The 72089-nt window shown below is 42.2% G+C and overlaps 2 protein-coding genes and 1 long non-coding RNA gene across 3 annotated transcripts; 2 read left to right on the top strand and 1 right to left on the bottom strand.

Moving 5' to 3' along the window:
- Positions 1-14539: 14539 nt before the first annotated feature.
- CCDC71L (coiled-coil domain containing 71 like) lies at positions 14540-17078 on the top strand. The gene has a single exon (XM_026701409.2). It carries the CDS (start codon positions 15026-15028, stop codon positions 15848-15850), a length of 825 nt encoding a protein of 274 aa, XP_026557194.2. The 5' UTR covers positions 14540-15025; the 3' UTR covers positions 15851-17078.
- A 16107-nt stretch (positions 17079-33185) lies between these two features.
- On the bottom strand, positions 33186-43349 carry LOC148125563 (uncharacterized). The gene is made up of 3 exons (XR_015743970.1): positions 43315-43349; positions 42228-42343; positions 33186-35782 (listed from the first exon to the last, which is right to left on the bottom strand). It is a non-coding gene; the product is annotated as an uncharacterized LOC148125563 (long non-coding RNA).
- Positions 43350-46165: 2816 nt separating this feature from the next.
- Positions 46166-71594, top strand: NAMPT (nicotinamide phosphoribosyltransferase). The gene is made up of 11 exons (XM_026701422.2): positions 46166-46403; positions 53413-53569; positions 57935-58038; positions 58492-58620; positions 59832-59990; positions 61067-61203; positions 63563-63788; positions 65392-65511; positions 67201-67341; positions 67435-67569; positions 69529-71594. Exons 1-11 carry the CDS (start codon positions 46344-46346, stop codon positions 69640-69642), a joined length of 1482 nt encoding a protein of 493 aa, XP_026557207.1. The 5' UTR covers positions 46166-46343; the 3' UTR covers positions 69643-71594.
- The last annotated feature ends 495 nt before the right edge of the window (positions 71595-72089 follow it).

Here is a 72089-nt window from a genome sequence, read left to right as displayed (position 1 = left end):
GTTGAATATATAAGATAAATATGCATATTAAACTGTGCTTGTATGGAAATGTGATAGTTTGGAATTATGCTGTCTTTAAACAAGATGTTTTATTTGTTTTTCAGAAAAGATGTCTTATGTTTTTATATCTTACGTTTTGTTTGTCTGTGTATTGTTTTTAAAAATTAATAAAATTTGTTTTTTTTTTTAAAAAAAAGAATCCTCACTCTCCAAGACCTCAGCCATCCACACCTGCTGCTGACAAACCACAATGACTTAGAATCAGAGGTGTGGAAGGGATCCTTGAGGTTGTCTATCCCACTCCCTGTTCAAATGTGCAGAAGCCATTTCTGATAGGCAGTTGATCTGATCGATCTGTATAGATTTTGATACATCAATCCTCCTTGGAGGGCATCCACCGAAGGTTGAAAAGACAGCTTGGTGTAATGGTTAAGGCGCGTGACATTAGAAACCAGGAAACTGAGTTCCAGACCTGCCTTAGATACGAAACCGGCTTGGTGACCATTCACTCTCAACCAGGGGTGGGATCCAAAAATCCCAGCACCCGGTTCTCTTCCTGGTTGCTGGGTGGGCATGGCCATCATGGGCGTGGCCTACCAGAATGCCCGTGAGCGGGGGTAGGATTCTACAGGTTTGCACCTATTTGCTAGAACCGCTTGTTAACATTCTAAGCAGTTCGGAGAACCGACTTTAGAAGAAATTACTGGCCTAATCCTGTAAGGAAGTCAGGAAGGAAACATTCTGGTGTTGCTTACAGAAACTGCCTCTCCATTAACCCTTATTACATTCTTGGCAGGACTAGACTTCCTGTCTCAGGAACGTCCCTGGAGCTTTTTCCCCCTCCTTTGCTGGTACTTTGCTTGTGTGGAGTGATCATTCAAAGTTACAATGGCACTGAAAGAAGTGACTTATGACCTTTTTCACACTTATGACTGTTGCAGCATCCCCACAGTCATGAGAGGCCAGGCGAGGAGATGCGTGCCTCGATGTGAGTGATATTGAGTTGGCCATGCCCAGCCAATAACATGACCACCAAGCCACGTCCACCCAGTCACATGACCACCAAGCCACACCCACCACCTAAGCTACACCCACAGAACTGGTTGTTAAAAATTTTGAATCCCAGCCCTGCCTGTGAGGTCCATTTTTCGCCTTCCCCAGAGTCCGGAGGCTTCCCTTGGGCCTCTGGGAGGGCAAAAATGCCTCCCCCTGGACTCTGGAGGCCATCCGGAAGCCAGAAACAGGCCTTTCTGTTGGTATTAGGATGAAACTGTTTTAATCAAAATTAATCATGCAAAAAAGGCAACCCATTTGTTAATACACTGCTCAAAAAAATAAGGGGAACACAAAAATAAGACATCCTAGATCTGAATGAATGAAATATTCTTATTAAATACTTTGTTCATTACATAGTTGAATGTGCTGACAACAAAATTACACAAAAATTATCAATGGAAGTCAAATTTAGCAACCCATGGAGGTCTGGATTTGGAGTTACACTCAAAATTAAAGTGGAAAAAAACACTACAGGCTGATCCAACTTTGAGTTAATGTCCTCAAAACAAGTCAAAATGAGGCTCAGTAGTGTGTGTGACCTCCACGTGCCTGTATGACCTCCCTACAACGCCTGGGCATGCTCCTGATGAGGTGGCGGATGGTCTCCTGAGGGATCTCCTCCCACACCTGGACTAAAGCATCCCCCAACTCCTGGAAAGTCTGTGGTGCAACATGGCGTTGGTGGATGGAGCGAGACATGATGTCCCAGATGTGCTCAATTGGATTCAGGTCTGGGGAATGGGCGGGCCAGTCCATAGCATCAATGCCTTCCTCTTGCAGGAACTGCTGACACACTCCAGCCACATGAGGTCTAGCATTGTCTTGCATTAGGAGGAACCCAGGGCCAACCGCACCAGCATATGGTCTCACAAGGGGTCTGAGGATCTCATCTCGGTACCTAATGGCAGTCAAGCTACCTCTGGCGAGCACATGGAGGGCTGTGCGGCCCCCTAAAGAAGTGCCACCCCACACCATTACTGACCCACTGCCAAACCGGTCATGCTGGAGGACGTTGCAAGCAGCAGAACATTCTCCACAGTGTCTCCAGACCCTGTCACGTCTGTCACATGTGCTCAGTGTGAACCTGCTTTCACTGGCACAGGGCACCAGTGGCGAATTTGTCAAGCTTGGTGTTCTCTGGCAAATGCCAAATGTCTTGCACAGTGTTGGGTTGTAAGCACAACCCCCAGCTGTGGACATCGGGGCCCTCATACCACCCTCATGGAGTCTGTTTCTGACCGTTTGAGCAGCCACATGCACATTTGTGGCCTGCTGGAGGTCATTTTGCAGGGCTTTGGCAGTGCTCCTCCTGTCCCTCCTTGCACAAAGACGGAGGTAGCAGTCCTGATGCTGGGTTGTTGCCCTCCTACGGCCTCCTCCACGTCTCCTGATGTACTGGCCTGTCTCCTGGTAGCGCCTCCATGCTCTGGACACTACACTGACAGACACAGCAAACCTTCTTGCCACAGCTCGCATTGATGTGCCATCCTGGATGAGCTGCACTACCTGAGCCACTTTTGTGGGTTGTAGACTCCGTCTCATGCTACCACTAGAGTGAAAGCACCACCAGCATTCAAAAGTGACCAAACCACCAGCCAGAAAGCATAGGAACTGAGAAGTGGTTGTGGTCACCAGCTGCAGAACCACTCCTTTATTGGGATGTCTTGTTAACTGCCTATGCTTTCCACCTGTTGCCTATTCCATTTGCACAACAGCATGTGAAATTGATTGTCAATCAGTGTTGCTACCTAAGTGGACAGTTTGATTTCACAGAAGTATGATTGACTGGGAGTTACATTGTGTTGTTTAAGTGTTCCTTTTATTTTCCTTTTATTTTTTTGAGCACAGGAAATATAAGGTTATTTCTTTGCTGGGTATTTTATTTATGAAAATAAATAAATGAGAACAGGGAATCAATGGAAAATGACAGCGTGATTTCCAACAGTGTTGAACAATTACTTTTCAACAGAGTATTTATCTTAGAGTCAGACCTATTTTTTTTAAAGTATAACACTATTTCCAGTCTCTTTGCAGCTTCACTTTTGACATTGTTTGTCATAAGTCGGCTTGCTGCCAATTTTTCTAACAAGGCTTTCTAAAGACATAATCCAAAATGGAGCTATTAAGCTGCTATAGAAACCACCAAATTCCTGCCAGGAAAAAGAAAGTTTTTCAAAACAACAATAAAGATTTGATGATAGATTAGATAGATAGATAGATAGATAGATAGATAGATAGATAGATAGATAGATAGATAGACAGACAGACAGACAGACAGACAGATAGATAGAAAATTATGTGGTCGGGCTTAGTTTTGGGGGAGGAAAATAAGGGTGGGGGAAATTGTGCCTCTGCCTACCAGGATCCATCGGTATTCATCTGGCTAGTATCCTGTCAGTGTGTGAGAGAGTTGAGGGCTTTTTGGAAACTGAAGCAGTAATTGTTGTGTGAGCAAGAAGGAGACAGCAAGGAGCCTGGGCATGGCTTAGCTCAACTGTTCTGTACTAAAGTTGCGTGGTGCTCTGAAACGGAAACGGAAACTCCTCTCCTCTGCTTGTGTTTTGCTTTTGGAAGAGATTTCTTTTCAGGTGGGGAGGGGGAGTAGAACTCTTTAGCATCAGAGCATGTGAATAATAATAATAATAATATACAAAATACTAAAGCTCTGATGGTCATTTGGAAAAATCATTTCTTAGTGAGCGCCTAGAAGCCAAGAGGAACATTTGTGCCAAATTTCAAGTTCGTAGGCTTTACAGTTCTGGAGATTTTGTGATGATACTTGAGTGGTGTTTCACACACACACACACACACACACATCCCTCTCACCCTCTCTTGTGTGAGTGAGGATATTGTGCTCCATACAATGCCAAATACACATCTGAACAATTAATGTGCACAACTGAAATCAAAGGTCAGATTTGCATTATTCAGAGATGATATAGCAATAGCAACAGCACTTAGACTTATATACCGCTTAACAGTGCTTTATACCCCTCTCTAAGCGGTTTACAGAGTCAAGCCTATTGCCCCCAACAATCTGGGTCCTCATTTTACCGACCTCTGAAAGATGGAAGGCTGAGTCAACCTTGAGCCAGTCATGATCAAACACCTGGCAGTGGGCAGAATTAGCTTGCAATACTGTATTCTGCAGTGGGCAGAATTAGCCTGCAATACTGCCTGCAATACTGCACCACCATGGCTATAATTGAACTGCCCATAGAAAAAAGACACTTTAAGTTATTACAGTAATCACAGTAGCTGCAGTTAGTCGGTTGATTATATTTGCAGATGACCAAATACAATAGTTTTGAAACCAGTGACATTTTTTTTTAAAAAAGATGGTAGCTCTATAGACCTGACCACATGCCATCGGAAAAAAAAAACATTTCCTTCTTTAGAAAATACATCTTTAACCACGATCCTGGTCTTGGGGCAATTACCAAACAAGCACCCAAGGATCTACCGATAGATCTGTATCGGCATCGGACATTTCCTGATGGGCTTCATTTAATAAAGGAGAATATTTGTAGCTCAGGGTTGACAGGAGGGGTCCTTGGTGCTCTCTGAGCTTGGTGGTTTTCTTGCAGACGTTTCATGACCCAACAAGGTAACATCATCAGTGCTAGTAAGGAGTGTGGTTTGCTCTCATTTTATATTCTGGTGACTTGCTTGTCTGTGTGGGTGGGGGCAGTCTTAAGAGATTCTTCGGTTGGGCTGTTTACTGATGGCTCTTTGACAGGTTCTTGATTGGGGTGTCACTTACTACTTGATTGCTCAACTGATGTTAACCTTGGAGTTAATCTATGCTTATCTGGGGGCTGATTACTGGATTACTCTTTTGGGCTGGTTGATTGACTCTTTCTGCATATGCAAAAGAGTGTTCATTCATGCATCAATTTTTTCTTTCGTAAGGAAGAAAGCTCTAGAAGGAGCCCTCGTTTAGCGACTGCCTCATTTAGTGGCTCTTTGTAATGAAAGGGTGATGATTTTTGGTCCTTCCCAACTCTGTAGTTTGCATTCTGTGGGCTTAAAGTTATGAGTACAGAGGTAGGCTCTGACCTTTTTTTTAAAAAAAAAATCATCAAACAGTGACCTCTACTGGACAGGTAGAAAACAAATGAGTCCCATTTAGCTATTACATCTGTCAGAATGTTTTTTAAAAATCTGTGTAGATATCCAGCATATTTTATTTATTTATTTGCTTGCTTTAATTGATTCATCATATAAAAATTACAAATTCCAATTAGCAAAATGAAAAAAATTAAAATGTGACAGGGCACGATACGCAGGTTAGTGTGCTTACATTCACCCCCCCCCCCTTAAGGATCTCTCTTACATATAGAGTGAGGTCCTCAGAAGTGAAATTAAAATTAAAACTGTGAAACTTAGCAGCTGAGACAAAGCAATCGGGTAAGGTATTCCAGACTTTAACAAAAATTGGATTTATTTTTTTTTACAATCGAGTTTAAAGCGGTTGTTTGTATGCGTCACATTACGATTAAAACTAGAACAAGTCATTTACAGGTAAAGCATTACTATTACAACTTTGTATATAATAACTAAATCTGACCACAAGTGTCACAGTTCTAAGCTTATCCAAACCAAGAATTTCAAGCCATAACATAAGGTAATCTATGTATTATTGACAGAAAAGTGCAAAACTTTTCTTGTCAAATACTTTTGAACTCATTTGATTGTATGAATGTCTGATATGTGGTAAGGATTCCAAACAGTTGAGCAGTATTCTAAAATTGACCTGACATACGTTTTGGAAGCTCTAGCGAGCAATACAATATTTCCAAAAATATTGTATTTCCCAAACCCACCCCAAAAAACCCCACCCACTTCATATAATTAAATTAATTAATACTGTAACTGAAACTTGGTCTTGGTGTTTGTTGTTTGTTTTAACCCTTTCAAATCCAAATCTTTACTGGTTACTTTATTTTTGTAATGAGTAAACCGATTAAAAGAACCGGTAGTTATTTTTCAAGCAATAGTAGCGGTGCTGGTCAAGGAGAAAAAAAAAAGACTCAAAATCTGTAAATAATAATACATTTCTAAGAATTGCAAGGTTTTTTTTTATTTCATCAAAAGGAAGGGAGAGATTAATATGGAAAGAAGGAAGTTCTTAAGTTATAATTGCATATATTCAAATTCTGTTAGAGAAGTTTGCAATAGTTTGTTGTTCCTTCTTCCTAACAAACTTTGGCACAGTTTCCAATATAATTACTCTTTAAACCTATTAAGAACACAAGTAGTTTGAAAAAGTTTTAAAAAAAATCTAAGCCAAGTCAGACCTGATTAACATTTAAGTAGAAGAAGACTTGCCAAGAAATACCAGGAATGCTTGCGTTTAACAAACATTGTGGAAGAAGAAGGCAACGGTGAATCACTTCTATGCTATTTTCAAGAAAATGTCAGAGATGAAGACACTTTGCGTAGAGTTTGATGTGACGAAATATGGGGGAAGGGGAGTTAATGCAAAAAGATGCAATGTTTGTGTTGAAGTTCTCCATAAATCCTTTGATAGGATTAAATAATTGCTGACGAATGACTCATAGGTTCATTCTGACCCAATGGTTTGCATTTAATTTCAGATAAGATAAGGACAATGAGTTCTTAAACTTATGATTGAGTTTAGGAATTGAGAACATTAAAACATCTGAAGACTATACAGTAGATGTAAATACAGGTATGGAAAGAGAGAGGGAGGGAGAGAGAGGGAGGGAGGGAGAGAGAGAGCGGGGAAGGTATCTCCACATCATCCAATCATTGGATTGTTTTATTTGCATTTGGTCTCCATTTTCCAATTATTTCCAAAGTAATTTCTAAGAAATATCTCTGTCTTTTCAAATGCCTTTTTGGGTAAAAAAATGCTGAATATAGGTTTAATATGTTGTCCATTTGTTAAGATTATATTTCTATATATTGTCAAGTGTTGTGTTGTTTTTGGCTCATTGTTTATCTATGTGGGTGTGTGTATAAACAGTAATTGGCAAAAAGTCCCATACTTGGCCTTATCCTCCACAAATTTATCTAATTCTTTTTGAAAATCGTTCTTCCATGAGTTAATCGCAATTTCCAGAAATTCATCACAATTTCCAAGGAATTAATTGAAGAGCCTAATGAAATGGCAGTTCCTTTATCTTGAGCCAGCTGCCAATTGTTATTATTAGATAACCCTCATGTTCTGTCCTTTTGAGACAATAATTCCATGCCAACCATACTTTTGTTATCTTTATTAATCCCACTTGTCTTCTAGATTAGACAGACCTTAGTAATTATTCATTGTTGAGCTTGGGCCCCAAAGATAATAAGAAGGAATGAACTGTAGGTTACCTATCTAGTTCAACCTTCTGTTCTCTGCAAAAATCGACTAAACCCAATCCTGATAATGACCACCCAACCCCTCTGAAAACCTACAACTTCTGAGAGTGATCCAGACAGAAGATTCCACTGCTTAACATCTCCTGCAAGAAGAAATTCCCAGCCTGAATTTCCATTCGTTTAATTTCAGCAATTTTATTATTATTTTTAAGCGAGAATAAGTTCAACCCGTTGCAGGCCATTACTTGTAGGCCATTATCTCCCCTAGTTTTCTTTGTTCTTTTTACAGGCTGAAGGTTTTTATTGGATCCCTAAGTTTATAAGGATGCAAGGATCTCCCTTGTTACTCCTTATTTAACAAAATACCCAGACAATTTTTATAAGGATGCAGCGAGGATCCACTTTGTAACTCCTCATTTAACAAAGTACCCAGACAATATTATCGGACCAAGGTGACTCATTTTCTATAAAGAGAGCCAAATTATGCTACGTTGCTCATAAAACCAGTCACATTTTGATTGTTTTGATAACTTACCATAAACGATGCCATCTTGTTTCTTTTCTTAAATATGCTATTAACATGTTGAATTCTGGTAGCTGTAATAAAGTTAATATATTTGCAAGTTAAGTATGTCCATCTCCTTTTGTCAGGTAAGCAAGAGACCAGGGCCACATATGACAGTTCAATTAAAGAGATTTATTGCTAAAACCCTATTTCCCCGCAATCTTTTCAAGTACCAATCAGCACTACAAGTTAGAGAAGGATCAATAAAGTTCAAGGGAGTTTGGACTTTCTTTCACTTGTGGCTACATAAGGATTCTAGGCTGGTTCCCCTTTTCATTCTGCCCCTAGATTTCTTCCATTTCTTCTCCCAAACCATTCCTTCCAGACTCTTTATCATCCTAATAGCAAGTCTTCTGGATCTATTCCAGCTTCTCAATGTCCTTTTTAAAATTGTCTTTGTCCAGAATTGAACACAGTGTGTTGTTCTAAACAGTGTAGAAAACAACAAAATTGCTGCCTCCTGTGATCTGAATGCAGTACTTCTACTGAACAAATGCATAAGATTACAATAACTTTTTCAGTTGCTGTGTCGCTCTGCTAGCTCTTGTTCAGTTGGTGGGCCCAATTGGTTTTCCCTAGCTTTTTCTGATGCAGGTGGGCCAGTCCTAATTTGTCCTATAAAATGGCCAGGGTTGAACATCATCTCACTGAATATGGCTCCATGTTCAAGGCTGTGAAGTCATTTTAAATAATGATTTTGTTCCCTAAATTATCAGCCAAATCTGCCAGTCGAAGAGACTAAGAGTCTAAGGGACAAGACTTCCATTTCCTCCTCTAAGTCGTTTATAACAACTGTGGAATACAATGGGATGAAGCCAAATGTGGGGGTCTTTAGTGCTTTCTGAGCTTGTTTGTTTTCTTGAAGACATTTCATGGCCCAACTAGATAACATCATCAGTGTTAGAAGGGAGGAAGTGTGTGAAGAGGAGGGGGTGGACGGGGTGGAAGAGGAGGAGGAGGATGACTGTGGGGTCCTTGGTGCTCTCAGAGTTTGCTTGTTTTCTTGCAGATGTTTCATGACCCAACTAGGTAACATCATCAGTGCTAGTAAGGAGTGTGGTTTGCTCTCAGTTTATATTCTGGTGACTTGTTTGTCTGGGTGGGTGGGAATGATCTTAGGGATTCTTTGGCTGGACTATTTACTGATGGCTCTTTGGCAGTTTCTTAATTGGGGTATTGCTTACTTGATCATGGGTTTCCAGTTGACCTTGGAGTTAATCTATGCTGATCTGAGCGCTGATTACTTGTGGAAAGTTTGGAAAGATGCTAGAATCTTTTTGTTCTCTTTTGGGCAGGTTGATTGTATCTTTTGCATAGTCTATAGATGTCCACTTTATCCATAAAGCCAAAGCTTGGGAAACTCTTCCTTCCAAAGTGGTGCTAAATAACTTACAAAGACACTCCTAGTGGGGGGTGGTTCAATTAGCTGCAAATTCATCTGAAAAATAGAACCATAGGATTGGAAGATACTTGGAAATCTTTAAGTCCAAACCTTACTCAAGGCAGGAGACCCTTTAAGGCTCTTCTTCAAAGCCTCCAGTGATGGAGCAACCCACCACTTCTGAAGGCAAGCTGTTCCACTGGTTAATTGTCATCGCTGTTAGGAAATTTCTCCTCAAATCTCCTCCCAAATTTCCAGGAATTGTGGATCGATTACAAGCTGGGAAAGAGTGTTACTACCTTCCCCTCCAGATCTCCCCAACGCTATGGAACCCAAGAGAGCCACTCCACACCCCTACATTCCTGTTCTCCCAGGTAGGGCTTCTCCAAAGCACCTGACAGCAGCACAAGAAGTAATGGGTGGAAGGAAGATCCAACGTGAAATGGAGGAGAAATTTCCCTGGCAGAACAATCAACCAGTAGAACAGCTTCCCTCCCAGAGTTGTGAGCAGAGGTGGTCTTCAGCAGGTTCTGCCCAGTTCTGGAGAACCAGTAGTGGAAATTTTGAGTAGTTCACAAAACCAGCCAATTCCCCCTCTGACTGGCCCCACCCCCGTCTACTCTCTGCCTTCCATTGAGTCCCAGCTGATTGGCCGGGTCTTCTTTGGTTGCCCTGCCCAGGAGAACAGAGCTGGAAAGCAGGTTAGTGGGGTGGGGAGGGAATGGGGATTTTGTAGTATCTCCTTCCCCTGCCATACCCACCAAGCCTCGCCCACAGAAGCGGTAGTAAAACATTTTAAATCTCACCACTGGTTGTGGGTGCTCCATCACTGGAAGTTTTCAAGAAAAGATTGGCCAACCATTTATCTGGGATGGTATATAGAACAACAGTCTTCAAACTTGGCAAGTTTTAAGACTTGTGGACTTCAATTCCCAGAAATCCTGAGCTAACATGATTGGAGGAAGAATTTTGGGAGTTGAAATCCACAAGTCTTAAAACTGTCAAGTTTGAAGGCCCCTAATCTATCTAGTTCTCTCTCTCTCTGTGTGTGTGTGTATGTGTATGTGTGTGTTTGTGTATGTATATGTATATGTGTGTGTGTGTGTGTGTGTGTGTGTATGTGTTATGTGCCAACGAAGTGAAAAGTCTAAGTTTCCAAAGGAATATACACAAGCAGACAAGACCAGTAATGACAGGGTTAAATTCCTTTGGCCAGGCAAGTCCTTGGCAGTTTCACACAAGCTGTCTGCCAAGTCCGATAATAAAGCAAGAACATAAATCACAGGCTATTGCCACACGCACAGAATCCGGAGCTGCTCTCACAAATTAACACGTTGTCCCGAACAAGAATCCAGAACTAACACACCCACTTTTATTCTCTGTGGGGCGTGTCAGTCCCTCATCTCAGTCTCTAATTCGTCCTTTCCTTTTACGTTGGAACTTACACCTTTGCCTGCGCTGTTGCCTCACATCAAGCCAGCATTCCTCGGCTTGATCCTCAGTCAGAGGCTCTGATACATTCTCCTGATTATCTGCCAACACCTGAGGCACAATCAGTGGGGAGGATCCTGCCGAGGAGGAAAGTCCTGGGGAGGAAGGCAATTCCAAATCCTCTAACAAAGCAGGCTCAAACCTCAGAGCCAAATCCTCCTCTTCCTCATTTACCAAGTCCTCGACCTCTGACAAAACAGGCTCAAACCTCCGAGCCACAATATGTATGTGCATGTGTGTGTATGTATGTATGTATGTGTGAACCTCAGAAAACATATATATATATATATATGTGTGTGTGTATGTATATGTATGTGTATGTGTATATGTGTGTGTGTGTGTGTGTGTGTGTATGTATATATATATATATTCTTAAGTTTTCGCGGGTACTTACGTGTATGGCATTCAGCTTTGTTCAGGTATTTTCCCACGTCATTGTAGTTGTGCTTTTAAAGTTATATATATTATATATATATATGTATGTATGTATGTATGTATATGTATATGTATATGTATATGTATATGTATATATGTATGTATGTATGTGTGTGTGTGTGTGTGTGTGTGTATATATATATGTTTTCTGAGGTTCTCGCGGGTATTTGTATGTGGATCTTTGGTTGTTCGGGTTTTCTCCCACGTAAGATTCGAAGTATCTAGGCAACGTTTCGATGAAGTCTCATTCATCATCTTCAGGCTTCTGTCTCCGGCTCTGTGCTTCTCAGAGTGATGTGAGTTTGCAGCTGCTTCTTCCTTTTAACTGCTAGTGGGGGTGGGACTTGATTGGGTGGGGGCTTGGCTGTGTTCTGATTGGTTGGGGGGTTGGCCGTGTTCTGATTGGTTGGAGGCATGTTCTGTTCAGGTGGGGGCTTGGTTGTGCTCAGGTTAGTCTTAGTTGCTGGGATTTGAGTTGGTGAGCTGTGATCTTGCTGTTTGGCTTCGAGTTCGTGGTCGTGCTGCATCTTCATAGTGGGTGTCGGTTTGCTTCATGTATGGCTCGGAGGGGTTTGAAGTGGGTAGTGATGCAGCTGCAGTGCAGCTTCTGGTCCATGGTTGTGTCTCATCTTCTGAGTGGGTGTGAGTCTGTTTTCTACATGGAAGTGTGGTGGTGGCATCTTGTGTGGCTCTCATGGGTGTGGGTCTGGTGTCCTTCTTCATGTTAGCTAACCCTAACCCTAACCCTAACCCTAACCCTAACCCTAACCCCTCCGAGCCATACATGAAACAAACCGACACTCACTATGAAGATGCAGCACGACCACGAACTCGAAGCCAAACAGCAAGATCACAGCTCACCAACTCAAATCCCCCAGCAACTAAGACTAACCTGAGCACAACCAAGCCCCCACCTGAACAGAACACGCCTCCAACCAATCAGAACACGGCCAACCCCCCAACCAATCAGAACACAGCCAAACCCCCCACCAATGAGAACACGGCCAACCCAATCAGAACACAGCCAAGCCCCCACCCAATCAAGTCCCACCCCCACTAGCAGTTAAAAGGAAGAAGCAGCTGCAATCTCACATCACTCGGAGAAGCACAGAGCCGGAGACAGAAGCCTGAAGATGATGAATGAGACTTCATCGAAACGTTGCCTAGATACTTCGAATCTTACGCGGGAGAAAACCCGAACAACCAGATTGTTTAAATTTGAAACAACTGTAAAAGTCTGACTCACAGATGAACACAACATAGAAGCCTGATGATGGCAGATGAGATTCTGCCGAAACGTTGCTACAACTTTAAAAGCACAACTATAATGACGTGGGAAAATACCCGAACAAAGCTGAATAACTTACATGTAAGTACCCACGAAAACTTAAGAAAACAAATATATATTTATATCCATTTATCCATCCATTCTCTCTCTCTCTCTCTGTCTCTCAAGGGTCTTCAAACTTCGCAAGTTTAAGACTTGTGGACTTCAACTCCCAGAAATCCTGAACCAACATGACTGGAGGAAGAATTCTGGGAGCTGAAGTCCTCCAGTCTTAAAGCTGTCAAGTTTGAAAACCCCTGGTATAAGATCTCCTGTCTTGAGTAGGTTGGGCTAGTCTAGAAGACCTCGGGGGTCCCTAGAATTCTATGTTATAATCTCAATAAGGGCTGTTTGAATTTGTCTTGTAGAGTTGATTTCCTGGTATGGACTATCTAGTGGGGCTAACAAGGTGCACAAGGTTATCTTCCTGGGGAAGGAAGACACATTGGCTGAGATCCTGACCTACAACGGATCCGGTAAAGGGACAGCCAAGGAAAAACCTGGGTTGGTTTTATTTTTTGGCAAGTCCACAAAACAACCACAACCCCCAAAGAGCTTAACGTTTATGAGTTTAAGCATGGGATTGAATACGCATCATAGAAACAATCTTCTAATTTGGAGTTGATGAAATATATCCTCAGATGTCCTCCAAACTGAGATCATGTCGAGTTATCTGGGAAAGGAAATGCTACACTTTAGTAGTGTGGATTGCAATTCCACAGCCCCAATTCCAAATTCTACACAGCCTAGAGACTCTCTGAAAATCCAGGAGTTAATTTATAACCTGCCAAAGAGCCACCGGAATTGATAAGCCTTCGTTGTAACTCTAAGAACAGGCTGTACCTACATCCCACGCCAGAGCCTTTCGAAACAAAAGGTTGTGTTCTCCAAAATAACCCCATTCAACCAGGGTGGATCTTTTTTTGTACATGAATTAGTTGGGCATCCAAAGCACTTAGGAGTTTACTTTGGGTTAGTTGCCTCTCAGTCTTAAGATGGCGCTCTCAGCAGAAAGTGCCATGGAGTAGAGTGGGGTGTTTGTATTTGTGTATGTCTCCAAACATGGCTACTTTAAGATTTGTGGACTTCAACTACCAGAATTCCCTGGGTCAAGTCTGGAGATCTGGCTGGGGAATCCTGGGAGTTGAAGTTCACAAGTCTTAAAGTTGCCAAGTCTGAAGACGTTTATGGAGATTCTCAGTCAACCAGGTTTTCCCCAAGGTGCTTTTTTCAAGAGGCAACTGGACTTCCTGTTTTTTATTTGAAGAGGTTCCACTTCTCCTCTAAGAAGCTTCTTCAGCTCTGACTGGTTTCCCCTGCCATTCAGTCAGAGCTGGAGAAGCTTCTTGGAGGAGAAGTGAAACCTTTTCAAAGAAAAACCAGGAAGTCCAGTTGCCTCTTGAAAAAAACACCTTGGAGACAAGTCCAGAGACCTAGGTGGGGAATTCTGGGAATTGGAAGTCCACAAATCTTAAAATTCCCAAGTCTGGAGACCCGACTGGGGAATTCTGGGAGCTGAAGTCCACAAATCTTAAAATTCCCAAGTCTGGAGACTTGAGAGTAGAGTGAAGTGTAGGCCTCATTGGTTCAGAGCCTAACCTCTCAAAGTTGACTTCAGAGCAAATCTTTCCAACTTCCTAGGAACTGTGGATCGGATTACAAGATGGAAAAAAGTAGAGCATTCTTGGTTTCCTCCAACCAGATCCCCCCAAACACTGTGGATCCCAAGAGAGCCACTCCATAACCCCAACATTCCTGCTTGGCTTCTTTGGGGGAGGAAGAAGATTGAATTCAACCAGGCCACTCTAGATCCTCTTCAAGCCACCTACTCCTCCGAGTTTCCAAGGGGCTCTGCTACTCCAGGGGCGGGGCTTCTCCACCGTGACGCAATTCAAACGGGCCAATCCACTCCAGCCAAGACTTTATATAGGCGTGAGGTTTTAGCAACCTCCCCGCAAGGGGCTTTAAAAAGAGCTCCATTTTGTGCGGGCCCGTCCAGGAGGCGGCGTGTTGGTTTGAAGGAGGAGGAGGAGTGTGTGTGGGGGGGAAAAGGTGTTCGCCGATCGGGCCAGCCGCCCCCACCCCACCCTGTTGCAGCGCAGAAGTTGCGCCCGGCAAGAGAAAGCGAAAGGGGAAAAGAGAGTGACTTTCGCCAGGGAGGAGGAGGAGGAGGAGGAAGAAGAGAAGGAGGAAGAAGAAGAGGAGGAGAAAGGAGAAGAGGAGGAGAAAGAAAAGGAGGAGGAGGAAAAAAGAGAAGGAGGAAGAAAAAGAAGAGGAGGAAGGAGAAAAGGAGGAAGGAGAAAGAGAGGAGGAGGGGAAAAAAAGGAGGAGGAGAGCTGATATTGCTGGAGCTGCTGGGCGGCCGCTGGCGGCGCTGGAGAGGACGGCAGCCAGCAGAAGCAGCAGCCGCCGCCGCCGCCGCCGTGGCGCTAGAGCGAGGATGAAGCCGGCGGGGACTCGAGGCGCCCCCGCGGCCGAAGCAGCAGGAGGGGGAGGAGGAGGGGGGAAGGCGGCCGAGCTGGCGTCGATCTCCTCCGCCACCGTCGCCTCTGCCTCCTGCCCGGCAGGGGAGAAAGTGGTGCACTCCCGCTCGCAGGTGCTCTTCTGCAGCAGCGGCGGCGGCGGCGGCACCCAAGCTCTGGGCGACGCCTTGAAGCTGCTGCTGCCCCGCTCGACGGCCTTCATGAGCTCGGAGGCCGAGCTGTGGGACTTCCTCTGCAGCCTCCGGCACGAGTTTTCGCCGGTCATCCTCCGCAGCAAGGACGTCTACGGCTACGCCTCGTGCCGGGCCGTCGTGCCGGATCTGCCCGGGGCTTGGGCGCAGGAGAAGGAGGACGGGGAGAAAGAGGAGGAGGCGGGCCGGGCCAGCAGCAGCAGCAGAAGCAGCAGCCGGAGAGGAGGAGGAGGAGGAACCGCCGCCAACCAGGGGAAGCGCCCGCCGAGCGACGCCAAGAACCGCCGGGGTGGAGGAGGAAGCAGCGCCAAGCGAGCGGCCAAGAAGCAGCGCAGCAGCCACGACGGGCGCGACCCGATGCTCTGTGCTCCGGCCCGATGGACTCCTTCGCAGGGCAGCAGCCCGGAGCCGCTTCCCGATCCGGTTCCTCCGATCCTGGCCGCCTTCCCTCCTCCGGTCAAGGTGCGCGGCGACATCTGGAAGCGGCGCACCTTGGAAGCCGCCCTGCGCCGCGCGCAACGCCTCTTGCGGGTCGACCTGGCGCCGGTGGTGAGGTTGCGCCGGATCCCGCTGGGACCCACCTGCCGTTGACAGAGAGAGAGAGAGACAGCAGAGGATCTCGTCTCGTCTGCCCAGGGACACCCCCTCCTTCAGAAGACCTTTGGAGACCCATGTCCGGCCGCCTTGTTTACAGTCCCCTGTGTTTTGGGGGGGCGGGGTCGTTTTTTAAATTTTCCATTATTATTATTATTATTTTAAATACACGCCGGGCGCTGCACTTTAAAATGGCCAAGATATGGATTGGCCTCCCCCTCCCTCCCTCATCGTGGTTTTTTTCGAGCCAGGAAAAACAAACAAACTGGGATTCGGCTCGTCTGGAACGCATGGAGGGGGAAGAGAAAAGGAAAGAAGGTCAAGTTGCTGGAAGCCTTTGACTCTTTCTTTTCTTTCCTTTCTTCCTTTCCTTCCTTCCTTCCTTCCCTCCTTTCTTTCTTTCCTTCCCTTCCCTTTCTTTCTTTCCTTCCTTCCCTCCCTTTCTTTCTCTTTCCTTCCTTCCCTTCTTCCTCCCTTTCTTTCTTTCTTTCTTTCTTTCTTTCTTTCTTTCTTTCTTTCTTTCTTTCTTTCTTCTTCCTTCCTTCCTTCCTTCCTTCCTTCCTTCCTTCCTTCCCTCCCTCCCTCCCTCCCTTTCTTTCTTTCTTTCTTTCTGTCTTTCCCACTGGGCTACCTCGCTTTTCCAAGAAGCACCGTTAACTTTCTCTTTCTTCCAAAGAATTTTTGCTTGCCCAGCAGCAATAAAAATGCCAATCCAGGATGGTTGCTTTTTTTTTTTCCTTCTTCTTATCTTCCCCCTTCTTCTTTTCCTGTGACTGGGATGAATCTGACCTTTGTACTATATTGCACTATATACTCAGGGTTATTGGAATAGGCGAAGAAGAGTTTTCCAGTTTTTTGTGTGTGAGGGGATGATAAAGATGACGCATCAGCTTTTGACCAAGGAGAAATGGAAACTTAAAAAAAGACAGATCCCGTAGTGCAAAATATTTCACGCTGTTTCCACCCCACCTTCCACACACACCCATTTTTATTATTTTTGTAATTTGGACTTGATAAGACACCGTTTTGATATGGTAACGTGATTTGTAGCTGATGAAAAGTTTTACATAGTTGGAATGAACTAGGGTTTCCTGTAACTGGCTTCAAGGGACACGTTGATATTAGATACACACTCAATTTTATATTGATTTTTTTTTTTGCTTTAGAAAAGTTCAAATGGACTGAAGTTTAAAAAATAAAAAATAAAATTTAAGATTGGACGGTGCATTTGTAACATGGCTTATGTTGTTTGCGTGAAGCAGTTTCAGATGGATGTTAAGGTGCTATTGACATGCTCGCCTCGTGCCATGTTTTGAAAAAACTTAAAAGTGTGTTTTTTGGGACTGGATGCTAAACAGGGATAAACCCAGTTAATACAGGTAATCCTCGACTTACGACCATAACTGAAAGCGAGAGAGATAAAAGAGAGAGAGAGAAATAATAATAGATAAGATAGAAAGATGATAGATAGATGATAGATAATACATATATAGATGATAGATAGTGATTGATAGATGGAAGATATAGAAGATAAATAGAAAGATAGAAAAATGATAGATGATAGATAATACATATATAGAGAGAGATGATGGTAGATGATGATGATTGATAGATGGAAGATAGATATAGAACATGAGAGATGCATAGATATAAATATATGGAGAGAAAGAAGTTAATGATTGATAGATGGAAGATATAGATGATAGATACATAAAAAATGATAGATGATAGATTTTATATATCTATATATATATCTAGAGAGAGAGAAAGGATAATGATTGATAGATGGAAGATAGAACGGTAGAGAGAGCCCAAAATTTCAGTTGTTAAGTGAATTTTGCCACGTTTTATGACTTTTCTTGCTACAGTTGTTAAGTGGACCGCTTCAGTTAAGTTAGTACAGCCGTGATGGCAAACCTATGGCATACGTGCCACAGGTATTACCCAGGGCCCTTTCTGCGGGCACACTAGCCATCACCTCAGGTCTGCTCCACCATGCTTGTATGCTTGCTTCCCACCGGGCAGCTCATTTTTGGGTCTAGGCTGCGCATGCGGGAGACACATGTCCGTACGGGGGGGGTGTAGGGGAGCATGGGTATGTGTGGCGTGCCCCCCACGCTCTCCGTTTTGGACCTAGTAGGCCTTCCTGCAGCAAAAATTGGCCGCAGGGGAGCTGCGCCACACCCGCTGCCCCGTTTTTGCTTCCAGGTGGCTGCAGGGAGGCCTACTAGGCCCAAAACAGCACAGGGAGGACACGCACGCATGAGGGGGTGGGGAGAGCATGGGGGGGAGATGTGCAGGAGGGTGGGAAGTGCTATTAAAGAGTGGGGTTTGCTTTCAATTGGTGGCTTGCCTTGTCAGTGTTGGTGAGAGAGTCTTTCTTTGGTCAGTTTACTGTTAGCTTGTTTGTCTGAGTTGATACCTTGATTGGGTTATTGTTTCTTTGATTGTTAGTCTGGTGTTAATCTTCAACTTAATCTATGTTCATCAGAGTGCTGAGTGCTGGTGGGGGGGGTGTGTTTTGATCCTTTTATTCCCTTATTGGCTTATTGATTATCTCTTTTGTATAGATTAATTCCAGGATTACCATCTGAACAACTGCATCCAGTTTAGTTCACCACATTATAAAAAAGATGTTGAGACTCTAGAAAAAGTGCAGAAAAGAGCAACCAGGATGATTAGGGGACTGGAGGCTAAAACATACAATTAACGGTTGCGGAGCTGGGCTTGGCTAGTCTAGTAAAGAGAAGGACTAGGGGAGACAGGGGAGCAGTCTTCCAATATTTGAGGGGCTGCCACAGAGAGGAGGAGGAGGTCAAGCTATTTTCCAAAGCATCCAAAGGCCAGACAAAGAATAATGATGGAAACTGAACAAGGAGAGATTCAACCTGGAAGTAAGGAGAAGTTTTCTGACAGTGAGAACAATCAACCAATGGAAAAGAAGTTGCCCTCGGAAGTTGTGGGAGCGCCATCACTTGAGACCTTCAAGAGATTGGACTGTCATTTGTCAGAAATGGTATATGGTCTCCCGCTTGGGCAGGGGTTTGGACTAGATCAAGGGTCGCCAACCTTTTGGACCTCAGGGACCACCAAACTCATAATTTAAGATCCCAGGGACCACTTACTGTTTCTGTGGACGTGGCCTAATTTGTGGGTGTGGCTTGGTTATGTGACTGGCTGGGGATGGCTTGTATGTAAATATTACAAATATTTATATAAATGTTGAATTTTTTATAATACTTTTACCCAAAACCAGGCAAAGCAGGCAGGCAGATTGAGTTGCTCATAGAATCACAGATTCATTCAGAGATCGATCTATCTGCCATTGGCTAGCTCACTCTGTCACATAAAATTTGTTTGCAAGCAAACTCACAAAATTAACTCATAATATACCCTGCATGTAAATATTGATTTTTTTTTTTAAAAAAGGAGCAACTTTTACCCAAAATCAGGCAAAGCAGGCAGATTAAGTTGCTCACAGAATCATTCAGTGATCTATCTAGCTGCCATCGGCTAGTTCAGTCTCAAATTTGCTTGCCCTGAGTCTGCACTGAATTTGCTTGCAAGCAAACCTTCAGTCCTAAGGGAGGTTCGGCTGTGCTGAGCCGAAGATCTAAAGATTAGCTAGAAAGCAAGAAATCCAACCATTTCCTGCTTCCTAGCTAATCTAAATCTCCCAGCACAGCAGAACAGCTGATGGTCGGAAAAAGGAAAAATAGCAATTTAGCAGGCAAGTTTGCCAGGTAAGGAATGAGTAGGCAGGGAGGGTTCCCGCAGGACATGTGGGCGGTACAGCCTGGTGTTTCTGCGCAGCCTGGATTAATTGCTTTGGGGGGGTGCTCTGGGGGTGAGATTTCTCTGCAGCCCATCAAAATTTTCTCACGGCCCACCGGTTGGCGACCACTGGACTAGATGACCTATAAGGTGCCTTCCAACTCTGATTATCTTTTAATCTGTTAAACAACAATCAAGTAAACAATAATACCCCAATCAAGGAACTGCCAAATTGTAAATAGTCCAACCAAAGGACTTCTAAAACCAGTCCAGAGCAAGCCACTTAGAATATAAACTGAGAGCAAACCCCACTCCTCACTAGCACTGATGTTGATACCTAGTTTGGGTAAGGAGACGTTGGCAAGAAAACAACCAAGTTCAAAAGAGCACCAAGGACCCTCCCGTGTCCATTTTTACCCATTGTTGGATTTAACCAACATATCCACCCAAAATATTCATAGAACACAGTTGCGAATCAACGATCCAGCCTATGACATATAATGTACAGGTCTAAAAACTAGTGCGCGGTAGGGACAAGGACATAAATCGGCAAAGGAAACCAAGAATTTTTGCCCTCTGTTTTCAGGGAGCATCTTTTGGTTGAATATGTTTTGCGTCTTTTTTTTTTTTTTTTTGCATCAGTTCCTGGGAGTGGAATTCACAAAATCAAAGCAGATTTTGATCTCATGGATACATTTGGTTGGCTAAGGTTTAACTGGTTAGTTTCAAACATGATGGAGTTTTATGAACTATTGTTTAACATTATTTTCATTGTTCACTTTGTTGTTAACACTTATCTGAATAGTGTTGAATACCAAAATGATGACATCTACAAATATTTGGTGTGGTGTGGTATTCCAGTTGGGACCAAGACTTTTTCATAGTTCGTCTCTCTAACTTATAGGGGGTTGTCCGAATTGGCGTTTATAATTGTAGAGTCACTACAAACTACTTCATCTATCTTGGCTGAGAAATCAATCAGATACTCAAAATTAAAAGATCTCATAGAATAACAGCTGTAGAAATTTAGCACCCACCCGTCTCCTAGAAAAATGAATTATTCTAGGAATTATTAAAAAGGCAGAATATTATATTTCCCTTGGTGAGAAAAGGAGAAACATGTTTTTAAGGACAAAGAGGAGCTCCCAGCCCCCAGAAGAGTTTTGATGCAGATTAAGATTGGGGCAGCCTACCTACAAGACAATTAGAACTTCAGCTCCAGGGTGATGGGATTAAGAAATGACCTTCAGGACATAATGGGATTAGCCCTCTACCCAGGGGTGGGCTGCTGGGGGCTCATAGGGGCTCAGGAGAGCCCCTAGCTAACACTCTGAGGGGCTTGGACAGTCCCCAATAACCTCATAAAGACAAGCAGCAAGGGAGAGCTCTTAATAAGCTTAATTGAACTTCTGTGGCATTCAGCCAAGAACATTTCACATCTGGTAAACGTGTTGCAAGCTAGATAAACAATCTACTCAGTGCAAGGGAGAGCCATTGAGAAAATCAGATAACAGCCACTAGCCTCCAACGCAGAGGTTCTGACCAGTTCTGGAGAACCAGTAGCGGAAATTTGGAGCAGTTCAGAGAACTGGCAAATACCACCTCTGACTGGAGATTTTACAGTATCCTTCCCCTGCTATGCCCACCAAGACATGCCCACAGAACTGGTAGAAAAAAAATTGAATCCCACCACGGCTCTGAGGGGATTAATTCCCAAATAATAAGAATCACGTAACTCACCAGAAACTGCTCTAAGACTCCAAGATTCCTCTCACAATCACTGCTATTAAGCCTGGTTTCACCCAATCTTTTATTTAAGTATTAAATGCATGAAACAATAAGCAACTTTTTGGTATATACCTTTTTTTAAGGTAATTAGGGCAAAGAAGCAACGTTGAGTTGGCCACACCCACCCAGTCACATGACCACCTACCCATGTCCACCCAATCACATGACCACTCAGCCACGCCCGCCCAGCCAGTCATTAAGGCAGAACGTCCCCTGTTAAAAAATTTGAGACCCACCCCTGCCTCTACCCATCTAGCAGCAGGGCTCACTGCATTGCAAAATCATCTGGAGACATTACATCACACAGCAAAGTTCAACCAAGTTTATCTCAGACCTCAACTATGACCCCTACATGGCCCCATGGGAGTCTGATAACAGCCAATAGAATACATGTTCTTGCCACAGGAACAGGAAGCTCAAGGGCAAGGCCCAAGAAAGGGTATAAATACCACTCTCTCTCAACTCCATGTGTTCAGCTGCCCAGGACCTCAAACCCATGTGGTCCTGTCCACCAATAAACCATCTTTCCAATCAGCCTCCATGTTTCCAGTGTCTTTCTCCCCACTTGGAAGTGAACCCAGGTGGATGTTTCTTCCAGCACAGCAGCATAGCTCTGCTATTAATCACACAATATATTAAAGCAAAATCAAGCCACATGATGGTTTAATACAACGTATGGACCTGCTTATACTTTTTTAAAATACATTATTCAGCTACCAAAAAAAAAGACAAAAGACTGAACTTATTTCTATCAACTGTACTTGTCCTGCCCTGATAGAAGTGAGCTCTTCTGCTCTGGGATAAACAGTCAACAAAATAATCAAAGAGTTCACAGACACTTGAATCAAGTTTGGATATGATCAGTGGGAATGACAAGAGAAAGGAAAGCCAGGTCTTTGTTGCATAAGCATCATGAGTTTTGTACAAAAGATTAGAAAAGGATCGTTTTCTAAAGAACTATTTTCAAAGGCTAAGTGGTAGCCTGCACTACTATTGGGTAATAAAGGGCGTTGAAAAATCTATTATTCTCACTTAAAGTTTTCAACAGAATCTCCCAATTCTTTACAAATGTTTACAAGATTCTTCACAGTTCTTACAAGGAGATTCTGAGGAAGCCATGCCTTTAAAAAAAAAAACAGATCTTTTTCCAGTTAAACCAAATGTCCTTGAATTTTGTTTTTATCCACAATGAACATTGAAGTTAAGTATCTCTCAAGGCCACTGAACACATCTGTAGCAGATGGCACATTTTTCTGGCATGTGTCAGCTTACCCAAAGGAAATTCTTGACACAGGCCACGAAGATGGGTTGATAGAAAATATGTATTTCTGCCTTAATGACTTAAAAAAGAATGTGTGAAACCGGACCAAGAAATATTTCAGTAATTGAATGACATTCTGTTGACTCGCTCATCTAAAAGGCTTTCTTTCATTGTTAATATTAGCATGCTTTTAGATGTTCCAATTTAAGGCCATTTTTTAAAGCATTCACCTACGTTAAAAGATGTATTTGCTCATTCTGATTATGCAGAACAGGTTCTCCTCAGATGCATTTCTACTGAACCTTTTATAGAAGTCAGCCCATTTGGGATGATTAGGCTCTTGTTTTTACCCCAAATCTCAAATAATCTGCACTATTCAAGGAGAAAAGATTAGGAGATTATCTGTAGGTTTAGTGAAAGAATATGACTCAAAATCGTCTTCTCTAAAGATAGTCTAATTTCTACAATATGGATAAATATCTACCATTCAGGACATAGTTGTGCCAAAGGTGTTTTGTTTTTTTCCATAAGGCAACTGGATTTTCTCAGTTTTTTTGTTTGAAAAGGTTTTGCTTCTCATCCAAGAAGCTTCTTCAGTTCTGATTGAAGAAGTTTCTTGGGTGGGGAGCAAAATGTTTTTAAATAGAAAAAAACAACACAAACCACACTGAAGCAATTAGGGAGATAAGGCAGGATAAGGGCTTGAAGACATCCACAGATATCAAAATACACACACTATGAAGGATGCCAAAACTCAGATAAGCAATGAAAGACTAGAATTATTTCATGCTTTGCTTCCAGCACTGGGCCATGCACAGTTTGTCCTTTTAAACAGTCCTCACAGCTGCAACCCATGAAGGGGATCAGGGCCCCTTCCTCCCCCAAAGACCACACCATTCATGTTTCTCCTTTATCCTCTCCTCCCTTCATGCCCTAGGACAGGGGTGGGCAAACTACGGCCCGCGGGCCACATCCGGCCCATTGGTCTGTCCAATCTGGCCCGCTCCTGGAAAAAAATCACTGGGCTTGGCGTTTTGCCCTGCGCCGCGTGGCCCCCAAAGCTGTAAAACAGTGCGGAGCGCTCTCGGGGTAGGAAAAGGCAAAGGCCTCGGCTGGGAGTCCGAAATCACCTTCGAGTGCGACCTCTCCGAAGGTGAGTCCCCGCCGATCCCCCTTTTTTTTCCGGGGCTTCCAGGCTTAAACTTTGCAAAGGCAAAGTTTGCAGACGGGAGCGTCTTCCCGCTGAGGAGCGGGAAGGGTTCCGCCCAGCGGGCGGGCAGGCTGCTTGGAGCAGGCTGCTTGGAGCCACCTAAAGCTAGGCCGCTGCTGGTGGAGCCTTGCCCTGCCTTGGTGCCCCGTTTCCCGGCTCGGCGGTCCTGCTCGGGCGGCACTTTAAAAGCCTGCTCCCAGCACCCGAGCAACTTCCCAGCAACTTGCGGCTTTTTCCTCGTGGGCGCTCGATCCTGGCCCCGAGCCGCATGGCGGAGGGGAAGCCCGGAGCGCCGCTGGGTCGCCTCCTCCAAGCAGCCCGCCCGCCTGCCAGGCGGAACCCTTTCCACTCCTCGGGGGGAAGACGCTCCTGCCTGCAAACTTTGCCTTTGCAAAGTTTAAGCCTGGAAGCCCCGGAAACCCGAGCAACTTCCCAGCAACTATCGGCTTCCTTTTAACTCGCAGGTGCTCACGCCTGGCCCCGAGCCGCATGGTGGAGGGGAAGCCCGGCGGGCAGGCTGCTTGGAGGAGGCGACCCAGCACCCGAGAGGAAAAATCAAGCTGCAAGTTGCTGGGAAGTTGCTCAGGTGCTGGGAGCCGCCGTTGTGGTGAGAGGCTCGTCAGGCGCATACGCACAGAGGAGGGCTTTTAAAGTGCCACCCGAGCAGGACCAAGCCAGGAAACGGGGCACCAAGGCAGGGCAAGACTCCACCAGCAGCAGCCTAGCTTTAGCTGGGCTTGGATGCCCCTGAGCACGGTTTGCTGTTTGTTCTCTCCTGGGACTCGCGTTTGGAAAGCGTGGAAAGTAGTAGCAGGAGCAGCCGCAGTGTTACTTTTTCTTAGATATTATATATATATATATATATATATATATATATATATATATATATATATATATATATATATATATATATAAAATATTCTTATATATAATTTGCTGCATTTTATAATGAGCCCCTTATAATGGCCTTTTATAAAATTGGTTCGGCCCTCAAACGCAGATCTGATTTTCCATGTGGCCCCCGACAGAAATTAATTGCCCACCCCTGCCCTAGGATGAAGAGGGGATGGGCCTGGGTCCTCCTCTGACTGCCCAGCCAGCCTGTGACCTTCCCCAGCTTCCTCTACAACCTCCGGAGCCACACTCCCACTCCCTGTCAGCTGATCCTCTTCTCCCTCAGAGTCAGACTCCAACAGAGGCAGGACAGGTTAATGGAGGTGGTGATCCAAAAATGGAGATGGTGTTCTGGAGATCTCCAACTGTGGTAGGTTCTATGGGTTCACCTTCCTATTACAAGGGTGGAATTGTGGGACATAGGATAAAAGAGGATCTGGAATCCATTCGACGAAAACTAAGGCAACACCGAGAGAAGAACACTTCCTGACATGAATAAATGTCAGGAAGATGAGTAATCCAAGAGTTGATGCTGCTTGCCATTATACAGGGATCCTTGCCGAGATTCCTCCCTTTCCTACTTCTCAATGCCCGGGAATGGATTGCTCATAAGCTTTGAGCTCATTTACTTCGTTAGTAACTCTCGAGATGATTAATTTCAGTGGTGGAACTAATAAATGTGCTCCGTACAGAGAATAAGCAGCTCACAGTTCTCTCTCAGAAGGTACATGGGAAGTAAAGTAATACACATGATGCTGTGGCTATATTTATATTTATTAGTCAGCTTGGCTTCTTGACCCAACAGCAAACATTTTTAATGTTGAGTATATTTCAACAGCTTGCCCTGATTGCAGCTACTAAACCAGAGCATCTGTCAGGAATTGTCCACCCCTCCCACGTGAGATTGGTCCCCCTCCCAATCCTCCTATCTTTTCGTAGGGGCTTAAAGGTGTAATAAATAAATAAATGGTGTTCCCACTATTGTCATGAATACCTTGGAGTTAACTGGGTTAAGCATAGTGAGATGAAAGCCAATCTTTCTTCTGTACCTATGAAGAAATATAATTGAAAGATGGTTTTATGTTTTTATGTTTTGTTCATATGTTTCTGTAAAAAAATAAAAACTTTGTTTTAAAAATAAAAGAAATGTTGCAGGACTTGGGCATGTCTAGTTTAATGAGATGAAGGATTAGGGGTGACATGACAGAATAAAGTAGAATTAAATTATTGGCCAAGTGTGATTGGACCCACAAAGAATTTGTCTTGGTGCAAATGCTCTCAGTGTACATAAAATAAAAGATACATTCGTCAAGAATCATCAGGTACAACACTTAATGTTAGTCATAGGGTACAATAAACAATCAAATCATACTAGGAAACAGTCAATATAAATTGTAAGGATACAAGCGACAAAGTTACAGTCATACAGTCAGACGTAGGAGGGGATGGGTGATAAGGAGTGATGAGAAGATTAATAGTAATAGTAGTGCAGACTTTGTAAATAGTTGGACAGTGTTGAGGGAATTATTTGTTTAGCAGAGTGATGGAATTGGGAGAAAACTGATCTTGTCTCTAATTGTTCTGGTGTTCAGGGCTCTATAGCATCGTTGTTTGTTCTTTTTTAACAAATTTTATTCAGTTTTTCACATTAAAAAGAAAAATCTCTTTTTAGTGGACAACATATTTCCGGGTCATCACCTTTACATACAAATATGACAGCAATTATACATTCATATATGCATACTTAATTCTATTATTACTTTTTCCATTCCAAATTTTCAGTAAGGAGAGAAACAAACACATTAATTCTAGCCTCTTTCATTAATCTCAATTGATACATCTTTTTGTTTCATTTCAATTATTTCAAATATAATCCTTTAATATTTATTTTAAAAATAAAGATAAACAATATGTGTTTGCCTAATAATAATAATACTAATGATAATAATAAAAAAGTTACCAATGTCTCTCCTTCCTTTTAATAGTCTATATTAACTTATTAATTTAGTTGGTTCTTTAGTCTGTCATATTCCCTTTCCATTACACATTCTTTTTATAAATTCTAGATTAATACAAATGTTAACACTAAAAAAACCCACAAGTATAGGTTTCCCCCCTTTTACTGTTTTGAGTGTGACACCTCAATGATTAAAATATACCTTTATTCCCTCATCTTAATTCCCAATAAACCATTATTTTTAAGAAGTTATTCATTGCAAGTTAATCATTACATCATTTCACTTGGATTCCGCAGCATATTTCCCCCCCTTGATTTTTAATAGTTATCAATATCTATATTACCCTATTTTCTAAATATTTTTAATTGCAGAAATAATCTTATTACCCCTTGTCACCCTGCAGAATCCCCTTTTTAATTCATCAACCATTATCTCTGAAAAAGCCATTTCTTTTCAACATTTTACTATTTCCATGTTTCTTTATTTCATGCACCTGTTTCTTACTGCTTCTCCTCCCCCTCTTTTCCCCGTATCTTTTCTCATTCTAGTTTATATCCTTCTCTTTCTTAATATCTTCCTTTCCTCTTTTCTGCTGGGTATTTCTACCTTTCCTGACTTCACAGGTATTCCCCCTTTTGATTGCCTTCTTAAATCTCAACTTTTTAACCTTCCTTCTTTCCCCACTTCTTTGTAGTGTTCTTTGTGTTAACTGTCTATTTAAAATGTCTTCTCCTTGATTAGACTCCTCCTCCTCTGAAGCTCTTTCTTCTTGTTCTTCAATCGCCATTTCCATTTTTTCTAACACAGAACAAAGTGATTCACCTCTTTCCTGTAGTAATTCTCTCATATTTTTAAGTTCCATTTTTAATTCCCGAAGAGATATCACCATTACACACTCTTATATTTTATGGTCATTAAATTCCACGAAAAAAACACTTTTACTTTCCTTCTTTCTTCTTTCAATTTTCTAAAGTTCTCAGTTATTCCAGCCCAGGGTCTATACCAAAAACATCAATCAATCCCACAGTCAGTCTTTCCTTGCTTTTTTCTTTATTCTGGTTCTGCTTTCACTTTCTAAGATTCTTATTTTGTTTCAATATTTCTTTAATGTTATATCCACACAAGTTCATTCAGAAACAGGATGCTTTCCCTTTTATTTGAGATCAAGTTTTTGTCAAAAGGTGGCACTCTCCACTATACAAAGTCTTCACCTTTTTCCCCTATTTTTTTATTTAGGGTTTTTCGAACCTCAATATTCCAGCACAGTCCAGTCTCCAATTTGTAAACTTTATTATTATTATTTTTTGACAATCTTAAGTCCAGCTTTATTTTATGCCTGTTTATTCCCAAAATATTTTAGTCCAATTTAGTTAAATCTTTAGTTCCAGCTTCTTCCTTTCCCGGTTCAAAGCTCCACTTAGCTGTCAAAAATATTTTCTTTTTTTCCACCTGTCCCTTTGTAATTTCACCACTCACTTTTCTTTTCTTAAAAATTCCATGTTACCTTAATCCCGGGGGATTTTTATTTAGTTGTATTGCCCAGTTGTCCCGGTTCAGATGTTATCCACCTCTTTCTTCCCTCCTGCACAAACCTTAATCCAGCTGAGTCCTCCTCTTCGGGGTGACCATTTTAAACTACCGCTGCAGTCTTCTTCGGGGGGAAAAAAGCCCAAGCCCAGGGGGGGAGATGCGGCTCCCCTCAACCTGGCTTGAGGCTTCACCTTATTCCACCACCCCTCCAAGGCAGCTTCAGACCCTAATCGTAATGAATCGGGGCTCTCCAACGAAAGAGCACGGACCATAGCCGCAGAAAGTCACAATCTTTCCCGGACAGCAGAGGCAAGGTACCTTAGAATTTTTGCTATGCAGAAAGAGGGTGAAGGCAAATCCCCTCCTTAGCAATTCATAGGATAGCAATTCATAGTGGTGGGATTCAAATTTTTTTACTACCGGTTCTGTGGGTGTGGCTTGGTGAGTATGGTGTGGCTTGGTGAGCATGGTTTAGTGGGCGTGGCAGGGGAAGGATACTGTTGCTTTCACTTCATTAGCCTATCACAGTAGTCCTCAATGTACAACAGTTCATTTAGTGACTGTTCCAAGTTACAACAGCACTGAAAAAAGTGACTTATGACCATTGTTCACACTTATGACCGCTGAAGCATCCCCATGGTCCCAGGTTCATATTTATGACGTTTGCAGTGTCCTGGAGGTCATGTGATCCCTTTTTTGCGACCTTCCAACAAGCCAAGTCAATGGGGAAACCAAATTCATTTAATAACGGTATGACTAAATTAAGAACTGCTATGATTCACTTAACAAAGGTGGGAAGAAAAGTTGTAAAATGGGTCAGAACTCATGTTGTGGTCCACCGTCAGCCTGCAGAACTGGCAGCAGAGTCAGACAGTGGGGAGGAGCATGGGCCAGTCCCAGAGACTGGAGAGGACTCGGATGAGGGTCCTGTGTCCGATACAGAGATGGGGCCAGGACCATCTGGGAGTGGGGTGCTGACTCCAGAGCCTCCAGAATCTGACAGAAGTGAGGAAGTGGAACAGGGGGAGCCTTTCCCAGTGCGTGCATACGCAGAGCTGCCAGAAGACAAGAACAGCTAAGACAAAAGGGGCGACTCAGGAGTAACGCTCCCATAAGACATAAAGTAGGAGCAAAGCTTTTGCAGGAAGCAACTTAGTTCGCTCTGTTCAGATTAAACCTTTAATGTGTGGACTTTGTACTCCATTTGGCACTTTAGCTGTTGGCAGCAATTCAAAGGAGAGAAAGGTGGGTGTTTATCTCGAGAGACTATTTGAGACTCATTATGGGCTGGGAATGAACATAATTCCAGCCTTTGAAATAAGTGGGGTTGTTTGGAGTAAGCGTGTGCTTAATTACAGTCTCGGGGAGCTTTGGTCAGAACAACTCACTTGACAATTTTCTCACTTAGCAACATAAATTCTGGTCTCAATTGTGGTCGTAAGTTGAGAACTACTTGTAATGTAAAATAAATGGGATAGAAATAGAGCTCGTAGCAAGTTCTGTTGCATGAGAACCCTGCTGCTCATCAATTTGCCAACAGAGGGCAATGTTGAAGTAACTTTCCTGCAATTTCGTCACCCAAAAGAAAACTACACACTTCTCAAGGGAAGACTGATCGGCCACACGGTTATTAACTAACTCCTTTTTGCTTCAATAAGCAAAATTATGTCCTCTTAATTAATTGCTCCTACAGGGAACTGAAGTCCAAGAGAAAGGCTAACGCAGAAATGAAAGTATGAGGAAGAGAAAAATTCAAAAGCCCCCTCTGCAAAAGCTATAGTACCCTCTTACAACTGTTTTACTACATAGTACAGAGGGAATTTGTGCCTGAAACCTCACGCTGCCTTCTCACATTGAGAAGACGTGACGAAAATTACTTAAACCAGGGGTCCCCAAACTTGGCAACTTTAAGACTTGTGGACTTCAACTCCCAGAATGTCCACAAGTCTTAAAGCCCACAAGTCTTAACATTAAATTCTTAAAATTTAAATAAAATTAAAATTAAATGTCCACAAGTCTTAAAGGTGCCAAGTTTGGAGACCTCTGACTTCAACTCATTTCTTACGGACAAACTCAGCCATAATTTCCTCTGGGAAACTGCAGATTCAACCACACGGCACCGCAACTACACAAATGATGCCCACTCCCTTCTTTTTCCAAAGGTTGTAATAAAAAGGAGGCTTTGATGGTGGCTCTGATTTTATTTTATTTTTTTGCCCCTTTCCATGGGATGTTTCTGCCTGGAGGATAACCCAAAGCAGGCCATGGGCTGTCCAGTCTTATATGGCGGGGAAGAAGGGAGCTGAGAAATGTGGCCGAGAAAAAGAGAGACAAAATGTTCCCAATTGTATGAATTGTACCATTCATACCTGAAAGTAAAGTTTAAATTCCAAAGTAATGGGGACAGCAGAAGCTTCTACTATTGAAAAGGTCACTACGATGATACGCAAAGGTGATACAACACAACATTGCTCAACTTTGCTGGATTCACTGTCATATGTTGCAAAAGACCTTCTTTTAAAGGAATGGATGACCATATCAATGGCTTTTATGAAAGCTGTTTCCTGTGTTTGCAACAACAATGGGAAAATGAAGAGATCCCTACAGAGGAAAATGTAATTAAAAAATATTCAAATGTGCAGGAATGGATAGATTAACACTTAAAATCAAGGAAAAGGAAGAAACTGAGTATTTTTTTTTAACATGGGATTCATTTTATTAATGGCTAGCCAATAAAAACAGAAGTTAGGAATATGGAAATATAAGAGAAGGATTAACTGTATAAGGAAGGTTTATTCAAATGGATAAGCAAATATTAGTATTATTATGGGACCAATACCAATGTGATGAATACTATTGTAAATATTATAAGACATAAGACATAAGAATTTATTTGTCATTACACTCGCAAGCGGGTGCAACGAAATGAGGTGCTCTTCCACAAGTAAAACTGGACAACACTATTGAAAGAAAAATAAAATTAAACACAACAGACCATACAATAATCTCTATACAATTTAAAAATGTAAATACCCCATTACTCTCAGCCATTAAATTCCACAAAATCTTATGACCCTGCATTCAAACTCAAAGCTGCACTTGGATAAAAACTGTTCTTAAATCTAGTCGTCCTTGTTCTTAATACCCTGAATCTCCTTCTCGATGGTAATAGTTCAAAGAGCTGATGTCCCGGATGAGAGGAGTCATTCAATATATTAAATATCTTCCTCTTACATCTATTCCTATACCGTTCTTCCAAAGAGGGGAGTGAGCAGCCAATGATGTTTTGGGCCATCTTAATCACCCTCTGAATTGCCTTTTTCTCTGCCACTGTGCAGCTCGAGAACCATACACAGAGACAGTAGGATAATATACTCTCAATTGAACTCCGATAGAAGGTAGTCAGTAGACTCTCAGCCAGTTGTTGTTTCCTAAGAATCCTTAGTAAATACAACCGTTGTTGTGCCTTCTTAATTAAAGCAGCGGTGTTTGCGCTCCAGGTCAGGTCATTTGTAATGATGGTCCCGAGATACTTACATTCAACCACCTGTTCCACATGAACTCCCTCTATATACAGTGGCTGAATGTCTGCTCTTTTTTTCCTATAGTCCACTATAACCTCCTTGGTCTTCTTAATGTTAAATAGAAGATTATTATTTTTGCACCAGTGGGATAGCTGTAATACCTCATCCTGATATGCAGACTCATCATCCCCAGAAATAAGTCCTACAAGCGTAGTATCGTCTGCAAATTTTATTATCTTATTGTTGGGATGTTTATTTGTGCAATCTGATGAATAAATGGAGAACAGTAGTGGACTAAGGACACAACCTTGCGGAGTGCCAATGCTAAGTGTCTTGACAGTAGAAATATAATCATTCAGTTTAACTCTTTGTGGACGATTTGTTAAAAAATCCAATATCCATAAACAAATAGAATCTGGAAAATCTAGATCTTTGAGCTTGGCTATTAATCTGTGCGGTATGATGGTATTGAAAGCAGAACTAAAATCTGCGAACAACATTCTTACATAATTCCCGGTGTTTCCAAATGGGATAAGGCCATGTGAAGCACAGTAATAATTGCATCCTCGGTTGATCTATTTTCTTTGTAAGCAAACTGAAGCCCATCAAAGGAATCAGGAAGGCAGGAGATAATATAATTTCGAACTAGCTTCTCAAAGCACTTCATTAAGATAGAAGTTAGTGCCACTGGCCTATAGTCGCTAGGACCATTTGTGGGCAACTTTTTAGGCAGTGGAACGATGGTGGAAGCCTTGAGACACACAGGAACCACACTTTGTGTCAAGGATCGATTAAAAATTTCAGTCCACACCCCAGCTAGCTGATCAGCACAATCTTTTACCACACGACCAGGAATTGAGTCGGGCCCAGCTGACTTTCTGGAATTAACCGCCTTCATTGTCTGCCTCACATCCTGCTCATTCACAATGAAGGGGAGGCTCTGCTGAGTAAATGATGGCAAAGGGACAGTTTCATTATGATTATTATCTCTCAAATTATTTGTACATAGACAACACACTGCTTATATAAAAATAGAATTTTTTTATATGTAATAAAACTTTTTAAAACTGAAAAAAAACAAAAGGAAAGAAGACTGTTTCCAGCTATTATAGGTAGTCCTCAACCTATGACCACAATTGAGTCCAGAATGGAATGGTCACTAAACAAACTGTTATAAGTCAAGGACTATCTGTATAAGGATGGCAAGCCGGTAGCCTCACTTAACTGTCTTTGGCAACGCAAAGGAAAACCTGATTAGTATTTTAATGACAATCCACCAGGAAATTCCAGGGCTATAAATTAGCCTAGAAAGTAAAAAAAAAAAAAGAAAGACAAAATGAAATGAAATGAAATGTAATAAAAATAACTTCCTGGAAAGTGTCAGTACCGAATCAACCTGCTTATGAAGTCACGGGAAGTGGAGAATTTATTTTAAAGAGCATTCCTGGGAAAAATTGTGTTGGAAGAAATATCCATCTGGATTCAGTTCCAAGTGGGGAGAAAGACACTGGAAACATGGAGGCTGTTTGGAAAGATGGTTTTTTGATGGACAGGACTATATGGGTTTGAGGTCTTGGGCAGCTGAACACAGGGATTTGAGTGAGAGAGGTATTTATAACATCTCTTGGGCCTTGCCCTTGAGCTTCCTGTTCCTGTGGCAAGGACATGTATTCTATTGGTTGCTGTCGGACTCCCAGGGGGTTACGCAGGGGTCATAGCTAACTTTTTAGGTTGTGAGTTAAGTTTGATTGAAGCTTGGACTCTCTGAGATGATGTAATGAGGAGGCTTGCGTCCCGAAAGGGTGGTGGGCCATTCCTATTGTGTCTTCCTGGTTGTGGCTTTCCTGGTTTAGATCTTGAGTGAGGGCTGATCCTACCTAATTCTGTTCAAAATATCCTGTCTTGACTGGATTACCAAATCTGCATTTCTAAAAACTGGCCTCAGCTTAGTATCTGCTTGGAGGCAGGGAACTGTGGCCCTGAGTTTCTGTTTCCTTTAAGATTTCTTTTTTAGGGGAAATATAATGTTCTGCCTTTTAAAATATTTCTCAAAGTATTTCATTCTTCTAAGAGAGGGGCAGGTGCTAACTTTCTACAACTGGATAGCGGTCCAACAAGGTTTAGCTCTTGCTTTGGCACACTCCATTTACTGTTGCTCCAAGCATGTCATAATAATAATAGTTCCTAAGAAAAAACACTTCCAAAACCAGACCAAGGCATTTTGAAGGTTGCCATGCCAGTCCTGGGGGGTTTTCTCCAGTTGAGCTCAGCTGGTGAAACCTGAGCTATTTGCATGGGGGAGGGCAAGCAGCTTGCAAAACACATGCCCAGAAACACCGCATGGAATTACAGAAACCCATTCACCCATCTTGGGCACGATGCAATTGTGAAAATTAAACAAGGGCAAGTGAAAACACGGGGAATTTTATACCATTCTTCAGAGGCCCTTCACGTAGAAAAATTAACCAGAATCAGGATTCTGGTTAGCATCTTAAACATATGAATTGGCTTCATACCTTTGCTGTTTCCCACAGTCACGTGATCTCCTTTTGCAACCTTCTGACAAATAAAGTCAACGGGGAAGCCAGATTCACTTAACAACCGGGTTACTAACTTCTCAACTGCAGTGATTCGCTTATCTACTGTGGCAAGGAAGGCTGCAAAATGGGGCAAAACTCACGTAACAAATGTCTCATTTAACGACTGAAATTTTGAGCTCAATTGTGGTGGTAAGTCGAGGTCTACCTGTACTTGTAACTCAGGGTTGTACTGTGGAGTCCTTGATGCTCTCTGAGCTTGGTTGTTTTCTGCGCAGACGTTTCGTTACCAAACTAAGTAACATCGCCAGCGCCCTGATCAACGCCATCACCAACATTGATGACGTTACCTAGTTTGGTAATGAAACGTCTGTAAGAAAGCAACCGATCTGAGAAAGGGCTCCACAGATTAGATTGAGATGAAGCGATTGATTCAAAGTCACCCTGAGATTTTCTCTGGTTCTGTGTAAACTAGGATCTGGGTTTCCATAGTGTCAGCCCAATAACTTAACCATTACCACCGCTCTGACTCTGTTTTTCCGGTCCTGCTTTAAAACATTACCATGAGATGAACTAGGAGGAATGTGAGCCTACAGAACAAATCTTGCCAAACTGGACGAACCAGATACCAGCTGATAAATTACTCCATTGCCATGCTTAAGAGGGTTTGTATAAAAGATACTGCATTGTTTCAATCAAATGCTCCACAGTTCTTTTTGAAAGCAAATCATTCTGAGAACAGATCATGTTACTGCAATAAGCAAAGTAAAAAAATAAAAAAGGGCACCTCCCTAATTTGGCACATTAAAAACAAACAGAATTAAGTTACGTAGCCAAAAATGTTCTAATATCCCAACCTAACTGCAATGCATTAGACTTCTTGGCCATCTCTGAAGAACCAGCTTTGTCCCTCAAGGCTAGTAATAAAAACAGTTCAAAAGAAGCCTTCATTAAATAATACGAAACACGGTTCGATAAGAAAACAGTGATAATGAAATATTCACTCCAATAAACAAATGTAAACGAAAAAGGCCTAAATTGAAAATTCTGTAGAATACCATTTTGAAGCATCTGCCTCCAGCATATTTTATTAAAATTAAAAAGGCAGAAGAATCGATAGGTTTCACAAACCAAATTAACTTTGACTTACAGCCATTCATTTAGTGACCATGGACTCAATTGTGGTCATAAGTCAAGGACCAGCTGTCATTTATTTTCAGGGTACAACTGTAGGGCAGAGGAGCCAGGGCTAGAATGGCGCCAATCTCTAATGTTTTGTCAACTTACTGTATTTCATGTTGAGTCAATCAACGTCATCCGAGCCAATCTTAAAATATAAGTAGGTTCATAAAAGCATAGTTCTTTAAGCTGGATCCAGTCAGCTTAGGAGTTTGAAGAAGACAGTATCTCGAGAAGGGTATGTCTAGAATGGTTGGTACTCCAAATAAAAGTCCTGTTAAAGAGATAACAGCATTTTATTGCTTCAGAATTTGCCTTCAAGCTCAATTCTCATGTCTTGTCTAAGAAAGCATTTTCTTATGTGCTTCTTTCTCATTTGCTAAAATCTTACCTGACTTTGGTAAATCAACAGGGCTATAAATCCAAGGAACATTCAAATGGCTTGCCCAATCAGAATCATGGGAGCCAAGTTGGTTTCTGGAACGTCGCCTAGCCCAAATTCAGTGCCACATCATGTACTTCAATCCAACTTTGTAGGCTGATCTGCTAATATTTAGTAAGGTAAAGGTAAAGGTTCCCTTCGCACATACGTGCTCGTCGTTTCCAGCTCTACGGGGTGGTGCTCATCTCCATGACAAAGCCGAAGAGCCAGCGCTGTCCGAAGACATCTCCGTGGTCATGTGTCTGGCATGACTAAACACTGGAGATGCACAGAACGCTGTTACCTTCCCACCAAAGGTGGTCCCTATTTTTCTACTTGCATTTTTTACATGCTTTTGAACTGTTAGGTTGGCAGAAGCTGGGACAAGTAACGGGAGCTCATTCTGTTATGTGGCACTAGGGATTCAAACTGCCAAACTGCTGACCTTTCTGATCGATAAGCTCAGCATCTCAGCGACTGGTATTTGAGGAAACTCTCTAGTTTGATAATCAGGGTGTCATGGCAGTCACACAATTAGTAAGACTGTTTAGGGTTGGAGTCATATTGATAAGCAGGTGTATTTCAGGGAAACCCATTTGCCGGTTCTGATAATTGAGATATTGTTTCCCAAAAGACCAGGGTTCTCTAGAAGCTTTGTATGCTAATGATTGTAAAATTATGGATGCCTGTGATCTCAGAATTATGTAACATTATACTTATCTCGGAATTATGCAAGCTATTATAAACAAAAGCTGCAGAGTAGATAAACAATAGAAACATAACTGATGTTTCTTTTTTATTGATTGTTGGTTTAAAAGTAAAGTATACACTGCTAAAATTAAGAGGCATGTATTTATTTGATTTTTATTTCACCTTTTTTTACTTTATAAGTAATTGAAGGCAGTGAACATGCATAATACTCCTTCCTCCTCCTGTTTTCCCCAAAACTACAGCCCTGTGAAATGGGTTGGATTGAGAAAGATTGACTGGCCCAAACTCACCCAGTTGCTTTCATGCTTAAGGCAGGTCTAGAACTCACAGCCTCCTCGTTTCTAGACCAGCATCTTAATCATTACACCAAACTGGCTTGTTATATTTTGGTATCAGAAATATAATGTCCACCAAAGTGGTACCTGTTTGTCTACTTGCAGTCCCACTTTTGAACCTCTGGGTCAGCAGGAGCTGGAGTGTGTAATGGGAGCTCACTCCATCCTCCAGCAGCAACGGGTCTCAAACACGAGGCTGCCAATCATCAGCCCAGTTTTCTAACCTAGTGAACACCTAAAACTGGCTCATTAATGTATATGTTTGCTTGCCAAGCTGGGATGATTTGGTTTGGTCTTAAGAAAATTTAAGCAACAAGGTGATCTGGGTATGATCAAACAAATGACAGTGGCCAAGGAATAGCATTGGCCATTTATCTTTTCATTTAGAACTAACTGTGACTTAGAGAACAGAAGAAGGAAAGTTTTAGACTCATTTTTCATATTAGACTAGTCACTAGGTGGTAATATGACTTGTTCGGTTTTGGCTGAGCCAAAATTATAGTTTGTTAAGCACAGTCTTTGGTGCCTTGCAATGTGTATACCGGTCCATTTGGGCACATCAATAAACTACATGAAGCTATGCCATATATTCTGTCATAGCTTCATTTAGTTTATAGAATAATCTAAAAAAAAAAAAAGCCAAAACGTTAACACCCGCAGAAATACACCAGATACTTGTAGATCAAATATCTAGAGCAACATAAATGAAATAATACTACTTTTTGTCTGTTTACTTAGGCAGGATGTGAAAAATAATAAGAGGAAAGACGATACCCTTTCCTTGTCACAATACGTAAGGATGACATATTTCATATGACCACAAGAGGACAATTAAGGGACATAGAATGTTTACCCTTTGCTGCCATCAAGTGTTCATGTGGAACTTTGCCGCTCACACTAAAGCAGTCCTTCATACACAGTAATATTGAAGAAACATGAGAAGAGACCCCTCATCAGATCTTCAAAGTTGATTAGTTAAGACACGGAAACACTACAACTTCAAATATTAGCCTAAATATAAAATCTTAAAGTAGACATAGAAGCAAATAAGCAGTGAGTGGAGTTGCACCAGATTAGGTGAGATGAAACACTATCTGGCTGCAGCCATTAGCTCTCTAACTGGTGAATCTCCCAGAAGCTGAAACTTCTGACATCTTATATTACAGTAATATAATGAAGGGGCTGCCAGAGCAGGGATCATGTAACAGCACACTGAACCTTTACAGCCTCATAAATATGTTTATAGCAGCAGCGCTGTATGTTAAAAGTAAATCTATTTTTTAAATAATAATTTTGATTAAGGATCATCCATGTGGATTACAAATTAATATAAAGTGGACCTTTAAATAAGGACCAGAGAAAATTATTAATTTTTAGTCAAGCAAATTGGGCCTTAAAACAAATTTCCATGTGGCTGTTTGTTGTCCCTCTTCTGCTATTTTTTATTTATTTGTTTGTTTGTTTATTTGTTTGTTTGTTTGATTCACCAGGCTTGAAATTTTGGGCTTGGACAACCTTGAACTACACCGTCTACAGTTGGACTTAAGCATAGTACACAAAGTTATCTGCTACAATGTCCTACCCATCAATGACTACTTCAGCTTCAACCACAACAATACAAGAGCACACAACAGATACAAAGTCAATGTAAACCGCTCCAAACTTGATTGCAGAAAGTACGACTTCAGCAACAGAGTGGCCAATGCCTGGAATGCACTCCCTGACTCCGTTGTTACATCCTCTAACCCCCACTCCTTTAACCTTATTAAACTATCCACTATTGACCTCACCCCGTTCCTAAGGGGTCTGTAAGGGACGTGCATAAGTGCACATCGTGCCTACCGTCCCTGTCCTATTGTCCCTATTTATTCGTACCTATTTCCTGTATTCTTACTCATGTTTATCCTTATACCTGTTCTCTTATAAGCGATTGACAAATCAAGCATCGTCATGCAGGTTCCCAGGAACTTCAGTGGAGGAGAAAGAGGGAGAGGGAAGGGAGGGAGGGAGGGAGGAAGGAAGGGGGAGGGAGAGAGGGAGGGAAAGGAAGGAAGGAAGGAAAAGAGAGGGAGGGAGGGTCAATCAAGATGGCCATCAGGAAGAAGAAAGGAGGGAGGGCGGCGGGAAGGAAGGGGAGAGAGGGGAGGGAGGAAAGAAAGGAAAGAAGGGGGAGGAAGGGAAGGAAGGAAGGAAAAGAGAGGGAGGGAGGGTCAGTCAACAAGATGGCCATCAGGAAGTAGAAAGGAGGGAGGGAAGGAGGGAAGGAAGAAAGGAAAAGCGAGGGAGGAAAGGTCAGTCAACAAGATGGCCATCAGGAAGCAGAGAAATTGGGGTTCCAGCCAGCACCTGAACCTCTAAACTTCCTTTTCCTTGCTATATTTTATCAGCAAGGATTAAAAAAAAAGCTGACCACATAGTACAAATGTCAAAGCTGCCCTTCCAAGGCTCTTAAACCCTGGAAGGAGACAAGTGCAGATATCATGTTGCCTTGACTTTTGGTTAAGAGGGAATTCCCAAGAACAGGAAGGAAAACAAGAGAGAAGTTTCTCCCAGTGGAGAAAAAGCCTTCGCAGCATTTCCTATAAAGCAGAAACTGCAAATTGCATTAATCTTGTTAAGTGGCTTACCGGAAATCGTCCGAATCCTTCATGGCATCAAGAGACACAGTGATGGCATCCAACTTAGACCTATCTTATGCTAAGTTTGGCTTTCCTAGAAAACCCCCCACAGAAGCTGAAGCGTGTGAATAAAGGCTACAACACTATTGAAAGATGCGAGTAGAGATAGTCCTCGACTTATAACCACAACAGAGCCTCTAAGTTGCTAAGTGAGACGTTTGTTAAGTGAGCTTTGCCTCGTTTTACAACCTTTCCTGCTACAATTTTTAAACGTGAAACACTGCCATTGTTAACTTAGCAACACCGCTGTTAAGCGAATCCATCTTCCCCCATTGTCAGAAGGTTGCAAAAGGGGAGCACATGACCCTGGGACACTACCGCCGTCATAAATATGAATCAGTTGCCAAGCGGTTACATCATGTCACCCTGGGGATGCTGCAACAGTCGTAAGTGTGAAAAACGGCCAGACGTCACTTTTGTCAGGATTCCAGCAATCGCCCAAATTAAATGATGATTCTCGAGCCAAACTTCTAAAAACTTCAAAGGATTCATTAGAGGTGACATACTGGCACTGCCCTGTATGAAGCCAACTCTGGCATACAGCATTCACAATCCCCTGTGACTAGTGTTGGGATTCAAATATTTTTGCCACCAGTTCGGTGGGTGTGGTTTGGTGGGCGCACTTTGTGCGTGTGCACATGATTTGCGTGCACGCACGCACCAAATGCACACTTTGTGCAGGCGCAGAGGTGTTTGCGCAGGAGCGAAGGTGTTCTAACTTGCTTCCTGCAAGCCTGTAGATCCTGGTTGCTTCAGCAGCTGCTGTGCAGCACTCTTCTGTGCCGTGCAAAGCAGCTGCGCTTCAAATTCAGTGGATAAAAGTGAGTATGGGAGCAGAGGCGGGTGGGTGGGCCCAACAGCAGAGCGGTGGAGAGAACCGGTTTGGTCTCCGCTGTTTATCGCTGCTACTGGCTTGGCAGAACCGAGCCAAACTGATAGAATACCACCACTGCCTGTCACCCTGTTTCCCCCCTCCCCCCTGTTTGTCTCATAAATCAGATTTTCCAGTTGAGCCCATTCACAGGCTGGGTATCATCAATCACATTCTCCAATTATGGGCTGGATGCCATCATTCACGTTCTCCAATTAAATATATTTGCAGGCAAAAGCTCTGGTATTTTAGTTACAACCTTTTAAAGAGAAGAGTTGGAATGTACTTTCGATTTCAAACTGTACTGCTCTTCCAGATTTCCTTCTCCCCTACCTTTCTTTTTAATGGCAACTACTAAAACAGGCATAAGAATATTTTATGAGTTGACAACTTTTTCAGTGCCGTTGTAACTTCAAACAGTCATTAAACAAGCTGTTGTAGGCCAAGGACTACCTGTGCATGTAATATTATCATAAGGTGAGTGTGTCTGAGACCGTGCGTATATGTTTAAACTTCTATTTTCCCGGTCACTATTCTTATTGCATGTTGGAATGACAGCAGGAGAACTTAATCCTGCAAGGAGGATAAAAATTAAAAATTAAGCAATTATAAGAGAATTTGAATTCAAGGCAACTCGAAAGGAATTGACGTTTTAAATGACATTTGTTCACTCATTCTATATAGCTAACATGAAACACACAAATTTGTTCAAAAGTAGGCGACAAAGATAAGCAACCCAATTATATAGGAGGATTGCTGTTGCAAAATTTGAAAGTGTTAATTCCCCACACCAGGGATATATTTTGGACCGAAAAGCGTTATAATGATTACATGAGCAACCTCAGTTAGATATTGTAGGAAGTTCATTCACAATTAGGCAAATAACAGAAACAGAATAGCTACTGTGGTTTAATTTTTTTTTTTTAACCAGAGGGAATATGGTTTTACTAAAAAATTATTTATAGCAAGACAGAGAGGCACGGCCGAAATGAAACTGAAATTTCATATGCAGAGGAAACTCAATATTTCCTTATCAGATTCATCGGTGCCTTCAAGGCAAAGCTTTTAATGTACTGCCTTCACTGGGAAAGTTCTTAAAAATTTAGGGATATTCAGAGATGTATATTCAGAGACTGCCTTGAATTTAGCCCATGCTGAACTGTACTGCACAGTCAAACATCAAGAACTGACCACAGGCCAAGTTTTATGACATTTTGGCCAGTTTGGGCTAGTGGTGCCAGGCTAGAAGGTGAGAGATTGTGAGTTCTAGCCAGGGCGGGCTTCAAAAAATTTAGCAACCGGTTCTCTACCCAGTTGCTGTGTGGGCGTGGCCTAGTCGGTCTCCTGCACCATGGGGGGGGGAGGGTTGTTTTCGCCCTCCCCGGGCTCCAGAGGCTTTCCTTGAGCGTTCAGGGGGCGAAAATGGCCTCCCTGGGCTCTGGAGGCTGGAAACAGGCCTGTTTCCGGCCTTCTAGAGCCTCCGGGAAGCCCATTTTTCACCCTCCCGAAGCCTCGGCGCAGGCCCTGCACTTACCTGGGTTCCAAACCAGGCCACGTGGAGACTCCTGGGAGGGGAGGGGCAGGGTGGGTGGGGCCAGCCATTCATTGCAACTACCGGTTCAGCGAACCAGATGTAAAATTAACATCTGGTTTGCCCGAACCAGTGTAAAACGATAGCAGCCCACCCCTGGTTCTAGTCCTACCTCAGCCATGAAAGCCAGCTGGGTGATCTTCTTGGGCCAGTCAGTTTCTCTCAGCCCTTTGAGGACGTCTTGCGGGGAAAATAGGAGGAGGAAGCTGTGCTGGATATGTTCACCACCTTGAGTTATTTGTAAAAATAATGAATACTTTCAATTTTGCAAGTATTAAGGTTGCTGGACGAGCAAGCACAAAAACAGCCAAGGAAGTGATTGAAACCTGGGAAACAGGAATGCTGATTTACCCTAAGCTTATCAAGGACTTAGGAGACAGTGTTTGGCAGCACAAGGAAACAGCAGCTAAGAATTTAATACCCCAATTAACATCACAATTAACAAAAAGCCACACACAACCAGGCACCAAATAAATACCACCCACAGAATGGCCCAAAACACACACACTCTGCTGCAGAGAAATTCCCTGAGGATGGGTTCTAACACGAGTCTGAAAGCTCAGAAAACTAAACCTCTGATCCCGGTGATCGACCAAGATTAGATCTTGCAACATTATCCTGGGACACTTATAGTCCAGAGGTGGTATTCAGCAGGTTCTGACCAGTTCTGGAGAACTGGTAGCGGAAATTTTGAGTAGTTCGGAGAACCGGAAAATACCCACTCTGACTGGCCCCGGCCCCATCTCTTCTCTGCCTCCCATTGAGTCCCAGCTGATCGACTGGGTCTCCTTTGGTTGTCTTGCACAGGAGAATGGAGCTGGAAAGCAGGTCAGTGGGGTGGGGAAGGAATGGGGATTTTTCAGTAACCTTCCCCCAGGAGTAGAAAGGGAATGGGGATTTTACAGTATCCTTCCCCTGCCACGCCTGTCATATCACGCCCATCACACCACGCCACAGAACTGGTAGTAAAAAACTTTGAATCACACCACTGGTATATTTGCCTTCATTCATGGAAAAATAATAAAGGTTGGTGTGCAAATGAAAAAATACGTGAAGGCCCAACTTTCTGGGGGAAAGCTGTAATGCTAGGAAAAGTGGAAGGAGAGAAAAAGAAGAACTAAAAGCAAGGTGGACGGATTCACTCACAGTTAGGAAACCTGAAAGAGGTTTAGGGACATATCATCATGGAGAAAACTTACGTTGTTTATAGGAGTCAAAAACTAATTGATGGCCCACACAATCAATCAAAAGTGGCAAAGGAACTCTGCAGTTATCAACAGCTATGAACAAAGCTCAAGTAAATATGATCCAGTAAGATAGATTAAAGTCAACATTTAGGATTTAATGTAATACTTTCTTGCCAAATAGGTGTTGCAAGAGATTGATGAACCTTGCCCTGCTATGGGGAAAAAGGAATTTGTTGACTTGTATTATGTAATCTACTAGAGAAGTGGTCCCCAACCACCAGGCCCTGGACCAGTACCGGTCTGTGGAGCATTTTTTACCGGGCCACAAAGAAGTGGGCGCCACCATCTTGTTTCGACGGCGCTTGAGAAAGTACTTCCGGGTGAGCTTGTCAGTCATCGGTTGGAAAGCGGCGTTTGGATGCTGAATCCTCGCGCCTTAGTTTCGTCGAGGCGGGGGCGGCTTCAAATGAACAGCCGTCCCGATGGCAGTGGAGTCTCGCATTAGGAGATTAAGAAAGAGCCTGAAAAGCCCATCGACAAAGGAGGAGTTGAAGATGGGGGGAAGAAGCGGGGGACGGCTGGCTGGCCGGTCGCTCGGCTCGCTTTGCCTTGGTCATGCGTGCTGATGCTGGTACCAGTCTGTGGATCATTTTGTGATGCCAGTACTGGGCCATGGGACAAAAAAGGTTGGGGGCCACTGTACTAGAGAATTTGTGCTTTCTTTTCCTAACCCTTCCCACCCCCAGGTTTGGGAGGTCTTCAGGTTGCACCAAGGCCAGACTGAAATGGGACATTAAAAACATAAAGGGTAGCCCTTCACATACACAAGCTCAATAAACTAGGTTAACGCTTTATACTAAGCCAAAAATAAACCAGGTTTGTACTAACTTCATATTGAGCCAAAAGTAAACCATGTTATGGCTTAATGTATGTGTGTGTGTGTGTGTGTGTGTGTGTGTGTACTAGCTTGATACCAGTGCTTCGTTACAAAACTATGTCGGGCTTAGTTTTTGGGGAGGAAAATAAGTGGGGAAAATTCTGCCTCTGCCTACCAGCATCCATCGGTATTCATCAGGCTAGCGTCCTGTCAGTGTGTGAGAGAGTTGAGGACTGTTTGGAAAGTGAAAGAGTATTTGCTGTGTAAGCAAGAAGGAGACAGCAAGGAAGCCTGGATGTGGCTTACTCAGCTGTTCTGTACTAAAGCTGCTTGGTGCTCTGAAACTGAAACCTCTGGTTGTGTTTTGCATTTGGAAGAGATTTCTTTTCAGGTGAGAGGGGGAGTAGAACTCCTTAGCATCAGAGCGTGTTAATAATAATAATAATAATAATAATAATAATAATAATAATAATAATAATAATAATAATAATAATAATAATATAGGAAATACTAAGGATCTGATGGTCATTTTGAAAAATCCTTTCTTAGCGAGCACCTAGGAGCCAAGAGGAACATACGTGCCAAATTTCAGGTTTGTAGACATTACGGTTCTGGAGATTTTGTGATGATGTGTGAGGGGTATTTTGCTTTTGTATATATAGGTGTATGTCTGTATCATATATATAGCATGAGTATGTATGTGTGTATATATATACATATACATATACATATGCATATATATATATATGTGTGTGTGTGTATAAACATATATACACATATACGTGTATACACATGCATACACACACATGCACACATATATATATATTATACACATATGCACACATATATATATATAAATTATACACACATACACACACACACACATTTTGAGAGTGTGTTAAGAATTTTTTAAATACGTGCCAGTGTGTTAACAGAAAAAAAGGTGACAATAAAGCTTATCTCAGCTTATTTTACCATTTTATTTCAATACGTTTCTCAATCTCAGCAGCTTTTTGTGGGGGGGGCGGGGGGAAAACCTTAATTCTCAGAATTCTCCACCCAGAAGTGCCAGTTGGGGAATTTTGGGGAGTTATTTCCCCCACTTCCCTTTAAAGCAAACGAGCCTGACAAACATTGATTTTTTCTGGGACCCAGATTTATTTTTTGCTTCATGGTTTCCTTCCCCGGTGGGTTTCCCCACTCAGCTCCGTCTTCTCCTCAGAGGCTCAAATATCAAATTTATTTATTTGAAATGAGGCCAGGGATGGGGTGTGTGTGCTTTTTTCTTTTAAAACGGGCGCCTTTTTCCTCTCCTCGCCCCACGACGACGCGGGGAGAGAGAAGCTGGGCACCTTCACAAGTGTGGCCAAACCCCGCGCAACCTTGAGGCTCAACCGTTCCCGGTTCACCTCGAGGCGGGGAATCGAAACCATAAACCCCACTCCATGGCAGCTGCGCATGCGCGCGTTCCCTCCTCCTCCTCCTCCTCCTCCCCGCAGTCATCCCGCGCGCGTCACCTTACGCCCGTCCCGCCTCCCAAACCACCCTATCCAGTCCAACCACACAGTGAGTGAGAGTGAGAGTGAGAGTGAGAGTGAGATAGAGAGAGAGAGAGAGAGACGAACGAACCTGGAGCCCCCCCCCCCAACTCTTCTTTCCCGTGCGACGTCAACCTTCTGACCCCGCCCCTTCTGCTCAGTTTCTCCAATCTTACGAACCCAAACAGACGCGCGAAGGCGCCTCAGAAAGGCTCCTCGCTTGGGTCGTGACGTCACTCCCCCGGTTTGACCTCCGTCCCTCCTCTCCCTCCGTCGCGCGCGCGAGAGAGAGAGAGGCCGGGAAGCCAATGAGAAGCGAGCGATGTCGTCCGGGCTGGGCGTGACCTCACAGCTCCTTGCCTGAGCGACCCCGCCTCTTCCCCCCGCTCGGGGGGAAGGGATGCCGTCCAATCCCAGCCCGAGGGCCCCGCGCGTGACGTCAAGGCCCCGCCCCCGCCGTCCCGGAGGGTGGGCAAAGCGGAGAGGTTGCGGAGCCCCTTTTCTTGTTCCGCTTTTGCGCCTTTCAGGTCGGGTGGGGGGCCCGCCGGCGAGGCGCGCCTTGGACGCCGCGTGCCCTTCAGCTTTCCCCCCACACCGCCGACGCTGCCCTTCGGGCCCCAGCCAGCATGGAAAGCGCCGCGCTCGGAGCCGAGTTCAACATCCTCCTGGCCACGGACTCCTACAAGGTTGGGGAAGGTGGGGGGGCGAATCAAAGCGGGGAGGGGGCGCACGTGGGACACACACAGAGAGAGGGGGTCCCTCCATGACTTCCCCTCCCCCTAGCCGGCCTGGCTCTCCTTCCACGCTGGGGTGCCCAGCTGCGTTCTCCTCTTCCTCCCCCCACTCCACTCCATCGCCGGGGCTGCTTGCCCTCCCCCACCCCAGGCCGATCTTGGGGTGGAGGGGCATGGGGGGGGGTCCTCCGGGTGCCCGGGGCGACGGGTGTGACGTTGGGCAGGGCTTGCTTGCTGCAAAGGGTGGGGAGGGGGAAGGAAAGGGGTCGCTAAAGACTGGGGAGGAAAGGGGGGACGCCCGCTCGGGAATCCAAGACCCGAGGGTCTTGGTCCCTCTCTCCTAAACGCCCCCTCCCCCAATCTCCCCGTAGCCGCAGGTGGGGAGACTCTCCTCCCCTTGGGGAGTGGGGGGAGGAGTGTGCAGGTAGGCTGGAGGCTGGGGAGCCCCCTTGGAGAAACTCTGGGGAGGAGGGGGAGAGATTTGGGGGGCTGGGGGCGCACGTGCGGGTAGCCTGGAGTTTGGGGAGCCCCCCATTGGAGAAACTCAAGGGAGGAGGGGAGAGATTTGGGGAGTTGGGGGGACGCGTTCAGGTACCCTGGAGGGTTGGAGGAACTCTGGGGAAGAAGGGGATAGATTTGAGGGTAAGGGAGGCGCCTTCAGATAGCCTGGAGTTTGGGGAGCCCCCTCTTGGAGAAACTGGGGAGGGGAGCGTTTTGGGGGCCGCGCACGTGTGCAGGTAGCCTGGAGGCTGGGGGGCTCTCCTTGGAGAAATGGACCCGACCAATTCCCCCGCTTTTGGCCCTGCAATTGCAACCCGAGCCGACACGACACCCCCACCCCTCCGCCTCCCTTGGATTTGCAAAGATGGATCCCTGGGACTTTTGCACCGGACACGTGCTTTGACCAACGGCGGCATGGAAAGTACGCAGAGAAAGAGAAGACAGGCAATTGAGCAAGATGCACAGTGAAACTTCGGGCAGGGAGGATGCTTGAGAGAACCTCACGCCGCCTTTCATAAAAACTTAACTCCCCCCTTTCCCAGGAAACCGAAACATAAAATTCTTTCCACTCCCCCCCCCCCATCACTTTGGTTGGTGCAAAGGGAATTAAAGCCTTGAATTACGGTCCAAATGACTCCTTTGGAGTTGCCTGAGAAGAGAAATTAAAGCTGCTGACCCTGGGTTTTTTTTTTTTCCCCCAGTAATCTTTAGCACGAGTTTTTCTGATTTTTGCAAGCTGCAGTAAGTTCCCTGCTTGCTCTCCATCGTATCACTCTCTCTTTACTGATTAGGAGGAAGAATTTTTTAAAAGTCTCATCAAAGCTGCTTAGTATTTTTCAAATTGCAGGTGTAGCTTTTAGCCAGGTCAAACCAGCAGGGCTTCCAAAAATGTAATTAATTTGCATGAAGGTAAAAAAACCAAAAAATGAAATTAATTTTTAATATTGAATAGCAGAGGGCTTTTTTTGTTTTCAATCATTAGGGTTTTTGGTGGGCTGTGTTTGTGGATTTTATGTGCTCCGTTATAATTACAAGAGTTTATATGTTGAACTCCCAGGATATTTATTCAGTTACAGGAGGAGGGGGAACTGCTAATGCAGAAAGCATTTCATATATCCACAGAAGAATCTTACCAAGTTATGCCAAGGAGCCCGAGGCTAGGAGTTATACAACATGCAAATCTACAGCTTGAATGCTTCAAGGAAGCAGGAAAGTTTAGTTTGACTGAGATGGTGGCCCATGCTTAAACTTCTAATGCAGTCTTTCTCAACATTCAGTTACATGTGTTGTGCTAAGGAATAACCTCCATGATTTTTAAGCAGCATAGAAGTAAGTAGTGGGTATTGGGGTCCCAATGCATCCAGAAAAAAAATTGGGGTAGCAATTCACTTGGAGTAGGAGGTAGGTAGGAAGATAGATATGATTGACAGACAGACAGACAGATAGATGTAGATAAGAAGGAAGATAGATAAAGGTAGGAAAATAGATAGATGTAGATGATAGATAGATTAGATGATAGATAGATAGATAGATAGATAGATAGATAGATAGATAGATAGATAGATAGGAAAGTAGATAGATAAATAGATAGAGGTAGATAGGAAGATAGATAAACATAGGAAGATTGATGTAGATAGGAAGATAGATGGATAGATTGATAGAGGTAGGAAGATAGAGGTAGATAGGAAGGAAGATGGATGGATGTAGATAGAGGTTGGAAGGAAGGAAGATGAATGGATGATAGGAAGGAAGATAGGTAGATGGATGGATAGAGAGATGGATAGATAGACAGGGACGGGAGGAGACAGGTAGGTAGATAACCAACCGATAGTTTCAGAACCAAACTTCACTGGGATTTTGTTGCAAATTGCAAGGGTTGATAATTTAAAGCTTACTCACAAACCTCTTGGAAATTTTTAGTAGGATAGATTTCCTTCTGCAGGCACAACCTAGCCTGTCCGGCTTGTGGGTGGAAGTATTGGAAAGCCCCAGCTATATCTGGGTAGGGGGTTGATAGGAAATGCACCTTTCCTTTTCCCAGCTCAGTGTATTTATGCACTGCCATAATCCACCTAGACTACCAGAGATTCTTATCACTGGATCATAAAACAATATTAAAACCCAAACAGTCTTGCTTAGAAAGACACCGCAAAAGAAGAGGCAGATCATCATAGTGCTTTCTTAATACCCAAATCTTGCCTTAGAACAGGGGTCTTCAAACTTCATAGCTTTGGACTTCAACTCCCAGAATTCCTCTTCCAGTCATGTTAGCTCAGGAATTCTGGGAGTTGAAGTCCACAAGTCTTTAAGCTTGGTCAAGTTTGAAGACCCTTGATTTAAATAAAGCCAGAATCCCAAATACTAAAAGGAATTAATTGAGAAGAGAAAAATACAGGAAATAAACAGGAGGGCGATAATCAAATATGCACTGAATAATTCCAAATGAAATCAGCCTAATTAAGCTTGTTATGTATAATTAAGCCATAATCCAAGATCCTGGATTTTGGAGCAAGCTCAAGAATTCATGATACATAAGCTCAAGAAAAAATATTTGTGTCTTTTAATTGGATGTTGCTTGGCAGGCCCTCCTTACTTGTTCCTTGATCCTCCTTTAAACCTTTTGAGCTCTTTCTCAATTTTATAAAATGCAGAGGATCTGTTAAATATATAAAGGGACTGCCTCAGAGGTGTCCAATCTTGACAACTTGGAAAAATGTGGTTTTCAGCTCCCAGAATTCCCCAGCCAGCCATGGGGATTCTAGGAGCTGAAGTCTACAAGTCTTAAAAGTTGACAGTGTTGGACTTCCCTGGTTTACATATGAATATAGATCCTTGTTTACTTTTTATGAATATAGATTCTTCTGGAGAAAGAGACCAGAGCTTTGGCCTACTTTAGCCTATCTGCAGTGTTCTTAGTGGATAAATTCAGAATTTACCTGGTGGTCAGAGCTATCTTCCTAATTATTGTTTTGAGCTGCCTTTTTTCTGCCAGTTCTGCAGTTTTCTGAAAACAATTGTATAAGAGAAGGTTTGGGGAAAATGAAAAATGAATCCTGCTCAGGTTTCTCAGCGTAAGGTGAATTTGCCAAATGTTTTCAGAATACTGTAAAGGGATCTGTGTATGTGAAGTAGGTGAAAGAATTGTGGTAAGTCAAAAAGTACAGCCATGATTGCTTAATTTTGAACTGGATTTTCCTGGCAAGAAATCGTAAAAATATAGTTCCTCAGTAAAGTGTGATACACTTATATTTAAAAACTAAAATTAACCGACAGTATGGTAGTATGTAGTCTGCATCTTCCCGCTCTAAATTTATGACCTGTGAATATTTGGGCTACAGTAACCAGTCTTATCCCAACCATGAAAGCTGGGGATGATAATAGGAAGCTGAATAGATAGCCTGAAGCTGTAGACATTACAGAGTTTTTCCCTTTTTAAAAATACAAACCACATGTTTCTACCACTAAACTAAAGTTTGATGTAAGCAAGAAACACTTTTGCTCTTTGTCTGCACGTATAGTTATTATAGAAGATTTTTCTCGGTAGATAGTCAAGAGTTATTAAAAGCAAAATTGTTTTTCCCAATAAATAAAACTATTTTCTTTTTGGATGCTGACGTTTTTTACTCTGTAATCTTTTACCCCAGAGTAGCCTGTGAAAAGAGTGCTGGTTTAAAACCCATAATATGTCTTGATTCATAATATTAAATTTTCTTTTAAACACCCTGTCCCTTCCAAAGTAGATTAAAACTTAAAACCATTTATCAAAATAGTCACCATCTTATGAAAAGGGTATTGAAAAGAAGCAGTAGTTTGGCATATTGTGCCCGATATGTGCAGTATATGTGTATATATATTTAGGTTATTTGTGTAATTTTATATTGATACAAACTGTTGTGCCCAGTTCCGCTAATACACACCCTGGTATATTTAGTCAGTCTCTAGTGTTACAACTATGGGTTACATCAAAACCACAAATGGTTACCATAAGTTACAACTGTGATACAAAATAGTTAAAATTCCTTTTATACAGAGACCAAGGAAAATCATTTTTTCTGCAGATCCAACTGGGTAATATTTTCCTGAAAATTAAATCTAAAATAAAAATAGGGATGAACAAAATAAATGACAAGGATTATCTTTTATTAAATCATTCTCACGTTTGCAGATTCTGAAGGCCAGTGGCTATTTTTTTAATAGCTTTTGAAAACTTAATCTGACCAAGTTTTTAAAAGATCTTGAGAGGAAGGTCTCAAATAAGCTTTATATAACAATGTTGATACCTGCATAGAAAAGTAATTCCCCCCCCCCCCGCAAAGGTATTTAAATCAGATTGATTGGAAATATGGACCAATCTTTAGCTTTGTTTTATGTAAAGAAACCTATATTGGCTTAAGAAGACAAAAACTCCCTGGGAAGCCATAAATACTGCCAATTAGATGTTAGGTTAGATTTTGGAATTAAATGTCTATTTCAAAATGTTTTGACTTTTATTTTTTTTAAAAGTTCTCAAATAGTTTGCCGAGTTGCAAATTTACAATCTGGGAATAAAGCAGAATAAAAGCAATTCTTTAAAAACAAATATTGGAAGAGTTAATATTTTTGGGGAGGTTGATATTAAAAGAAATGCATTTTTAAAAAACCAGCCAAAAAAAGATGCACAAAATGTATCAGCCTTGGGTCCTCAATATGCTATCTCAAGAAGAGGCAATTCCATAGGCAACTAGCATTTTACAAACAGAAATGCAGAGGGTGGGCTCACACATCCCCGTTGCATAATATTGACACAGGTAGTCCTCGCCTTACAATAGTTCACTTAGTGATTGTTCAAAGTTACAGAAAGGTCGTAAAATGGGAGCAAGACTCGCTTAACAGACTCCTCACTTAGTGAGATAGATTTTGGGCTCAATTGTGGTCATCCTATACTTAGGACCAGGGTGATGGTCTTAAGTAAAAATAATGGCAGCATGAGTCATATTAAACACTCAAAAATAGCACCCAGGGTGCCTGGTTAATACTGAATTTTAAAACTTTCGGTTATGTAATTAACAACACAGGGAGTAACCCCTCTTTTCTATTTTAGATACTACCAATTTTGTATCCAAACTAAATGCATGCAATGCTGTCCTTTGTGTTATGTATGTTTTAATCAGACATTTGAGGAGTTTTAGACCCAAGAATGGGATTCATTCTATTTTCGCTCTTTTAACTGTGTGCCTGATCAAATGTTGTCTTGCAGTGTTAGAAATGCAAACACTACAGCAATTGTGCTGGTGTATCAGAAACTGAGAGATTAAAAGGTGCTTTTTATTGACAAGACAGCTTTTGAGATTTATAGTGTAAATAAGAAACACGTGGGTAAATGGCATAATAATATCGTATCTAGTTCCACCCAATGTATTATTTAATAACCTGCACTTGAATGCAGTTTTTTTGTTTCTAAAAGCATTCTGCTGCTTCTACTAATAAATCTAATTGCGAAGCTGCAGAATGAGACTCCATCATGCCTGTCACATTTCACATTTACCTGGAATCCTGGTCAGTTTCATATTTCAGTTGTGGCAAGGTCTTGTTTTGTGGGCTGTTGTGTATAAGCCACAGTAACAAATGTTTACATAGAATGGAATAGAATAGAAAATATGGAATAAAAATAGAATAGAAAATATGGAATAAAAAAAGAATGGAATTTAGAATAAAAAAGAATGGAATTTAGAATAGAAAAGAAAAGAAAAAAGAATAGAAAATATGGAACGGAATTAGAATAGAACAGAAAATATGGAATGGAAATAGAATAGAACAGAATAGTATAAAAAATATGGAATTAGAATAACAGTTGGAAGGGAACTTGGAGGTCTTCTAGTCTAACCTCCTACTCAGGTACGAAGGAAACCCTATACCATTGGTTGGTATATAAATGGCTGTCCAATCTCTTCTTAAAAACCTCCAGTGTTAGAGAACTCACAACTTCTGGAGACGAAATATTCCATTGGTTAATTGTTCTCTCTATCAGGAAATTCCTCCTTCATTCTAGGTTGCTTCTGTCCTTGATTAGTTTCCATCCATTGCTTCTTGCCCTGCCTTCTGGTGCTTTGGGGAATAGCTTGACTCCCTCTTCTTTGGGGCAGCCCCTGAGATTTTGGAAGACTGCTATCATGTCACCCCTAGTCCTTCTTTTCATCAGATTAGACTTACCCAATTCCAGCAACTATTCTTTATATGTTTTAACCTCCAGTCCCCTAATCATCTAAAATGGGAAAGCAGAATGGATGCCCCAAAATTGCCAGCCTACAGTTGAAACAGAGCGATGAATGTTCCTTGCTTGTAAAATTTGTCAAGCAGGAGGTCAAAGCAATTCTTGGGGGGAGTGGAAATGATTACAGCACCACGGTTTAAATTTGGATAATTTTTCCCCTTCTTCTTATGGACCAAAATGTTTTCTTAACTCAGGGTTATCTTATTGTAGGTGACGCATTACAAGCAGTATCCACCCAACACAAGCAAGGTTTATTCCTACTTTGAATGTCGTGAAAAGAAGACGGAGAACTCCAAATTAAGGAAGGTCAAATATGAGGAAACTGTTTTTTATGGATTGCAGTACACACTTATTAAATACTTACAAGGTATTTTTTCCCCACCCTCTTATATTTTCAAATGCCACCTTTCCCTATTATCACCATTATTCCCTATTGTCATTTCTCCGCTGAAATAAGAATAATTTTTGAAATGTCCTAGGTTGGGCTTGTATCAAGGATAAATTCATAAAAGAATTCTCGAATTGTCCTTGAATATGTGCTGCCCTTGTTTTATCCTGAATTAATTGCTTAGATAAACATAAGATCTGGACTCAATTATGCCTTAGCTTTTTCATGTTTATTCATTCTTCTAATAGCAGTTCCAAAAATTTGAGGAAGAAGCTTATTCCAGGTCTTCTAAAAAAGGCTCTTAAGCAGATATATTAAACTTTCATACTTGCAGTACATACTTTCTGTGTTTATGTTACATCATTATACTATAGAAATAGTCCTTGACTTACAACAGTTCGTTCAGTGACTGTTCAAAGTTCCAACAGCACTGAAGAATGGGACTTAACGACCATTTTTCACACTTGCGACCGATGGCATCATCATCCCCCCACGATTACTTGATCAATATTCAGGTGCTTGACAACCGGTTCACATTTATGATGGTTGCAATGTCCCAGAGGGTCATGTGATCCCCTTTTTGCAACCAATTAAAATCAGTGGGGAAGCCAGATTTCACGTAATGACCGTGTTAACAATTGCAACTATTCATTTAACAAATGTGGTAAGAAAGATCATAAAATGGGGTAAAGCTCACTTAACAAATGTCTCATTTAACAACATAAATTTTGGGCTCAATTGTGGTAAGTCAAGGATTACCTGTAGTCTGATTTCAAGGGAACTGTTTATTATGTTCAGCTATTGAAATATTTGAGAAATAATGACCCAAACTTTTCATTTTATTATAAACTTTTGGAGGAAAAATGTTTGACATGCAAATCTGCAAATTCATAGTACTTGGGGCTGTTGACATTTATGTTTAAAAATTAGTTTTGTTTCCAAATTCCAATTTTGATTCAAGTGGCGTTTTATTGGAACTGTGCTTATTTTATTCTTTTATCTTTAAGTGGGACAATGAATTTCTTAAATGATGAAGGCTACAAGTATCTAATAAATAAAAACATTGTTGTTACACTTCCCCTTGCTGAAATATAACATGGGGTTGTAAGATGTTTGAATATCAGAGGATGTTTTTTTTAACCAAACCTAAGAAGAAGGCATTTCTGAATTCCATCACTTTGTAAATTGTATGGTCAATCTGCAGTAATCTATTTTTGAGCAACATGCTTGATTGAGTGTGTGGTGGAATTTCAGTTCCAATTATTTCTGGATTATTTGGCAGATAGACAAAATCAATTTTAATTGAACTGCAACCCTAGCTGTAGAACAGAGATCCTTTGTGTCATGTTAGGGGATTGGCTGTGCTAGGGTCAAGATCAGGAATGTTCCTTATTAGGTCTTCTAGATTTCTCTTCAGCTATTAATATAATTGATCAGTTACTTAACTGAATGGAGCTTGGAGGCCGTAAAATGACATTTCCCCTCATTCCTGCAAAGTTCCAGAAAGTAAAATTGAAAAGGATTTCTGCTCATCCACTTGTCTGTTGTCCAATGTGTCTCCTATCTTATCTCTTGTATATTGTATAATATTTAAAACTATATTACCAATGAGGTTATTCAGAATCTGGGTATTTATGGTCACCTATTATACTGCTAATAGGCAATTATCCAGATGTGTAAGCTATTTGGATGCTGAATTAGTGATTAATTATAACGATAGAATTGTTATGATTGAAGATCATAGTTTAGTTTAATTTATTGTCATTGAACCTCATACAACAAAATCAAACACCATCTTCAGTGCACATCATGACCATGACAATGACAATAATCACAAACACACATCGTTCATCCTTCACACATTGAACTGGAAATCCCCAATACTGCACTCTACAGCAGAATTCAAAAGAGCTACTGCCCTGGGATAAAAGCTGTTTTTCAGCCTGTCCTTGTTTTTACTATCCTGTACCGTCTGCCAGATGGTAATAGTTCAAAATAAGGGTGTCCAGGATGAGATGTCTCTTTGAGGATGTTTTGAACTTTCTTAAGGCAGCAGGAGCTCTAAAGCTCTTCCAAAGAGGGGAGAGGGCAACCAATGATCCCCTGGGCAATGACATTAACCCTCTGGAGTGCTGTCCTATCTGCCCCTGTGCAATTGGCAAACCATACAGAGATGCAGTATGTTAAAATGCTCTCTATGGTGCAGCAGTAGAAGGTCACCAGCAGTTTTTCATTCAGTTGTTGTTTTCTGAGAAGTGTCAGGTAATATAATCTCTGCTGGGCCCTTTGGACCAGGGCTGCAATGTGAGCACCCCAGGTCAGGTCCTTTTTTAGGGTAACACCCAGAAACTTAAAACTGGCCACTTGTTCCACTTGGTCTCCATGGATAAGCAAGGGCTGGATGTCTGATCTGTTCCTTCTATAATCCACTATAAGCTCCTTGGTCTTATTGGTGTTGAGTATCAAGTTATTGTCTCCACACCACGAAAGCAACCGGTCCACCTCATCTCGGTAGGCAGACTCATCCCCCCCGGAGATAAGTCCCACCACTGTTGTATCATCTGCAAATTTAGCAATAGTATTACTAGCATGAGTGGGAATGCAGTCATGCACATAAAGAGTATAGGGTAAGGGACTCAACACGCAACCCTGTGGTGTGTACCAGTGCTAAGAATAAGAGCTGAAGAGGTATGATTACCTAATCTGACCCTTTGTGAGCGGCCAGACAGAAAATTCATAATCCAAAGGCAGATTGAATTAGAAAGCCCAAGAATTTTGTTAAATGCAGAACTAAAATCCACAAAAATAGCAAGATCTTAAGCAATAGAAATGAAGAACAGCTTTGCACTCTCTTAGGAAATGTTTCACTGAAATCTGCATGCCACATGTGATTCCCCCACCCCTGTGCTAAGTGCATTTATCTCTGAAGCTGGCCTTAAATACACCTGAAAAGCTTTTGAAAAGGGTCTGGAATCTTTAAGCTAGGTGAAAATACATATGAGGTCCCTGTATGCCGAATCGGACTTGTATGTTACAAGTTTCATGGATTGCCGTACTATTCACTGGGCATCCTTAGGATTTTTGTACCAGGAGAATTAAATTAGCGTATATGCTTGGCCAAGTCTGATGTTTTTGGACAGGAGATCTTTTTTTTAATCTGCTTCAATAAATGAGGTGCACTTAGCATGGATTAAAAAAAATTATCAAGTTCTTTTCCTGGATTACCAGCCAGCAGATAATATTTCTACTTGGGGCTTATGTCCTATAAGCTAGTTATTATGGTCATTCTAAATGATGCACAGTTTAAGAGTTAAACTGTGAAGGTGTATTGTGCTGTTAGCTTCCTGAACATGAATTGGGAGTGAATACAGGTAGTCCTTGACTTGCGAAAGGTCACTTCGTGACAGCTTGAAGTTACAACGGCACTGCAAAAAGTGATGGCTGTTTATCACACTAACGATCTACATCTTAAAAAGCTACACACAATAGGCACCCTATAAATACAGGTAGTGCCTGTTCAAAGTTAAAACAACAGCCCTGAAAAATGTGACTTTTATGACTTTTATTTTTCACACTTAACAACCTTTTCAGCATCCCCATGGTGGTGTGATCAAAATTCAGACGCTTGACAGCTGACTCATACTTATGACCATCGCTATGCCCCAAAATCATGTCCCCTTTTTGCGACCTTCTGATAAGCAAAATCAATGAAGCCAGATTCACTTAACAACTGTGTTACTAATTTAACAACTGCGGTAATTCACTTTACAACTGTGGCAAGGAAGGTCGTAAAAAAGTGGACGAATACAATTCTCTGTTTGCTAAAAGGTATATATGGCTTCCTAATTTATCTCTCCAAAAACAGCAGTAGCAGAAGTAATAATATTTTTTTTAATTTTAAAAATACTTTATTGAAGTTCAAAATATTAAAAATTTTTACAAAAATTTCTATCATAGAAGATGTATCAGTATCTTTCAGCATCATTTTTTGACAGTACAATACATACAATTAATACTTGACAGTTATTCATAGTATTGGTAATACTACTTCACAGTGCCTTAATATTATTGGTAAAAAGTGATTCATGTATAGAGGTCATTGATTCAGAAGAGAAAAATGCCATATTAACACTTAAGTACATATATATATATATATCTAAAAAGAGAAAAATCAAAAATAAATCTACATAATTATAGTTTTTGGTAATATTTGTTGATATATTATTTAAATTTAAAATACACACACACAAACACTGTATTGTCAAACCAACTTGCAGAATAGATAACTCAGTGCTTGAAACAGATTTTCTTTGAGTAGATAATACAGTTTGAATTTTTTCATAGGCAGAGTGGTAACCAAAGAGAAAATACAAGTAGCCAAAGAAGTATACAAGGAACATTTTCAAGACGACGTCTTCAATGAAACGGGATGGAACTATATTCTTGAGGTAAAAACAAATTGAATCAATATTTGCATTTAGTACAATGCTGCGTCCCGCTTTTAATAAGACAGTCTCTTATTAAAAAGAGTATAAAACTGCCAGAGGTTATCTTTCAATTAGATAGGGCTATGAGATGCTTATCATTATTATTATTATAGAAAGTTTGTGGATAAAGCAGCGTGCTTTGCACATTGCAAATGTGAATTTAAAAGTCAAATACGAAGAATATTCTGTGTAGGAAAATTATGGAATAGGTTGAGTTGAATATGCTGGCCAGTTGTTCATATGAAATACGACTTCTAATGTAGATTCTCCATCATCCAGGTCATGGTTGTCTCAAAATGCTTTTTTATCCAAGAGGCAACTGGGCTTTATATTAAACCCTAATTTTATCCAGCAAAATAGATGGTGGTATTTGAGTGATTTCAAAATCATCCTTGTTTCTCTTTTACATGATAGAAGTACGATGGCTGTCTTCCTATTGAAATAAAGGCTGTTCCTGAGGGATGTGTCATTCCCAGAGGAAATGTTCTTTTCACAGTTGAAAACACAGATCCAAACTGTTACTGGCTAACCAACTGGATTGAGGTGGGTAGTGGGGAGTTTTAAAATGAATTAATGGAAGCTAAGATGGAGGTGTTAAAAAATAATAATTAGGCACAGATGGGATGAATTCCTCCACTCTCTGGACCAATGAAATAAAGTTGAACAAAAGGGACCTTGGAGATCATTTAGTCCAGGGACCTTCAAACTTGACAGCTTTAAGACTTGTGGACTTCCAGAATTCTTCCTCCAGTCATGTTAGCTCAGGAATTCTGGGAGTTGAAGTCCACCAGTCTTAAACTTGCCAAGTTTGAAGGCCCTTGATCTATCTATTCTCTCTGTATCCTACCTCTATCTATTCAATCTATCTATCTATTCTTTCTTTCTTTCTATCTATTCCATCTATCTATCTATCTATCTATCTATCTATCTATCTATCTATCTATCTATCTATCTATCTATCTATCTATCTTATTCTCTCTCTCTCTTATCTATCTCTATCTAGCTATCTAGCTATCTATTCCACATCTCTATCTATTCTAGGGACCTTCAAACTTGACTACTTTAAGTCTTGTGGACTTCAACTCCCAGAATTCCTCCTCCAGTCATGTTAGCTCAGGAATTCGGGGAGTTGAAGTCCAAAAGTCTTAAACTGAGCAAGTTTGAAGAGCCTTGATCTAATCCAACCCCCTGCTTGAGCAAGAGATCTTATACCAGTGATGGCTAACCTTTTTGGCACCAAGTGCCCAAAGCGTGTGTATACATGCGCGTGCACCCCCAAAATACAACATGCGTGCGCCCCCATGTGCATGTGCCCCCACGTATACACACATGACTCCCCCTTACACCTCCCGTGCATACACCCACACCCCAGCATGCGTGACCTGTGCCCCATGCATGCGTGGTAGAGCCCCGAAGACCAGCTGGTTGGTGGGAGACACACGCACGCCTGCATGGCTGAGCTGGGCCAACAGCTCGCGTGCCCACAAAGAGGGCACTGCATGCCATCTCTGGCACGTGTGTCATAGGCTCACCATCCCAGGAATTATATCATTTGAGACATCTGGATGTCCAGTTTTCAATAACCAATTGTGGTCATAAGTTGCGACCTGTGTTTGTGTGTGTGTGAGTATATTCTTTTGACAGCAGGCATCAGAATTTCATTTTGTAATGTGTGCCAGTGTGCTCACAGAAAAAAAGTGACAAAACAAGGTTATCTTACCTTATTGATGGGTGTTGCCTTATTCTTTTGCTAGACCATTCTTGTTCAGTCATGGTATCCCATCACCGTCGCTACAAACTCCAGGGAACAGAAGAAGATACTGGCAAAATACTTGCTGGAGACCTCAGGCAGTTTAGAAAGACTGGAATACAAACTTCATGATTTCGGTTACCGAGGGGTGTCTTCACAAGAGGTAACATTCTCAATTGCTTAACTTCGCTTGAAAACATCGGCATGCCACTTTGCGTGGAGCATCCTCAGAGATTTTGCAACCCAACCCAAACCATGGAGTCTTGTGATGATCCTGGCGTCTTTCCAACTGTGTTGAGTTTTGCCGTGCCTTCACATCTGCCCTGCCAAACTAATTACCTCATGTTGCCTTGATTGGACTTACAGTTACAGTTTTTGTTGACCATGTTTTGGACTTGATTCTCTGCAGCCAAAGGCTGCTCCTGGGAGAGTTTTTCTCAGCCAGAACATTGGGGGCAAAGTTGGATTATCTGACTGTTTGAGGCCTTTTTCGGCCTCCCAGAGGCTTAAAAAAAGCCTCTGCAGGCTTTGCAGGCCAAATAATAGGCCCATTTCATCACTTCCTGTAATACCGGAAGTGACAAAACAGTCCTATTATTCGGTCCGCAATGCCCGCAGAGGCTTTTTACAGCCTCTGGGAGGCCGAAAAAGGCCTCAAACCAGCCAAAAATTAGCTGTGGGGTGCAATGCAGGTAAGGGGGCAGTGGAGATTGCATGCACATGCACAGGGGGGCTGGGGGGGGGCGCATTGCCTTCTGGGTGCTGGCACCCCAGCGCGCACACAATTTTTGGCACAGGAACCCAAAAGGGTTAGCCACCATACAGTATTCAGTTTCTTTTTTTTTCTTTAATTGCCAATGTTAATCTATTCATCTCTGCACCTTCTAATATTTTCTTAATCATGTTTTCCTCTATTGGGATTTTTTTCGCTTTTCCCATTCTGAGCAAATACGATTCTAGCTGCAGTTAATATATGGATAATTAAATACACTTTTTTCTTTACTGTAACTTTCAGGTACCATCCCTAGAAGAAATTATTTCAGGTTTTAGATCTGTATGTTGCTTTATCATTTTTTTCCAATCGTGTGTACTTTTGTCCAATATCTTCTACGCATGTCAAAGTTTCATAAGTTGAAGACTGTCTGAATTGCCTTTTAGATGGCATACTGTAAAACCAGAGAAAGGGGCTGCTGAATATGACTGTAATGTTCATTAAAAGAGAAATCTTGTTTTTCCCAGACTGCAGGAATTGGAGCTTCGGCACATTTGGTGAACTTCAAAGGCACGGATACCGTAGCAGGAATTGCTTTAATTAAGAAATATTACGGCACAAAAGACCCTGTCCCAGGTTATTCCATTCCAGCTGCTGAACACAGGTATCTGGTTGGTTTTATTGATATTGGATATAGCAACCTATTCTTCTGGTTATCCTTATCAGGTGACAACCATGACCAGGATAACTGTGAATCTCCATAGACAAAGGCTATCCTCCCTCCCTCTCTTTCTCTCCTTTCTCTTCTTTCTCTTTCTCTCCTTTCTCTCTTTCCTTTCTCCTCTTTTGCACTCTCTTTCTCTCTCCTTTCTCCTTTTTCTTTCTCTCTCTCTCTCTCTTTATATATATATATATATATTGTATCTCTCTGTCTACCTCTGTATATCATCTGCATATCTCTCTTTCTACTATCTCTGTTTCTCTATCTAGTCACACATAATACTCACACATACAAACACTACACATGCCACATAGTTGCAGTTCATCAGCAATTCTGATACCAACCAATAATTTTTAGCAGCGTTCAGTTTCTTTGCAGCTTTTGTTCGATGTGTTATAAATTCATTAAAAACTAATGAAAGATTCAACTCCTTGAATTAATTCATACCGACACCTTACATTTGGGAAATCGATCAAGTCACTTAGACATAATTTGTAATAAAAAATAATATTGTTTTCATTTCAAATGCAGCAGGGCCATGTTTTTGGATTATTATTTTTAATAAAAATTGTTACGGGTAGAGTATTAGTCCAAGGTTTCTCTTTTTCTAATTAGCTTCTTTTGAGACTCTTGATCATTAAGTTCTTTTGGGAAATCAATACTACTCTATAGAAATTGATGATTTAAGTATAATTAATCCATCTACAGAGAGAGGGGCTAGTTGTTTGAAAGAGGAGTGATGGAAAACTTCCATTAGGCAGTGAAGATTTTTAACACTTTCACAGGAATGAAAACATTTATCTAAAGTTGCTCCAAGAGGAGGAAAAAACTCACTGTTTGCTACCTAAAGCAGCGGTCACCAACTGGTGGTCTGAGAAAATTTTGGTGGTCTGCAGAAAAATTATTCGCATTTTTTTATATTGCGCTAAATCAGGGATCCTCAAACTAAGGCACCTGGGCCGGATACGTGCAAAGAACGTCTGTGTTGCTGCAGAGAGTCTACCCCTTCAGGGTCTTTTTGTGGGGTTCGGAGGGGGGTAGGAATCCCTACTTGGGGGGTCTGCTTCAGCCTCCTGGTGTGGGGCTTTGGACAAAGGCTGGAGAGGAGCACCGCTGGAGGGCCTCGTTCCAACGGGACAGCATCATGGCCTGGAACTGGCTGACCATCTCAGCCTGCTGAGCCTCCAGGTGCCAGGACCTGGCCTTGCATTCCCGCAGGTCTTCCCTCTGCTTGGAAAGCCTATGCTCCTAGCCCTCAGTGAGGCGCTTCTGCTGAGCCAGCTTCTTGGTCAGATCCAATTTGAACTGAGTTAGGTTTTTCTGCCAACTCTCTCTCCTGGGGGCTGCTTAGCTCCAACAACAGTTGGGCCCAGTGGTGGGATTCAATTTTTTTTACTACCGGTTTTGTGGACGTGGCTTGGTGGGTGTGGCCATGTGACTGGGTTGGCGTGGCTTTTTATTTTGCAGCCTCCCCCCACCCATTTGTTTGGGCCTTCTGGGCCTCAGAGAAGCCTCTAGGGGGGCGGTTTTGCCCCCATAAAGGCTCCTCTGAGGCTCAGAAGAAGAAAAAATAGCATGGAGGGGCACACAGCACCACTCCACGCTCCATTTTGGGAGCTTCATGGCCTCAGAAGAGCCTGGGGGGGGGGGCATTTTTGCTCCCATAAGGCTCCTCTGGGCCTCAGGAAGGCAAAAAAATGGAGGAGGGGGCTGAGCCATTTTTTTGCCTTCCTGGGCCCTCAGCAAGGGGAATCCTGGCACAGCTGATTGTATGTACAGCTGATTGTTGGGTGGTGAAAAAAAAGAAATACCTTAGGCGAACATCAGGTGGGCGGGGTGAGCGAGCATCAGGCGGGCGGGCAAACCGGGTCGGGAGCATGGCCAGCCAGAATTTACTACTAGTTCGACGACCCATGTCAAATCCTTGCTACCGGTTCGCCCGATCCTGTGCAAACCAGCTGAATGCCACCACTGGTTGGGGCCCTAGGGAATCCAAGTGGACAGGCAAGGAGTGGCTGGGAGGGGAAGGGCGAGTAGAGGCCAGCCCCCAACGCAGGTGACATCAAGTTGGCCACGTCCATCCAGTCACATGACCACCTAGCCACACCCACCCAGCCGGTCATTAGGCAGATCATATTAGTGGCCCGCGGGATTTAAAATTATAGATTTAGTGGTCCCTGAAGTCTGAAAGGTTGGTGACTCCTGACCTAAAGGACTTTTGATCACAAGCAGAAGTATATAAAATGGATGTAGGCGTAAATTGTCTCCGAATTTAATCAACATCATCTCCTTCTTCTTCCAGTACTATAACAGCTTGGGGAAAAGATCATGAAAAAGATGCTTTCAAACATATCGTGACCCATTTCTCTTCAGTGCCTGTATCTGTGGTCAGCGACAGTTATGACATTTACAATGCTTGCGAACAAATATGGGGTGAGGATTTAAGGCATTTGATTGAGTCAAGAAGTGCCGAAGCGCCTCTGATTATCCGGCCAGATTCCGGAAATCCTCTGGACACCGTGCTGAAGGTAAAGGGCTCGGAGTTAAAAGATTTCAAAATTGCAGAGTAAAATCAATTACCGCTAAATCACTAATTCAGCGCAGGCCGCGTAGCTCCTTCAGACAGACTTCTTCCCCCCTCCCTGAAATTTTATTGATTTTTTAAAAATTGATTACATTCCTTAGTGCTTAATAAACATTGTGCTGTCTGAGTATTTAATTTGCTTAACAATTTTGATTATTTTCTTAATTGCCACCTCTTTTTTTCCAACCACTAGTAAAATAGGTTCCATGTTTGACAGTATTCTGTGTCTTCTTTCTGCTGAATTTTCAGGGTCATTCTATCCATTTGTGCACAGTCCAGTTCTTCATTATCTCTTCGTCTCACATGTTTCTTCATTTTTCCAGTATTGTGCAAATATAATCCTCGCTATTGTTACAACATGTATATGGTGACTCGGGGTGTGGCATGAAGGCAACACAGCCAGAGAATAAATATGAGTTCCTTTATTGGCACCAACTTTGCCCACAACGTCCCGTTTACTCTCTGGCCTAGAGAAAAACTCTCCCACGAACCTGCAGCAGCCTCTGGCTGCAGATATTCCAATCCAAATGCTGTAAGCAGACTGACTGCAATCAGTCACTCCAGCAGGGCAAGATAATGAGTCCAAGAAGTGATCAATAATTCCAGCAAGGCAAGATAAGCACACAGAAGCTCGGCAATAATTCAAACAGTCAGGAGGAATGCCAGGAATACAGGCCACAACTCTCGACACTAGATGAATTCAGAATTTGTTCCTGGCAAACGCCCCTCCCAACTGCCTCTCCTTTAAACTCCCTCCCCAGGTGTGCCTTGTGAAGGGAATTGGGGTCCTTTCCTTCCACCCACGTTATTCTCTTCTGCGTTCTTCCCTGCGCACTTTAGGCCTTGGTCTTCACCTGAACCCCCTTCTCCCTTGTTCTACCTCCCCCCTGCTCTATCCAGCCTGACTTTGCCCTTCCCCAATTTCCTCCACAGCCAACGGTTCTTATCTAATTTTTCTGACATACCTAATAAAAACAGTTCAGGTTTAAAATCTACGTGATATTTCCTATCATCTTTTCTAGCCACCTGGCTAGTCTGGAAAGATATGCCATAAAGTGAAGTAATATTCTACATGCAAATCTTGCTTCGGCAAGTTTTAATCCAAAAGTTCCTTCCAGAATAATTTTAATACAGCGATCGGATTTGAATTTTTCTTCCTTTAGATCTTTTTGTTATATAACTTCTGTTTTAAATTTGTTGTCCTCGTTTATTTATTTAATGGAATAATTGGTTGATCTGCTAATATTTATGCCGGGTTCTCTCTGTCTCTGTCTCTCTCCCTCCCCCACTCCCGCTATCTGTCTCTCTCTCCCTCTCCCCTCCCCCTCTCTCTGTCTCTCCCTCCCTGCCTCTGTCTCTCCCTCCCCTCCCTCTCTCCCTCCCTCTGTCTTTCCCTCTCTCTCCCCCCTCACTGTCTCCCTCCCTCCCTCTGTCTCTCTCCCTCCCCTCTCTCTCGTCTCTCTCTCCCTCTTTCTCCCTCTCTCTGTCTCTGTCCCTCCCCCCTCTCTGTCTCTCCCTCTCTCTGTCACTGTCTCTTTTTTCCCTAGGTTTTGGAAATTTTAGGAAAGAAGTTCCCTATTACAGAAAATTCAAAAGGTTATAAAGTATTGCCACCTTACCTCAGAATTATTCAAGGAGACGGTGTGGACATCAACACATTGCAAGAGGTGTGATTTTTCAGATTAATTTTGTGGTTGTGGCTGCTCTATCACTGGAGGCTTTTAAAGAAGAGGCTGGACAGCCCCTTGTCCAGTACAATATAGATCAGGGGTGGGCAAAGTTTTTGGCTCGGGGGCTTCATTGATTTTTAAAATTTGACAGACGGGCCGCCACCTGGTGTCGAAATGCCTGTCATTACAAGTCAAAATCAAATGAATGCAATCATTCAATCATTCACATCAAACCTTAATTCTGTACCAATCTTTGGCGGGCCGGATTAAAAAGACCAACGGGCCGGATGTGGCCCCCGGGCCGTAGTTTGCCCACCCCTGATATAGGGTCTCCTGCCTTGAGCCAGGGGGTTGGACTAGAAGACCTCCAAGGTCCCTTCCAACTCTATCATTCTGTTAATTTTTAGATAAGTACTTCAGTTACCTTTTAACACGGGTACCATTAAAAACAACCATACCTTAATTTGCAGTTCTGTTCTCAAAGCTGCCTATACAAAACGCATGTTATAAAAGTTTTGAGAAATATTTCTTTTTGTCCTCTGAAGTTTCAATAGGAAAATACATTATCTCTTAATAGTGCAGTGCTTCAAAAGCTGTATTTGCACTGAACGGCTGAAACTAAAAGCTTAAAATTGCTCTCGTTGCCTTCCCCCCCACCCCCCCCTTTTTTTTACTGGCAATTTCTCCTTCAATTTTCAATCTGTGCAAGTGCCGGGTTTTTTAGTGGGGATTTTTTTGGGTGGTGGTGGTGTTTTTTGCGGGGGGAGCAATTCAGGAGAAGTTCCTTCAGTTGGTACAGAAGTTCACAAGATCCCGCACATAGCATGAAATCTTACAAAATCTCGCCACCACATCCTTTTTGCTGTAAATTTCAGTTAGTAGGAAAGCACCACTCCCCAAAAAACTTGCAGGCGCGGTTGAATTCTCTTGAGGACAAGACTTTGCCCCACACAATCCTCTGCTGAAGGTCACCATCTTAAGCTCCGTGATGCTTCTCAGTGACCTTATTTAGGGTGTAACTTGACATGTACAAAATGTTATTTAACCTTGAACAGATAGATGCCATTGTGCTTGTCTTTTTAGCTGGTGTGTGTGTGTGTGTGTGTGTGTGTGTGTGTGTGTGTGTGTGCGTGTGTGCTTGCATTTTCAAAATCATTCCTGGCAGTTTGGATTACCATGTTTCCCCCAAAATAAGACCCTGCCTTACACTAACACACACCCTAGCTTAATTTTTACCTGTGCACTCTGGAGTGGGCAGGATCTTAACTAGGGCTTATTTCGGGGGGTAGGGCCTATATTGGGTGCACATGTAAAAATCAAGCTAGGACTTACTTTTGGGGTAGGTCGTATTTTTGGAGAAACGACATATGTATAAGAAGATGGTTGAATGGAAAGTTTCATCTTGCACAAACACGACCTTGGAAGTTTGTTAACAGTGGATTCCCCTAGCTATTCCAGAATATTTCTCAAGAGGAACCAGACAGGATGCTATCTTTTTCTTATTAAAAAAAAAAAACAGTCTTCGTTTTTGTTAAGTTAACATTTATCCACAAAAATGGCGTAACCTGTTAATTAATTTTTCGAAAAAGTACAGAGTCTGCGCACGTACATTGTGAGGCATTAGGCTTAATTTAAAATCTGTACCTTGCTTGTGCAACACTTAAAAGCGTTTTCTGTCATTTCCAGATCGTGGAGGGCATGAAAAAGCAGAAATGGAGCATTGAAAACATTGCCTTTGGCTCAGGTGGAGCCCTTCTGCAGAAATTAACCAGAGATCTCTTGAACTGCTCGTTCAAATGCAGCTACGTGGTTACTAATGGCCTGGGGGTACGTTCTCTAAATGTAATCTTTACTTGAGAGGGAGAAATTAAAACGGGAAGTCAGCGTGGGTGTTGAATTCCTTTTAACTTTGACTTCTAGGTGAACGTCTTCAAAGATCCCGTTGCCGATCCAAACAAACGTTCAAAGAAAGGAAGGTTGTCCTTACACAGAACGCCGAATGGAGACTTCGTTACACTAGAAGAAGGCAAAGGGGATCTAGAAGAATATGGGCAGGTAATTTAAATGCTTCCCTTTTCCATCTGGTCTCAAGCAGAGGTGGTATTCAGTCAGTTCTGACCAGTTCTGGAGAACCGGTAGTGGAAATTTTTAGTATTTCGAAGAACCGGCAAATCCCACCTCTGACTGGCCCCGCCCCCATCTCTTCTCTGCCTGCCGAGTCCTGGCTGATTGGCTGGGTCTTCTTTGGTTGCCCTGCACAGGAGAACGGAGCTGGAAAGCAGGTTAGTGGGGTGGGGAGGGAATGGGGATTTTGCAGTATCCTGCCAAGCCACACCCACCAAGTCATACCATGCCTACCAAACCATGCCCACAGAACCAGTAGTAAAAAAGAAATTAATCCCACCACTGGTCTCAAGGGAATAGAGATCAATAACTTGTGTTGGGGCTTTAGAGCAAAAACACACACTAGATGAGAGTAGCACAATTACATAATAATTATTAATATTATTCTAAAATACACATCAACGGAAACATAACTTTGCACCTAGGGAATAGAAAAGCAATTCCCAATTTTCAGTAGTTTCTGCCTTTTAATATTTAGCTAACTTTCTTTTGTATGCAGAAAGATACCTGGTTTGTACACTAATAGAAACTGGCATTCATTCTGTTATTGACTTAACAGGTAGTCCTCGAATTATCACTGCAATTGAGCCCCAACTAAGCAAGACAGTTGCTAAGTGAGTTTTGCTTCAACCATCATAAATATGAGTCATACTCAGTCATGACAACTGACTGAAAACGACCCGCGACTCAGAATTCATGACTCAGAGCTGACTTGTGAGAACTGACTCAAAATAAGTCTCTTGCCACATGTCTGAATTTTGATCATGTGACATGGAGATGGTTCAGCGGTTGTAAGCATGAAAAACGGTCATAAGTCAGTTTTTTCAGCACCGTTGTAACTTTTAATGGTCACTAAACAAAAGCTTGTGAGTCAAGAACAGAGGTGTCAAACTCAAGGCCCATGGGCCAGATCCAGCCCATGGGATGTTTAGATCTGGTCATGGAGCTGCCCTGGAAACAGCGGAGAACTGGCCTGCAGTGCCTCGATGCTGAGAAAAACAGAGGGCCACTGGTGGCCATTTCCAGGAGGCCATTCCAGCCGAAAACGGAGCTCCGGAGGCCTGTTTTCACTAGCAGAGGTGCCCCCAACACAAGTGACGTCCAGTTGGCCACAGACACCCTGGTCACACCTGAGGTCAAACACAACCCTGATGTGTACCCCTCAATGAAATCGAGTTTGACAGCCCTGGTCAAGGACTATCTGTAAAGCAGGCCAAACTAAAATCATAATACACATGAGATCCTCTAATGCCGTGATGGCGAACCTATGGCACGTGTGCCACAGGTGCTAAGCCATTGGTGCAGGCACACGACCCCCAGACAAACTTATATGCACTGCACATGCACATGCCTCCCAGCTGATTTTCGGCCTGTTTGAGGCCATTTTCGCCTTCCTGGAGGCTCGAAGGAAGCCTCTGCAGCCTCAGGAGGCCGAAAAGCGGGACTTCTGGAAATACCGGATGTGCCAAAACGGGCCCGTTTTCAGCCTCCCAAGGCTGTAGAGGCTTCCCTCGAGCCTCCAGAAGGGCAAAAACGGCCTCCCCCAGGCTCCAAAGGCCCTCGGGAGGGTGAGGTATTTCCGGAAGGCCTGTTTTTTGGCCTCCCAAGGCAGTGGAGGCTTCCCTCGGGCTTCCGGGAAGGTGAAAACTGCCTCAGACGGGCCAAAAATCAGCCGGGAGGTGCATGCATGCACAGTGCAGGTAAGGGGACAGGGTTGTTGCACATGCATGCACAGGGGGACAGGGCGCATTGCATTGTGAGTGCCGGCACACACATGTTTCGGCACCACTACAAAAAGCTCTAAAGGCTAAACAAATCACTTAAATGTTTTGGTTGATGTTGTATTGTGTTTTTTTTACTGAAGCCATAACAAATGGTGTTCTTTTGCAGGATTTCCTTCACACAGTGTTTAAAAACGGTGTAGTAACGAAGATGTACTCCTTTGATGAAATCAGACAAAATGCCAAGTTGAAGACAAGTGAATTTTCTGTGGCGTCTCACTAAAGTTTCATTCCATGTTGATATATGTGCAACAATTATGTACTGATATTGGTTTTTGTAAAGATCTGTGTGTTTGTGTTTGCCACATCCTAGCCAAATTATTTGTTGGTTTATGGACATCAGTGCCCTATTGTTATTTTTTTCCTCTTAATTTTTGGCCAGTCTAAAATTGAAATATTTACAGCTGAAAAACGGATCCGTGTAATTCTAGAGTCCTTTGCTAGTTGTGATTCAATCTGATCCGGATCTCAGTGAGAAGAGTGAGAAGATGTTTTATAAATAAATGAGAATATATATATATAGATAAATAAATATATATATATATATATATATATATACAGTAGCCTATCGCAAAAGAAGATTTACCGAATAGTATCATTGCTTTATGTTTATAATTGTATTTTTGTACAAAACGGAGATTGTGTAAAATATATTTAAAAGTTTCAATAATTCCGTCTTTCCAACTTTTCGTGATTTTTACGAGCACAGACTTTCAAGGAAATAGCCGGGGGAAATGGGTGGGAAGAAAACTCACTGTTTTTTTGTTTTTTTTTTGTCCATTGATCAGCAAATAAAACATGGCCTTAAGTGTTCTCGTGAAAAATTGCCCTGTTTGGAAGTCTTAAATCAGGATAACTTAGCTCACAACTCGGGGGCGAAAAATTGTGTATCTACCCGAACTGTATGATGCGTAACTTCTATAAATAAACCTTTGCTTTAAGAGGAGGAGATGAATATGCACAAATGCCAAACAATTAGTAATTTATTGTTGCAAAAAAATTATTGCCAAGTTTGTCTCTTTCTTCAAACAGAGAGGCCGCAATCTCAACGCACACCTGAATTCAGTATAAAATCCCATTGAAATTCAGTGGGCTTTATTCAGTGGCAGGATTCAAATAATTTTAACAACCGGTTCTCTGCCCTAATGATTTCTTCCAACAATTAGTTCACCAAACTGCTCAGAAAGTTAACTACCTGTTCTCCCAAACTGGTGTGAACTGGTTGAATCCCACCACTGGGTTTATTTCAACTGGCTGTCAAGCTAAGATGTCTCCTTTCAAACCCCCAGATGTATGAAATACTGTAGGGGCAGGCGTGCAAACTGCTACATTAATTCAGATTTTATTTGATTTTATTTTCATACCTGGTTACAAACAACAAAATGAAAATACTGGATTGAATAATGCACTTTTTAAAACAATTTTTTTGTATTTTAGTCTTGTGGTTTTTGTTTTTCCTTTGTCAAACTGGATGTTAAATTGTATAGATGTCTTAAATATTTTTTGTTAAATAATTCTAATAAAACATTGTTCTAGCCAAACTGTTTTTACACTGCTAGCTTTCCCTAAAAAAGAGAGAGAAAGAGAACACTAGGCAGAGGTTTAAGCATTTAAAGAAAAAAAAATAAACTCAATGAGTGATGTTTTTTTTTTCCATGATTGCAATTGAATAATTTTGTACGGATGCTCTGAAACATCAAGTTGAAGAACAAATAAATGTGTTAATATTAAGGCACGAGGTATTGAAATTCTCAGGTTGAATGGCCAGGGGTGGTTATTGGAAAAAAGGACTTTTAACTGGTCTTTTGAGATGGCAATAACAACATCAGAGGGCTATTCTTTTTATTGTTTTTTTAAAGCACTGAATATCTGGAATTTATATAAAGCTTAAACAATTATCTGAACAACAGTTCAGAAAAGCTCTAAACGAAAGCAAGAGAATGTGCTTTTAAACCTGTTTGGAAAGCCATATTTTAATGTTCTGCTTTGAAATACATTTAATTGCTAGATTTGTGCCCAGTTATAATCATTTTATTTTTTTCTTTGATAAGGTTTTGGATACTTGTATGTACTTAAGATAAGGATGGTTGTATTGTTACTTGATTGATTTTCTTAGCAGCGAGTTGCAGGCCCAGAAAATCAACATACTTAAATAAACATACAGGTAATCCTCAACGTATGGGGCCCAACATTTCTGTTTGCTAAGTGGGACATTTGTTAAGGGAGACCGCGGTTAAGTGGAGCTTTGCCCCGTTTTATAACTTTTTGTGCTGCAGCTGTTCAGTGAATCACTGCAGTGGTTTTAAGTTAGTAAGTCGGGTTTTTTTAAGTGAATCTGGCTTCCCCGCTTGTCAGAAGGTTGCAAAAGGAGATCATGTGACTCCAGGGACCCTGCAACCGTCATAAATAGGAATCAGTTGCCAGGCCTCTGAATTTTGATCACATGACCACGGGAACACTGCAACAGTCGTGAGTATGAAAACGGTCATGTCATTTTTTTAGTACCATTGTCGCTTGCCTGCGTCTATCACCTCCATCCATCATCTGTCTGTCTACGGTATCATCTATCCATCCATCAATCCTCCATCCATCATTAACTATATTATCTGTCTATTTTCTCTGTCTATAGTATCTCATCTATATTTATTATCTGTCTAGGGTATCTGTATA

Source organism: Pseudonaja textilis, chromosome 5 (genome assembly GCF_049901715.1).
Source record: "Pseudonaja textilis isolate UNSWEBS1 chromosome 5, rPseTex1.2, whole genome shotgun sequence".
In the NCBI taxonomy this organism is placed as follows: Eukaryota; Metazoa; Chordata; class Lepidosauria; order Squamata; family Elapidae; genus Pseudonaja; species Pseudonaja textilis.
Note: the sequence above shows the minus strand (reverse complement) of the source record. Positions and strands in the feature narration are given on the sequence as shown.

Bases quoted from the DNA above. Each gene is read 5' to 3' on its own strand.
- CCDC71L (XM_026701409.2), top strand. From the start codon at position 15,026: ATGAAGCCGGCGGGGACTCGAGGCGCCCCCGCGGCCGAAGCAGCAGGA.
- NAMPT (XM_026701422.2), top strand. From the start codon at position 46,344: ATGGAAAGCGCCGCGCTCGGAGCCGAGTTCAACATCCTCCTGGCCACG. The intron at 58,039-58,491 runs GTAAAAACAAAT...TTTACATGATAG, and splicing joins GATGGAACTATATTCTTGAG to AAGTACGATGGCTGTCTTCC. The intron at 59,991-61,066 runs GTAACATTCTCA...TGTTTTTCCCAG, and splicing joins GAGGGGTGTCTTCACAAGAG to ACTGCAGGAATTGGAGCTTC.